This window comes from Urocitellus parryii, chromosome 4, assembly GCF_045843805.1.
Source record: "Urocitellus parryii isolate mUroPar1 chromosome 4, mUroPar1.hap1, whole genome shotgun sequence".
Classification (NCBI taxonomy): Eukaryota; Metazoa; Chordata; class Mammalia; order Rodentia; family Sciuridae; genus Urocitellus; species Urocitellus parryii.
This window is the reverse complement of record NC_135534.1, coordinates 13,222,839-13,283,786: the sequence shown is the minus strand read 5'-3', so window position 1 is coordinate 13,283,786 and position 60,948 is coordinate 13,222,839. Positions and strand designations below refer to the sequence as shown.

General features: G+C 38.1%; 2 protein-coding genes and 1 pseudogene across 2 annotated transcripts; 1 reads left to right on the top strand and 2 right to left on the bottom strand.

The window, feature by feature from the left end:
• Positions 1–1,588: 1,588 nt before the first annotated feature.
• Positions 1,589–9,934, bottom strand: LOC144254177 (uncharacterized). The gene is made up of 4 exons (XM_077797201.1): positions 9,744–9,934; positions 7,411–7,680; positions 5,884–5,900; positions 1,589–1,854 (listed from the first exon to the last, which is right to left on the bottom strand). The coding sequence occupies exons 1-4, from the start codon at positions 9,932–9,934 to the stop codon at positions 1,637–1,639; spliced, it is 696 nt and encodes a 231-aa protein (XP_077653327.1). The 3' UTR covers positions 1,589–1,636.
• On the bottom strand, positions 5,936–7,382 carry LOC113198814 (single-stranded DNA-binding protein, mitochondrial pseudogene; annotated as a pseudogene).
• A 15,497-nt stretch (positions 9,935–25,431) lies between the features above and the next one.
• Positions 25,432–33,423, top strand: Oosp1 (oocyte secreted protein 1). Its single transcript, XM_077798065.1, has 5 exons — positions 25,432–25,507; positions 29,112–29,293; positions 30,676–30,770; positions 31,865–31,966; positions 33,199–33,423. The coding sequence occupies exons 1-5, from the start codon at positions 25,432–25,434 to the stop codon at positions 33,236–33,238; spliced, it is 495 nt and encodes a 164-aa protein (XP_077654191.1). The 3' UTR covers positions 33,239–33,423.
• Positions 33,424–60,948: the final 27,525 nt, after the last annotated feature.

Genomic DNA, 60,948 nt, shown 5'->3' with positions numbered 1-60,948 from the left:
CAAAAAGCAATAAGAGTCATCATCCCTGGGACTGAATTTTGGCTCAGGTATTTTATTATGATTCAAAAGCTTAATGGTTCAATATCCTTGATTTAATAGCTTAGTATATTTAACAATTAAAAAGTTATAACTTTTCATTGTTTTAAAATATCACATAACTGTGTTATTCTTGTCCAATACGCTCTGCCCCTCATCAAGCCCTCCATTGTAGGATACTGAGTTATGGAAAAACTGTTGTCTGTTAAATTAAGGAAAAAATATTTAAAGAAAACATTCACAATGTTTTGAAGTAATTTTTTTTTTTTTGCTTAAAATAGTAACTAGTCTAGGGAGAGATATTCCTAGAATCTCTTAGAGCTCATTTATTAGGTACTAAGAACTCATAAGGCTGATGAATTTTATATCAAAGAATGGCTGTGGGTGAGGGTCTAGTAGGTTTAGAGTGGTAGATAATGATGTAAACCACTGGATTCATGTCATTTAGCATGGAGTCAACTCTGGAACCTTCTAGCTGTGTGAAGTTGGAAAATCATTTGATGTGTCCGAGCGCAAGTTTCTAAATTATTCAGCAAGGACAATACTAATGATGCATGCATATAGTTGATACTGAGGATTAAGATGCTTGAAGTTCTTGGAAACATGTGGCTGGAACATAGTGAGGCTCTAATAAATAAGGTTATTGTTATTAGCAAGTGTCAAACAGCATTTTTGCTCAAAAACTGATGTCCAGCAGAATCTTAGCTTAAACTTTCTAGTCTTTTTTCCTTATTTGATTTCATTTTGCTTATAGGAGATTATACACTTAGTGCTTAAACCATAGAATTTTTCTTCTTTTGTAAAATGGAGTATTGCATACTATTTTTTTTCCTTTATAATTTTTTAAGTTTTAAGAGAAAAAAGGTTTATTTTTGTTCTCCTTTAGGAGAGAAGTAAGCTATGGGAGGAACATCTCTCTTCTAGGCCTTCTTCCTCAATTATTTCAGAACAGGAAAGCATTAGCTGAAGGTGAATTTGGAAGAACTGATCACTTTTAGTTCCTGGCTTTTTGGAGCTAGGCTGTCTTCAGGGAGCCACATCCTGGCCTCTGAGGCCAGGAGGTCAGCTTACTAGGTGGGCTTTTTGTATTCATGGCGGGTCCTGGAACTGTACAACTCTTTATTCCAGGGCCAGCAAATTCATTTCTGGGTGGGTTTATAGGTGGACTTTTGGCTGTGGCTAAAAGACTCATTTGCTAATTGATTTTATTCAAATTGAGCTGTATCTTCTATAGCTTATTACTGTTTTGATCTAAAATTTAGAGACAGATTGTTATTTAATTTCTCAAATTCCAACTCCTCTGCACAACCTACAGCCTCTTGCATTGTGGAGAAGATCAAAGCCAATGTGTATACTTAGGAAACCTCTAGATACTGTGTGTCAGATGTTGGTGTAATGCTTGAGGTTTAGCAGTGTGTCCTCCTATCTGTGGAAGAGTAGATAGAAAAAAGGGTCTACAATGAAGAGGCAAGGCCTTTGAAGTGAACTGCTGTAGGGATTAAATAGGCGTGTGCTCACATGCTGTGAAGCCCAGCGGGTAGACAAACCAGTTAGGATTTTCAAGGACTCTGGATAAGTGAGAATACATTTCAGCAAAAAGCTACTGGTATTCAGGCAAGGAGCCAGTGATATTTTGGACTGACCTGGGAACTAAACACTGCAAATGAAGTTCAGTAGAAATCACTTGATTCCTTGGTCTATAGGTGAGCCAGGAATGAGAGACAGAACCATCGTAGAAAATCTGGTGGGAAAAGAGATCTTTGATAACGCAAGCTAATTTGTCACAACAGTGTATTTTATTAAAATAAAAGATGGCCACTTATCTCAAGAGACCAGAGTATTAGCCCAAGTAAGGTGATTAAATCTTTCTCTGGCAAAGGGGAAGCACTTAGCTTAGTCACAAAATAAAGCAGAAACCCATGGTATAGGATTTTTAGATGGAATTGGCAAATGAGTGTCAGTTGACCCTGAAGATTTTCTATTGGTCTTCTTTAATCAAAATTCTGGGAAAGAAAAATTTTCCACAGGTCCTTAGGATAAAAATCTTTCAGTAAGGAGGACTCAAAGGACAAAGAAACTGTGGTGGAATTCTAAAAATATTTTAGCTGGTATCTCTGGATTAAAATATATTTTCTCCTTTTGATTTTTACCTCTAGAACATTAGACCAAAAGGAGGAGAGCTAATTTAAAATGATGTATTTAGGCTACCAATTGAGGTTTCTGAACATAAAATATATACCCCCATTAGGAGCATTTGAAATATGTTTGGTGGTCAGCAGATGAGATACAATTCCTACATTCCTATCATCCCGAGTTCATTTTTTTATAACTATTTGTATGGATTTCCCACAGGGTCTCAATTCTTTATGTAATTAAAGTCATATTGTATATTATGTATGTATGTTTTCTAATATTTTGACTTTAATAGAGAGGTTTCAGTGTCATTAAAGTATAGTATAAATTGATTAGCTGCATAATATCCTGATAGATGAATGGATCATATGCTTCCTGGGGTCTAAATGCTTTATCTCATTCAGCTATTCAAGAGGTAAGACAAGAGACAAATAAGTCAATTACATTCTTATATTCCAATTATGAGTCTGCTGAAAAGGAAATTAGGAAAACTATTCCATTCATAACAGCCTAAAAATACACAGGAATCAATTTAATTTAACAAAAAAGATGAAGGGCTTCTACAGCGAAAAAATACAGAACACTAAAGAAAGAAATTGAAGAACTTAAAAGTTGGAAAGATATCCCATGTTCTTGCATAGGCAGAATTAATTATGTCAAAATGGTCATACTACCAAAAGTGCTATACAGATTCATTGCAATTTCCATCAAAATTCCAACAATGTTTTCCCACAGAAATAGAAAAAGCAGTTATGAAGTTTATTTGGAAAAATGTGAGATCCAGGATAGCCAAAGCAACAGATAAATGGATAAAGAAAATGTGATGTGTGTATACAATGGAGTAGTACTCAGCCTCAAAGAAGAATGAAATTATGGCATTTGCTGCTAAATGGGTAGAAATGGAGATTATCATGCTAAATGAAATAAGCCGGTCTCCAAAAGTCAAAGGTTGAATGTTTTTTTCTGATATGCAGAAGCCAACCCAAAATAAGGGGTAGGGAATTAAAGAATCAAAGAAAGATCAGTAGATTAGACAAAGGAGGATGAAGGAAAGAGAGGAGGGATGAGATTAGAAAGACTGTGGAATGTTTCTGACCTAACTTTCCCATGTATATATATGAATATACCATTGTGCACATCTACAAGACACCAATTTAAAAAAAAAAAAACTTGGGCTAGGGTTGTAGCTCAATGGTAGAATGCTTGCCTAGCACATGTGAGGCACTGGGTTTAATCCTCAGCACCCCATAAAAATAAATAAGATAAAGGTATTGTGTCCATCTAAAAATAATTTAAAAAATAAGTAGACAGCAAGAGAGATCAGTAGAGTAGAGGTAAGGGAACAGGAGGAGGTAGGAGAGGGAAAGGGAAGTACTGGGGACTGAATTAGAACAAATTATATTCCATGCTTTTTATGCTTATGTGAAAACAAATCCTATTGTTATGTGTAACTAAAAAGGGCCAAAAAGTTAAGAAAGAAGAAAGGAAAGGAAGGAAAGGAAGGAAAGGAAGGAAAGGAAGGAAAGAAAGGAAAGGAAGGAAAGGAAGGAAAGGAAGGAAAGGAAGGAAAGGAAAGGAAGGAAAGGAAGGAAGGAAGGAAGGAAGGAAAGGAAGGAAAGGAAGGAAAGGAAGGAAAGGAAGGAAAGGAAGGAAGGGAAGGAAGGGAAGGAAGGGAAGGAAGGGAAGGAAGGGAAGGAAGGAAAGGAAGGAAAGGAAGGAAAGGAAGGAAAGGAAGGAAAGGAAGGAAAGGAAGGAAAGGAAGGAAGGAAAGGAAGGAAAGGAAGGAAGGAAGGAAAGGAAGGAAAGGAAGGAAAGGAAGGAAGGAAAGGAAGGAAAGGAAGGAAGGAAGGAAGGAAAGGAAGGAAAGGAAGGAAAGGAAGGAAAGGAAGGAAAGGAAGGAAGGAAGGAAGGAAGGAAGGAAGGAAAGGAAGGAAAGGAAGGAAAGGAAGGAAAGGAAGGAAGGAAGGGAAGGAAGGGAAGGAAGGGAAGGAAGGAAAGGAAGGAAGGAAGGAAAGGAAGGAAAGGAAGGAAAGGAAGGAAAGGAAGGAAAGGAAGGAAAGGAAGGAAAGGAAGGAAGGAAAGGAAGGAAAGGAAGGAAGGAAGGAAAGGAAGGAAAGGAAGGAAAGGAAGGAAGGAAAGGAAGGAAAGGAAGGAAGGAAGGAAAGGAAGGAAAGGAAGGAAGGAAGGGAAGGAGGGAAGGAAGGGAAGGAAGGAAAGGAAGGAAGGAAGGAAAGGAAGGAAAGGAAGGAAAGGAAGGAAAGGAAGGAAAGGAAGGAAGGAAAGGAAGGAAAGGAAGGAAGGAAGGAAAGGAAGGAAAGGAAGGAAAGGAAGGAAGGAAAGGAAGGAAAGGAAGGAAGGAAGGAAGGAAAGGAAGGAAAGGAAGGAAAGGAAGGAAAGGAAGGAAGGAAGGAAGGAAGGAAAGGAAGGAAAGGAAGGAAAGGAAGGAAGGAAAGGAAGGAAAGGAAGGAAAGGAAGGAAAGGAAGGAAAGGAAGGAAGGAAAGGAAAGGAAGGAAAGGAAGGAAAGGAAGGAAGGAAAGGAAGGAAGGAAAGGAAGGAAAGGAAGGAAGGAAGGAAAGGAAGGAAAGGAAAGGAAGGAAAGGAAGGAAAGGAAGGAAAGGAAGGAAGGAAGGAAAGGAAGGAAAGGAAGGAAAGGAAGGAAGGGAAGGAAGGAAGGAAGGAAAGGAAGGAAAGGAAGGAAGGAAAGGAAGGAAGGAAGGAAGGAAGAAAGGAAGGAAGGGAAGGAAGGAAAGGAAGGAAGGAAAGGAAGGAAGGAAGGAAAGGAAGGAAGGAAGGAAGGAAGGAAGGAAAGGAAGGAAGGAAGGAAGGAAGGAAGGAAGAAAGGAAGGAAGGAAGGAAGGAAAGGAAGGAAGGAAAGGAAGGAAGGAAGGAAAGGAAGGAAGGAAGGAAGGGAAGAAAGGAAGGAAGGGAAGGAAGGAAAGGAAGGAAGGAAAGGAAGGAAGGAAGGAAAGGAAGGAAGGAAGGAAAGGAAGGAAGGAAAGGAAGGAAGGAAGGAAGGAAGGAAGGAAAGGAAGAAAGGAAGGAAGGAAAGGAAGAAAGGAAGGAAGGGAAGGAAGGAAAGGAAGGAAGGAAGGAAAGGAAGGAAGGAAGGAAAGGAAGGAAGGAAAGGAAGAAAGGAAGGAAGAAAGGAAGGAAGGAAGGAAGAAAGGAAGGAAGGAAGAAAGGAAGGAAGGAAGGAAGGAAGGAAGAAGGAAGGAAGGAAGGAAGGAAGGAAGAAAGAAAGAAAAGAAAGAAAAGAAAGAAAGAAAGAAGTGCACTCTCCTGGATGCTCCTGGTTGTTAGAGGTTAGGTCATTTCAACTGCAATGATTCTAAACTTCTGAGTGGAGTGGAAGTGAGAACAAGGGGCCAGGAGAAGAGGTGAATGTGTGCGTTTAGAGGTGGGTTTCTCAACCCTGAGACTCCTGGTACTTTAGGCCAGGTAATACTGTGTTGTGGGGGCTGTCCTGTGCCTACAGGGTACCTGGCAGCATCTCTGGCCTCTATTCTCCAGATGCCAGTACACTCCTTTCCTCTCCAGTTGTGGCAGCTAAATTTGACTCCAGAAAATATAAATATATATATAATATTTTTTTTCTGACAGGAGCTACTGAGGTTTATACCACAAAAAGGGAGGAGGCAGTGACAGTTAGGAAAAATATTATTTATATAAAAGAGCATTTTAAATCTTCTCCTTAGAAATTATAAAGACTATACATGACTCAGAAATGGGACTGTACCAAACAATGCCAAAGAAGAGTCATGCATTCTATGCCTTTTCTTTTGTCGGGCCCCTCAGAAATAATGTTATCAGCTCTGATTATTGTTGCTTGTTGCCTCACATTATTTTTATCCACATAATTCACCGTAGTCTACATTCCCTTTTACATCAATTCAAGACCCCTTTTGCATGTACTGATATGCCATATCTCTAAGGCCTGCCTGGAACACTGATACTGTGCCATGTTGTCTTTTGGCCAATATCACCCATTTGGTATATGTCACTGTCCCCTGATTGCCACATCTCATTTGTTAGAAAATATTATGACTAGATTTTTCTCTTTCACTTGTCTCAGGATGGGATCCTGACCTACTAGCTCAAGTAACTGCACACGATTCAGAGATGTTTCAAGAACCAAAGTACTGGTCATTTCAGACTCCTGTTTTACAAACTGATGAAGTTCTTGTAATACAGGAAACATGCCTTCTGTTTTCTTACAATCTAAACTTTTAGCTTTTCCTAACATGCTAGCCCAGGCAACCTCTACTCAGGGGGTTACTTCAGTCCAGATTTCTTAAATGTGCTAAAGACTCTACTGTGGGAGCTACTTTTAATAATTTAGAGCATCTCAAGATGCCTTTGGATTTCTTCTCGGCAGGTGTAACAGAGCCTGAGTCACTAGCTCCCTGCTGTGATGCATGCAGGGCAGGTATAATAGTATGTTCTAGACAAACACACTTTGTTCTCAGACCATGATACTATGGGTCTGTTAAGAAGATTCTTTGATAGAACATCATGTCAATATGTCCAAGTTATCTTTTCTCTGTAACGATAAGGTCAGGTTCTTGGCACAGGACACTTAGCCTCATGTTTAAAGCAGGAAGCATTAAGACAGACTAAATTTACATATTGTACTTGCTTTTGGCCTGGCAGAAACCACCTAATATCTAAACCTTCTCATACATTCCCTTCTCGGACATTGGGACACTTTGAACATATTTTTCAATATTTTTTAATCAGAGAAGAACAAGAAAAGTCTGTTTTGAGTTCATGACTGTCCCATGTCACTCTTTCCTCTGAATACCCCTGGAAATTTCTTTTTATCATATTATGCATTCTGTTCTGCTTATCCCAGAGTCATAATTGAAAACAAAGAAAAATGTGCATTCAAATAGGCATCAGCAAACCTGGTTTCTATTCCTGGCTCTGCTATATCCCAACTTCACAAGTTTTGTCACATTTCTGGCCTTTATACCTTGATTCTTTTATATAAATAAATTGGGACGGCACCAATATCGAGGATTATGGGGATTAGGAAGGTGTGGCAATGCTGGATACTACATTATGCTATGCGTGGAGTTGTACTACCCAACAGACTGTGAGCTTCTTGAGAGAGAGGTCCTGGAGTTTACTACTCATACTTAGTGTCCTACACATACTAGACTCTGATGAATGAATGAATTGAGGAAAAGGTTCTTCGTGTTCTTGCCTTCCACCTGCACTCTGGCACCTAGAGCAAAGACAAAGCAACACTTCCCACCACTTTACAGATGACACTGGGCACAATGCTTGCTGCTCTTACCTGCGGTACGATTCCACAGAAGCTGACAGGATAGTTAAATTCAAGTTCATTTGGTCGCACATGAATTGCCACACAGCCAGTCCCAAGAAATAATTCATCAGGGCCTATCAATTCATCTTCATAAAATAGTGCTCTGTTAACTACTACACGGAAATTATGATGGCTGCATTCCACCAGTACTGCCAAGAGAAGACAAAAATTAGCAATTCTGCTTCAGTGGACAAGCAAAGAAATCTGAGCAGTATTAGGTCGCATGAAGGAAAACCATCTTTAATTAAAGGAAACGAAGCTTAGAGATTTGTGTAAAAATGATTCCCAGTTGGGCATGGTGGTGCATGCCTGTAATCCCAGCTACTGGGGACATGAGACAGGAGGATGGCAAGTCTGAGGCCATCTGGGGTAACTTATCAAGACCCTGTCTCAAAATAAAATACAAAGGGGCCTGAGGCTTTGGTAGTGGTAAAATGCTTGTCTAGCATTTTATTAAACACCAAGTTTAATAAACACCAACTACTGCTGTATTAAATACCAAGTACTGCTAGGAAACAAACAAAACCACCCAAAGATTCCCTTCTTTTGTAAAAGTACCAGTACCAGAATTCTTTTCTGAGAAACACCATATATAGCTGTCTTTGGTAGAAGAGAAAAGGTCTATATCTTCATTAGGGTGCTCATACTGGGTACCTAGTTCCCCAATACCTAGTGTTCCTGTAAAACTTGAGCCCTTTGATAATCCTGATATTATGTATAACTAATGCACTAACAAACCATATTGTAGTCCTTAAATGTGTGTGTGTGTGTGGGGGCGGTTATTATGGTTATTTAGCTTAGTAAATCTAGGGCAGAACATGGTTCAATATAAATGAAGGATGAGTTCTAGGTTCAGATTGTTTTAGGTTTTCAGCTTTGGTCATGTGCCACATAGTAGCACAGTGTAGTACATGTGGAAGGAAAGAAGCAAGTCTTTTAGGGTTAAGGAAGTAAAGATCTGGAACTGAGTCAAGCCTGGCTTGTTGCTTTTTATATACCATTACACTGGAAGATCAGAATGTTCAATTTACACCTGGCTTAAACTCCTCTGAGTTTTAGGGTCATCTCTCCAAAAGGATATTTGAAATATTCTCTCATTATGTTCTTGTTCAATATGGAACTCAGGATTTTACCCTGTTTTCTGTTTATTTTCTCCCCATCTCAGCCAATAGTGCCACAATCCACCCAACATCCAAGCCAGAACACCTTAGAATCTATCTTCCTTTATAAAATGAAAAATGTTATAAAATGAAAAAATATACTAAAACAATATGTACATCAATAAAAAGATACTCAGGTAGACCTGTTGAAATACTCTAACATGTACATAATATTTACCTTGATCAAGACTAAGGCTAATACCAACAGATTTCAAGCACCAGAGTGGCTTTCCATTCAGTAGTGAGATTTTTCCAGGAAGATAAACAACTTAGTAAAGCTCCAAGAACAAAGATGTGCAAACTTCCCTTGGGTTACGTGTACAAACTGTACAAGAAGTCTCTTTGTCATCTTTGCAAAATGAATTAGTTCTGGAGCTCCACGTACAGCATGGTGACTATAATTAAGAGCACCTGGTACACTCCAGGTTTTCCAAGAGTAGGTCTCAAGTATTCCCATCACAAAGAAACTGAGGTGATAGGTACGTTAATTATGTCAATAGCGGTAATCATTTTACAATGTATCCTTCTATCGAATATACTACAGTGAATTTCACCTTTATGTATATCCATAATGCAGTAATTTCAAAAAACCATAAATAAATGGAAGGAAGACCAATAGAATTAAGGGAAGAGGAAGAGGGAGGGAGGGAAGGGAAAGGGGAAGTACTGGGCACTGAAGTGGAACAAATTATATTTCTTGCTTGTATGATTACAGCAATATGAATCCTGATATTATGTATAACTGATACACTAACAAAGAAACCACATTGTAGTCCTTTAATATATAAACATATATACATCATTCATATTTATTACATATATATATATAATATACATGGTTGTTTAGCTCAGTAAATCTGGGGGAGAACCTGGTTCTATAAAAATGATGGGTTCTAGGTTCAGATTGTTTTAATATATATATATATATATATATATATATATATATAAATGAATGGTGAAATATTTGAAATTTATCTTGGACACCAGAGAATTCTTTGCTTTGGGGATTGTCCCTTGCATTTTAGGTTATGTGGCATACACTCTTTCCTTCCAATTTTGTTCAAAGCAAAGTGATATACATTACCAAAATGCCCCAGGGAGCAGGAAACAAGGCCTTTTTGAAGCCACCTTAGCCATACCGACCTCCTTTTGGCTCAGTGAGGTTGACACCCTCTTCACAGCTCCTTGCACATAGATGGCTTTTCCTCTGGGATTCTGACTTGCTAACTCTTCTTCCATGTCCCAGTTCAATGTCACTTTCTCAGCAGACCTCATGCTGAGGGTCCTATTCAAGTGGCTTTTCTCTTTCAGTTATTCCTATCTCACCTCACCCTATTCATTTGTCTGAAAGCCGTCTGTCTTCTCTGATATAAGGGAGGTGACTCAAAATGGGGTAGGGAGGAAGAGCATGAGAAGAAGATTACCACTAAATAGGGAAGAGAGGTGTGGGAGGGAAAGGGAGGGAGAAGGGGAATTGCACAGAAGATGGAAGGAGACTCTCATCGTATACAGCTTACATGTATGATGATGTGAGGGGGGCGGGAAGAAGTGTGTCACATTAGATTGGATAGAGAGAAGTGATGGGAGGGGAGGAGAAGGGGGGAAAGGAAGGGCAGCATAATAAAATAGACACTAGTATTTCTGTATGTATATATGTGACTGCATGATCAATGTGATTCTGCAACCTGTACACTCAGAATAATGAGAAATTTTACCCCATTTGATTCAAATGTATGATATGTCAAGATCATTGTACTATTATGTATAACTAATTAAAACAAATAAAAAATAAAAATAAAACAAACAAACAAAAAAGCCCTCATTATAATCAGGAATCATACTACTTATTTATAGGGTTTTTCTCCCTAACTGGGGTTCAAGAGCTATACATGTAGTGACTATTTACTGCTATTTTTTTCTGCCAACAAGTCAGACATGTGGTTGGTAAATGGATGAGGAAGGAAATATTAAATGGAAATCTAGAATTCTGATGATACTCTCTACTTACTTACTACCTGTGCTAAATAAATTCTGATAATAGGACAGAGCAGATGGGTAACATGGATTTTCCTTGTGGAAAAGGGGGGAAAGATCTTGTTCAAGATTATTGTCGGTGTAGAGGAAAGAAGATGGCGGCGAAGGGACTGCATCACCCCAGGGCGCCACGTCACTAAGTGGGAGAAAGACGATGCAAAACGGCTGAAGGATATCTTTGGGAAGTTCAAGTGAAATTGAGGTGCTCCAGAATCTAGTGGACAGATTTCCATCGTGCGAAGTTCGGCTCTGAGAGCTCCATTTCCCCGCACGGAGGGTCGCATAGCCTGACAGGCGATCGCCCGGAGGCTGGAGTCTGTGGCGCGCGCCGGGGAGCGGCAGGGTGCCGGAGCGGGGAACAGCGATACGGATCCAGGGGGGCTCCTGCCAGTGGTACATCGGAGCCCTTAGCGCTGAGTTCCGGCTTTGAAACAGAGGAGAGAAGAGGCCCAGTTTGGCTCCAGACACCGGTCGGACCACAGTGGAGAACAGCAGCCGCCATTTCGGAGAGATGATGTAATCATCCCCGTGTTCTACTGATCTCAGCCCATTCAACTACGAACAGGTGATATCAGGCTGGTATTTGCCTGCGTCTAGCAGTCAGATTTCTTGCTCAGGCTCGGGGCGGGGGTTCTTGTGGAGAATACTCCTAGAGGCTCGTGCCTGGCAAGGCGTACGCCGGGCACTGAGCAGCTGGATTCGGGTTCCCGGGGCTAACCTGGCCCAGGTCTGAGGAAACTGCGGAGACTGCCGGCGGAGGCCAGCTCCAAGTGGAGCGTGCGCTGAGCTTGGGGCGACTGGGTTCTAACTCCTGGAACAGTTTTGGCCTGGGGCTGGGGAACCCGTGGGGGTCGCTCCTTGGAGCCAGCTCCCAGCGGAGAGTGTATCAGATCGGAGAGGCGGGGTTCCGGCTACCTAAGCTGCTTTGGCCCAAGGCTAGGGAACCGGCGGTGACTGCTTCTCAATCAGGGTCCGGCGGGGTGTTGTAGGGACAGAGTGGATCTTCCTCCTGCGCCCAGAGCAGGCCAAGTGACCCGCCGGCGTGGTGCCATGACACCCCAAACGCAGCTGGGGCTGAAGAGAGCAGCCGCCCACGCCTAGAATAGGACCAGCGATTCCGTGGTGCAGTAGCCAAGTAACCTCATTTGGAGTAGGGGCTGTGCGGAGCTGCCATCCGAGCAAGCAGGGCAGGCAGACCTGCCGCCAACTGGCAAGACAGGCCAGGTAGCTTGCCAGCGGGGTGGACACGTAACACCGAGGCAGTCGCGTCACACTGGTTGGAGTGGGGGTGGAGCAGGGTCGTCGCCCGGGTCCGGAGGGGGCTCAGCGACCCATTGGAGAGGTAGTTAGGTACCCCCATTGGGAGTGGGGGCTGTGCAGAACTGCGACCCACCGGCCTAGAGGTCTGCCAGCTCGGTAGACTCGTCACACCAATTGGAGCGGGGGCCCAGCTGAGCCGCCACCCACATCCAGATCAGGACCAACGATCCCAGGGCGTGGTAGTTACGTTACCACAATTGGAGTGGGGGCAGAGCAAAGCCACCACCCGTGCCCGCAGCGGGGGCAGACCTGCGACCGATCAGCGGGGTAGACAGACCACCATAATTAGAGGAGGAGCACAGCCAATACCCGCCCTGCAAGGGAGACTTCCCAACTATACAAGAGCAACATAAATAAATAGGGGGTAAATTTCAAAAACACAACAGTGGCACCAAGCAGAAAGAAACGTCAGCAGTATGAAAAGACAAGGAAAGAAAGGACCACAAGCAATGCAGGTCAACTCAACTTTAGAAGAGGTAATAGCTGCAACAGATGGAATGTCAGATAAAGACATCAGGATTTATATGCTTCAGATGATCTGGAGTCTCAAGGAAGACATGAGACAGCAAAATCAGACAATGAAAGATCACATTGACAAACAAATCCAGGAAGTAAAAGATCAATTTCACAGGGAGATAGAGGTAATAAAAAACAAACAAATAGAAATTCTAGAAATGCAGGAAGCTATAAACCAACTTAAAAACACAATTGAGAATACTACCAGCAGAGTAGATCACTTAGAAGAGAGAACATCAGACAATGAAGACAAAGTATTTCAACTGGAAAAGAACATAGACAGCTCAGCAAGTCTGCTAAGAAACCATGAGCAGAACATCCAAGAATTATGGGATAATATCAAAAGACCAAATTTAAGAGTCATTGGGATACAGGAAGGCACAGAGCTCCAAACCAAAGGAATAAAAAGTCTTTTCAGTGAAATAATACGAGAAAACTTCCCAGACTTGAAGAATGAGACAGAATCCCAAATCCTAGAAGCCTACAGGACGCCGAATGTGCAAAATCTTAAGAGATCCACACCTAGACACATTATAATGAAAATGTCCAACATACAGAATAAGGAGAGAATTTTAAAAGCTGCAAGAGAAAGAAAGCAGATTACATTTAGGGGTAAACCAATCAGGATAACAGCTGATCTCTCAACACAGACTCTGAAAGCTAGAAGATCCTGGAATAACATATTTCAAACACTGAAAGAAAATGGGTTCCAACCAAGAATCGTGTATCCGGCAAAATTAAGCTTCAGATTAGAAGATGAAATTAAAACCTTCCACGATAAACAAAAGTTAAAAGAATTCGCAGCTAGAAAACCATCTCTTCAAAAAATCCTTGGCAAAACATTACAGGAAGAGGAAATGGAAAATAACATTGAAAACCAACAATGGGAGGTAGGACAGTAAAGGGGGGAAAGTAGTCAAAGAGGATAACAAATCAGGTTTAGTAACATCAATAAACAAATATGGATAGAAGAACAAACCATATCTCAATAATAACCCTAAATGTGAATGGCTTAAACTCACCAATTAAGAGACACAGGCTAGTTGAATGGATCACAAAACAAGACCCAACAATATGCTGCCTACAGGAGACGCATCTGTTAGGAAAAGATATACATAGACTGAAATGAGGACAACTACTCCATTCACAATATCCCCCCAAAAAATAAAATACTTGGGAATCAACCTAACAAAAGAGGTGAAAGATTTATACAATGAAAATTACAGAACCCTAAAGAAAGACATTGAAGAAGACCTTAGAAGATGGAAAAATATACCCTGTTCATGGATAGGCAGAACTAACATCATCAAAATGGCGATATTACCAAAAGTTCTCTGTAAGTTCAATGCAATGCCAATCAAAATCCCAACAGCATATCTTGTAGAAATGGATAAAAGAATCATGAAATTCATATGGAATAATAAAAGACCCAGAATAGCAAAAACAATACTAAGCAGGAAGTGTGAATCAGGCGGTATAGCGATACCAGACTTCAAACTATACTACAGAGCAATAGTAACAAAAACAGCATGGTACTGGTACCAAAACAGGCGGGTGGACCAATGGTACAGAATAGAGGACACAGTAACCAATCCACAAAACTACAACTATCTTATATTTGATAAAGGGGCTAAAAGCATGCAATGGAGGAAGGATAGCATCTTCAACAAATGGTGCTGGGAAAACTGGAAATCCATTTGCACCAAAATGAATCTGAATCCCTATCTCTCGCCGTGCACAAAAGTTAACTCAAAATGGATCAAGGAGCTTGATATTAAATCAGAGACACGGCATCTGATAGAAGAAAAAGTTGGTTATGATCTACACGCTGTGGGATCGGGCTCCAAATTCCTCAATAGGACACCCATAGCGCTAGAGTTAACAAATAGAATCAACAAATGGGACTTACTCAAACTAAAAAGTTTTTTCTCAGCAAAAGAAACAATAAGAGAGATAAACAGGGAGCCTACATCCTGGGAACAAATCTTTACTCCACACACTTCAGATAGAGCCCTAATAACCAGAATATACAAAGAACTCAAAAAATTAGACAATAAGATAACAAATAACCCAATCAATAAATGGGCCAAGGACCTGAACAGACACTTCTCAGAGGAGGACATACAATCAATCAACAAGTACATGAAAAAATGCTCACCATCGCTAGCAGTCAGAGAAATGCAAATCAAAACTACCCTAAGATACCATCTCACTCCAGTAAGACTGGCAGCCATTAGGAAGTCAAACAACAATAAGTGCTGGAGAGGATGCGGGGAAAAGGGCACTCTTGTTCATTGCTGGTGGGACTGCAAATTGGTGCAGCCAATTTGGAAAGCAGTATGGAGATTTCTCGGAAAGCTGGGAATGGAACCACCATTTGACCCAGCTATTCCCCTTCTCGGTCTATTCCCTAAAGCCCTAACAAGAGCATGCTACAGGGACACTGCTACATCGATGTTCATAGCAGCTCAATTCACGATAGCAAGACTGTGGAACCAGCCTAGATGCCCTTCAATAGATGAATGGATAAAAAAAAAGGTGGCATTTATATACAATGGAGTATTATTCTGCATTAAAAAATGACAAAATCATAGAATTTGGAGGGAAATGGATGGCATTAGAGCAGATTATGCTAAGTGAAGCTAGTCAATCTTTAAAAAACAAATACCAAATGACTCCTTTGATATAAGGGGAGTTAACAAGGACAGGGTAGGGACGAAGAGCTTAAGAATATTTACATTAAACAGGGATGAGAGGTGGGAGGGAAAGGGAGTGAGAAGGGAAATTGCATGGAAATGGAAGGCGATCCTCAGGGTTATACAAAATGTCATATAAGAGGAAAGGAGGGGTAAGACAAGATAATACAAATGGAAGAAATGATTTACAGTAGAAGGGGTAGAGAGAGAAAAGGGGAGGGGAGGGGAGGGGAGGGGAGGGGAGGGGGGATAGTAGAGAATAGGACAGACAGCAGAATACATCAGACACTAGAAAGGCAATATGTCAATCAATGGAAGGGTAACTGATGTGATACAGCAATTTGTATACGGGGTAAAAGCGGGAGTTCATAATCCACTTGAATCAAACCGTGTAATATGATGTATTAAGAACTATGTAATGTTATGAACGACCAATAAATTAAAAAAAAAACCTAGGAAAATGCACTCTTCAAAAAAACAAAAAAAACCAAAAAAAACCAAACAAACAAAAAAAAGATTATTGTCATGGTTTAGATATGAGGTATCCCCCCAAAGCTCATTCCACTTGAATGGATTAATCCACTTGAATGGGTTAATTGGGTGGTATGTAGGCATATAGAGTGTGCCTGGAGGAGGCAGGCCACCGGGGGTGTGCTTTTGGGGTATATATTTCATCCCTGGTGAGCTGAACTTAGTCTCTTTCTGCTCTGTTTGCCATGTCCTGAGCTGCTTCCTTCACCTTTCCTCACTTGGCCTCAGAACAATGTAGTTGGTCATCTGTGGACTGAGAACTCTGAAACCATGAACCCCAAATAAACTTTTCCTCCTCTAAAATTGTTGTCAGGTCTTTTGGTCACAGTAGCAAAAAAAGCTGAATAAAACACAGACCTTGTGAGGAACCTGAAATATTATGGTGGAATTAGGACTATGAGCCTAAATAATTGATAAAGTTGTATTCATAACTGTCAACACGTCCCGGGGAGGGAGGGCACACATTTTGGGAGAAGCACTTCCTAACAGCATGCACACATTGGGTGTTAAATCAGATCTAATACTGATTTGATTTCTATGGGAGAATACTCCAGGAAATATTCATTATCTTTAAAGATTTTGCTCTTTTATGACTATAAACAAAATATATCATTGAAACTGCTGAATTTATTCTTTGAATTGTGTCTGTGTGCTTAATTATCAATAAGTGGAATTATTTGAGAAAATATCTGATATTTAAATCCCTAGTAGATGTGTTGATTCAATTAATAAACTTACTATAAAATGAAAAAAATACAAAAGAACCCAAATAAAGCTGCCTGATTTCACCGGGGCAAGATCCAGTATTTAGGGTAAACAGCGTGTAAAAACTGTACTAAAGCTACTCATTGTCAGCTTTAAAGCTTAACGGAAATTTGACGGTAAGTTCCAGCAGTCTCATATGCCTCTTTCCACAAGAATATCTCTCCATCGGTGGGAGGGAAACTCAACTTTCAAAATTCCATTTCATAAGAATTGAGAGTTGTTTATATTTACAAAACATCTGCATATTTTTCTTTTCTTGGAACTTCACATTTCCATCATTATTTTAAATTTGAATTTCCTTATATCCTTGGAAAATTGAACAAGCATTCTTTGCCTTTTGTAGAAAAGGAAAAGAGGAACTCAAGTGGTTTCAGATGTGCAAATTAAAACTGGTCCGAAGAGTCAGGCTGGGCTGGGCCACATCAGGCAACGTGTTTACAAGGATCACCTGTTTCGAATTCTGCCTTCCACAATCCTCCATCTAGCTGAAGTGGTTTTGTGATTGAGAGTGGCAGGTTGGGGGAGGACATCAGGCAAGGCTTTGAAATGCCATTACTACCGCAGGGTAGTTGATAGGGTAGTTGGTGTCTTAACCTAAATATAGGGACTCTCCTGATTAGGATTTCCTTTCTAAGAAAAGACCAAAGTCCTTACCAAGAGTTACAAGGCTCTGCCCAGTCAGCCCCCTGCATCAGAAGCAAACGCAGGCCCTCATACTTGGGATAGTGAGCTGGAGGGCAGAGACAGATGAGACGGGCAGACCCTGTGCTGTTCACTGTGTCACCTTTGATTTCCCTCTCTACTCTCCTCACTTCTGAGTCCTAGTGTTTCAGTCACAAACCAAATACTCCATTCCTAGCTCTCACATCACTTCTACATTTTTCTCCAGCTCTCTAATAACCACTGACAGCACTCTGCCCTAAGGATCTGCAAGACTAATTTAGAGAACCATTTGTACAAAGGAAGGGGTCCTCTCACTTATATCCCCCCCTTACCATCTCACAGCCTTCCAAGGTCCTGTCCACCCCGTTAGTCTGCTCACATTCCTTCTTCCCCCCAATCTGGTTGTATTCCATTTATCTTGGAAACACAGGTATTGTGTACACACACAACCCTTTTTAGCTTAAGGCAAAAATTAGTGTTTCTAGTTCCCCAACACCCAAGTCTTCCCCTAAGTAAAGACAATGTTATCCCACCTAGAAATCCAGGGAATCTCTCCCCAAAGAACTACATCAATTCTATTTATTTCATATACTCATCTCTCGTCATTTTCCTTCTAAGTAGTTAGAGCAGTTTATATATCCGCAGGACATATAAATTAACCCCTATCTCTTTCAAGTTGACCAAATCTCCATTCTGAATGGTGTGAGACGTTTTAGAGAATTTTTTTTAAAGAGAGAGAGAGAGAGAGAATTTTTTTAATATTTATTTTTTAGTTATTGGCGGACACAACATCTTTGTATGTGGTGCTGAGGATCGAACCCAGGCCACACGCATGCCAGGCGAGCGCGCTACCACTTGAGACACATCCCCAGCCCTGCACCACATTTTTACCAGGAGCAGGAGAGAGGCTGTGCAATGTCAGTGGAGAAGCAAGCATCTTAAAAGTCCCTCTGTGACTCTTTGGGAAGCCATCAGACATCTGGGATCTGAGGGTAGCTTTAGGTCAGACTTTATAGATGCTACTCTATACCTACTTGGCTGCAGGGAAGCCCTGGAGTGTTTAAGAGGGGGTCTGTTTAAAAATTTACACAATGATGTTCTGTGGGTAGCGGGGGTGGGGTGGGGCACTTACATAAGGGAGGCCAGTTAGGAGTGCATGGTTGAGTAACTCAGGTGTGAAGTGGCGAAAGAACAATGAGTTACCAGGAATGGGAAGAGTCATACGGAAAAGCAGATGGTCCAAGGATGATCTAGTGGGAAATTCCAGTAGGTCCCAAGGAGGAAGAAGTGGTAGGGAGGAAAAGAGGAGAAACTCATGGCAACCTGAGTGCAGCTCTCCCTCACTCACCCACCAGGATTATCTGGACCCAAGGGGAGACCAAAGCATGGACTAATGAGAATTATTTAGTTCTTAATTGTTAGCATTGGACAATTCAGTGCTGGCAATCAAAAGCCCTGTGACTCATAGCCATTGAGAAACTCCCCCTTGAAAATACCAGGAGTCAATGTCCCCCTGTACCTTTGTTCTGCCCAGCACACATCCACATCCAGGAAAAAAGTGGCAGCAACAGTCCTTCCAGCATGAGTAAGGCCTTCATCATGCTGGATCTCAGGGTAAGATCCTCTCAGGAAACAGCGAGGGAGAGGAGCTGGGAAGCTTGAGGTGTTTTTATATGGGAGGGCACACTCAGATGTGTTCAATTCACCCAATTTAGAGAGGAAAAAAAAACCTTTAGCATATTGTCATCTCCAGCTCCTGACCCTGTCTTTATTATTTGGGCATAGAAAACTAATGCATTATGGAGTGCCCACAGAATTGTCTTTGGGAGGACCTTTGAAGTGCTTGAATAGAGGTCATTTGCTGGCCATTTTTTGAAATTCTATTAGCTGATTTAGGGATTCTTCAAAGCTCTGATATGATGGTGTCATTTCATGATCCACTGATAGTGCCATCCCTCCACCCCCCGTTTGTGATACATATATTTATATTAATTGCTTAACTAACAACTTGGGTGCTATCAGGAGCTGCATGAGACCTGATCCAACACTATCAACCTGGGAAGGCGATGCCAACAGGGACAGGCAGCCTCACTTGGACCATTTCTACCTTTTGCAAAAATCAACCTTAACAAGTTCCATTCTCTTCAGACTTCTTAATGTCTTTCCCAGAGGTCATGTGGTTAACACTTTGATCTCTTTTCTAACCACATTTTCCATATCCCCAAAGAAATACTGTGGTATACCAGGAACTGACTGGTGTGGACAGGTGCTCCTGGGTGAGCAATGTGTGCCTCCTGGATAGTACGTTTAATCTAAAGTGTTTAAAAATCCCCATGATCAACGAAAAGCTTAGATTTTGCTCAAGTTGATGCTATGAAAATTTAAGTTTCTCCAGTAGTGTTGCTTTTTCAATATTAGGGTTTGGACAAGCTCAAGAATATGTTAGTACTCTGCAATAATACAATCAAAGATAAAAGATGGAGGTGGCAGAATTTCCTAGAAAGTCTATTAAGTATTTGATGACTTACCTGGAAAATAATTTAAAATGTCATTTAAAATGCAAACAGGGCTTGGGATGAAACTCAGTCGTAGAGTGCTTGCCTAGCTGTGTGAAGTCCTGAGTTTGATCCCCAGTAACACAACACACAGCACAAATTGCAAATAAAAAACTGGTGAAAATTCTTTTGAAAACTTAGGATAAAACTCTATTTCAAGCTTGCATCTTCCAGTTACAACCCGGTATGTGATGTTGTTCATTTTCTTTCTATTTCAGAGATAGTTTGAGAAGCATTAGACAGGTAGATCTGAAAACGTCACTAATTTTAGAAACCAAAGAGTTACATTGGGTGCAGCAAACCCAGAAACTAGATTTTAAGTATATTGAGTCAGAAGTGGAGGCAGAGTCCTATTAACCAGGCAACTTGAAGAAAATCTATGAAATAAAATACAAGCAATATAGAAGTGTTAAAAATGTAAAATTAAAGTGCTAACACATTTCTAAGTGATAGCTGTTGTGACATTTTTTTTCTGAAGTTTTCCAGTGCATGTTTGTGTACACTGTATACACACACATACACAGGCACTGAAGGTGTATCAGTGTACTTTATTATTTTTAATTGCTGAACATTAGTGCATTTTATGGATATAACCACACTTGTGGTATATTCATATCAAATGATGAATTTTTGAGTTGAATCTTCTTTGCCAATATTATATAATTACCGAGTGCTGTAATTAATTTAAGATAAATCATTGCAATCTCATGTCAATATTTCTAGAGGATAAAATATTGGATGAGGAATTGCAATAAAGTATAAATGTATTGATAAATTTTTCCATCAAGATGTGTTAATTTACTTTCTCATAGGAGTAAATAATATTGCATACTTTCTAAGGAAACTGTCATCATTGAATGCTAACAAATCTCTTAAATTTTGACGTCCAAATGAATGTAAGTGATCCCTTTTTGTTTAAGTTTGCAATTATTAATGGAAGAGAGAAGCTACTAATTTATTAGTCTTATGTGAATTGCACATATTTATGCTCATTTTTTTCAGTAGGATTATTTGTTCGATCTAAGCAATTTGTAAGAGCAGTTTTATAAAAGCAATTTTATCCTTTTATTATTCATTTCAAGTTTATCTGATTTAGTTGCTCACCTATAATTTCTGCTTAATTGATTACTTAGTAGATTGTTTTCTTTTTCTTTTATGGTTCTGATTTTCTTGTCATTGAAAAAGATCTCTTCTAACTTAATTTCTTAAAACAATAGCTGGTTTTTATAGAAGTTTTTTGTTAACGTTACAAAATTTATTTTGAGAAAATTATAGATTCATATGAAGTTGTAAAAAATAATACAGAGAAACCCAATGTACTTTTTGCCCAATTTTCCCCATGTAACATCTTGCAAAACTATATCACTATATTACAATCAAAATATTGATATTGATACAATCAATCATTTCCTTCATCACATATGCCTAATATTGCCCTTTTGGAGCTATATCCACTTCCCTCCTGTCCCCACCTCTTTTTTAGCCCCTAGCAGCTCTTGGTTTCCACTTGGTCATTTCATGAGTGTTGTATAAACGGAATCTTGCAGTTTGTTACCTTTTGGGATCGACTTTCATACTCAGTATACTTCTCTAGTGATTCTTCCCTTGAGTTCCAGTGAATCAACAATTTGTTCCTTTTATTGCTGAGTAATATTCCATGGTAGAAATTACTGCAGTTTATTTAACCATTCACTCATTGAAGGATATCTCAATTGTTTGTAGTATTTTGCTATTATGAATAAGACTGTTTAAAATATTCCTGTACATGTTTTCATGTAAAAACAAATTTTTATTTCTCTGAAATATGCCCCTGGCATATTAAGTGCTCAGTAGATATATTGAAGAACTAAATTCATTGAATTAGTGAGAAGAGATATAAAACATTATTTTATTATTTTCATTCATTTACTAAAAAAGTGTGTGTGAGAATTTGCTGTTGCATTAAAGGGGTTACTAATATGTCGATTTTTCTTCAAACACACACATTGTCTCCTGAACTCCACAGTTCCTCCACTGTGTGCTGAGAAGGCCAGAGGGACTACAGTGATCTTGCGGGGGTACCTTAGGGGATGTTAATATTTCCAGGGAAAAGTGATACTTCACAACTGTCAGTCACTGTGCGAACAGTGAGCTAGAGGTAGCCCTGTCCTGGTGTACCTTTCCTTCCTATTAGTGCATGCCTTTGTGCAGCTGGGGAGTCAGTGGCTGCTGAGATGCAGAGCAAAATCAGCCACTGTGGCAAAATCAACATGGAATAAGACACGAGATAGCACAGTCCAATCTGGTTCAAAGATGTGAGAAACTGCAGTGTTGAACAGGCATATGCATTCCATTAGCAATAGTGATTATTTAAAGAATAATATAAAAATATTGTACTTTTTTCAATGTATGTAATTTAATGTTTTCAAATGACTACTAAGTTTTTACAGCATAAATAATTATTTTGATTTTGATGTAACTATTTTGATGTAACTAATAAGTGAGCCAGTAACAATTCTTTTCATTAAGGGATGCTTAAAAAAAAAAAAAACTAACCATACTATTAAGAGCACTATGGAATGATGTTCTCTGCTATAACTGTATTGTAAACCTTCCAAACTAAAACAATTCTTTTTGTTAAAAAAAAAAGATCTGGCCAAATAGAAATAGAACTCTCTAAACCCAAGGCAGGAAGGTGAGGATGCAGAAAAATTACTATATTTAAGACACTGAGAGAGAGGGCTGGCTGGGCTCTGGTCCAAAGAGAGAGTAAAACCAAGGCGTCCTGTTTCCTCTACCAGGGAGAAAGCCTTGTGGGTGAGACCATTAGGCACCTTAGACAGGCACCTTAGCCAGCAAGAGAATTCTTTTCTTTTTTCCCCTATTTTAATACAAGTATTAACAGGATAGAGCTGATGGGTTTTACTGTTACTAGCCACTTAGCTGAGAGTTAGTATGAATCGGTTAGGTGTCTGGGGATCTGTTGGATAGGAGCAAATAGTGAATTTCTGGTTGTGCACTGGTCTCACTTCAGTGTGTGTTTAGCTTGCTTGTATTAATTACTTTATTAACTGGTGCAAGGGAGTCTATTCTAATTATACTCAACTCCAGAAGCAGTAAGTAGAAATCTGACCAAATAAAATTTGAAAACATAATTAAACAAAATCTGGTGGAAAAATTGAAAGATAAATGACTGACTGGGAATAATATATTTGCATCTTATCACAGATAAAAGATAATGAAAAAATATGTTCTCAAAATTATGAGATTTAAAACTTTACTACAAAGATACAACACGGCTATGATATATTCTTGCCAAAAAAAGGTTTGAGTCTACCTATGAGAACATAATCAGAAAGATTCTAAATTTGAATCTTTACTCATGACAATGAACCAAGACTCTTCTAAAAAGACCTTTTTATACAAAACAAAAATAGTAGGTACAACTGAATAAGAAAAAAATAGCCAAATAACAAATGAGCAAAATGGGTGAACAGACACTCTTCAAAAAAGATATGAATACAGATGGCAAAGAAGCACTTGAAAAATTGTTCAAGACCATTAGTTATTAGGAAAACTTAAAGCACACTGAGAGGTCACTATACACCCAGTAGAATGGAAAAAGTTAAAATAGCAGATGCCGGTGAGACTATGGAGCAACTAGAAGTTGAAGTCTGGTGAGATTCCAAAGTGAAGCCATAGGCAATCACTTTATCCACACCTCTATCCTCATCCTAAAAGTATTGCTTACCAAATCTCACATATCCATGTAATTTTAAGATAGAAATCACCTTTTTCTTACCAGTTTATTAAAAACATGACAATAGTAGTAGTTTTGTAGATTGGCAGATACAGGATGTTAAGAAACAGTTACTGAAAGTTGAAGACCTTGACCTGTGCTCAGCCTCAGGGTACATCACTATGCACAAGGCTCTGACCTTCATTTGGACAGTTCTTTAGCATTGTCCATCCTGGACAGCAATATTTCTGAAATGCTGTTTTAATTCACCTTTTATCCTAATACACGTAAAATTTAAAAGTTATAATTATGAAAGTGAAGATATGTTTGTGTGGAACATAAACATTTGGTAAATTGTTAAATCAAAGAAATGCTAATTAATTACATTTCTTTTCTCTTTTTGTTCCCCACCCTTCATCTCCTCTTTTCAAGGATTTAAAAAATGTTTCATTGGTACATTATACTTATACATAATATTGGGATTCATTTTGACATAATCATACATGCATGGAATATAATTTGCTCCATTTCAGTTTCCTACCATCTCTGATTGAGCACCAGGTCTGCCAAGCTCTGGAGATGTGAAAACCCAAGAAATGGTCCCTGGCTTTGAAGAAGTCTTTTAAAATGTTTAGAACAGACTGTACATGTAATGATAAAATTCAAGTAATACCAAGTATGGTTAAATGAATTTATCTAGTCTTCTAATTTATGTAAGTTTCTGCTTTTCTTGTTGTATTAACATTACATACAGTTGCTTAACTCTAGTAACTGCTGACTTTGAGAGAAAAAAAGCAGAATACATTTAAACCAAATATTTATTTAAGCTCCTTGTCATAGTAGAGTTTGATTTCTCATTGTAAGGTGGCATCTTCTGTTTTGAAGAAAGGAATCTAAGTGTGCATGAGGTATATTCAGACCTTGCTATTCCAAATGTAGTCTGCACATTATCACCAGTATCACCTGGGAGTTTATTACCAATGCAGAATTTTAGCCCCCACCCCAACTTTCTGAATTAGAATCTGCACTGTAACAAGATCCTCAGGTGGTGTGGATGCTTCTTGAAGTTTGATAAGCAAATGCTGCTAATGGGCATCAGCACAGCATGCTCTCTGAAGGCAAAACTCTGTACACAGCGGTTCTCAAGCATGGCCCTTGGACCAGTAATATCAACATCATCTGGGAATTTGTTAGAAATGTAAATTCTCAAGTCCTGCCCCAATCAGAAAACTGATTGGGGCCCTCTGTATTTTAATAAACCCTCCAGGTGATTTTGATATCTGTTAAGTTTGGGAGCCATGGTGTAGAAGTTGCTTGGTGGAAGAGGTGAAATCAGTCTTTCATATCCCTTATTTCAGGTCCACAGGACAATTAAAATCTTTCACAGTTATTTCTTCTTAGATATGGAGATAGACATTTTAGGATGATAGGGAGTTTTAATAAAGATACATTAGTGCATAAAGTAACTCTATTTTTGATGATACAGACTCAAAAGCAGGTGTAGAGATTTCTATTAATCTTTGAATCACCTCTCAAAGACCTACCTCGTTTACATCACACATTATTATAAGTTGTGTGTGTTTCAGGGGGGTTTTCTTAGGCTTGTCTATGGGAACGCTCAAATAGTACATTTTGCTTCAACTTTGCTCTCATTCTTTGATAATTGAATAAAACTTTTAAAGTTTAAAAATGAACTCTTTTAAAATGTTTAGAACAAACTAGATGGTTAAATGCAGTCTAATTTAGTCTTCTAATTTATGTAAGTTTCTGCTTTTCTTGTTGTATGAAGATAACATACAGTTGCTTAACTCTAGAACCGGTGACTTGATGCTATATTTGAGGCATGTGTGTGCTGTCTAAAGTGGTAGTCAATTACTTACTCCTGATGTGGCCTCTGCTGTTTTGGCATTTAAGGCTGCTCACTGCTCCCAATTTCCTGTTTCCTCAGTGGGATCTGGATTTCAGTCTGCGAAAATGAAGACTTTTCTGGCCTTAGGGGTTCTCTTTCTCCTCCTTTCCTGGATGTGGATTTGTTCTGGGGACTGGTCAGGTATCAAATGTGACCTGGGAAACTGGAATTTGTTAACAAGCACTGTAAGATGTGGCCTGTAGATTCTTTACAGTTTTGGTCTGGATAAATCTTAGTAACAACTAAGGATGTAATGACGGAGATTCTTCTTGGATGAATGATCTTGGGATGTCATGTTTGTCTTCTTGAGTCTAAAGGATGTGTCCTAACTTGGGAACTTCAGTCTTTCTCTAATTCCCCTTCTCTCTCACTTTCTTTTCTTTCTTTCTTTTTTTTTGTGTGTGTGGTGTGAGGGGCAGAGGATTGAACTCAGGGGCACTCAACTACTGAGCCACATCTCTAGCCCTATTTTGTGTTTTATTTAGAGACAGGTTCTGATTGAGTTGCCCAGGGCGCTAAGTTGCTGAAGCTGGCTTTGAACTAGAAATCCTCCTTCCTCAGCCTCCCTAGCGGTTGGGATTACAGGCATGAACCACCACACCCGACTCCCCTTCTCTTTTGACACTTTGCAAACCACATCATATTCTTGAGGATAGAAATAGGTGGCATCTTCCACAGCTGTGCTAGGACTCAGGATTCTGTAGGGTGTGACATTCAGGCAGGGAGCCTTATCACAGTCTCTACCTTCCTTATCCTTCATAGATCTGTCATGTTGGAAGGCTCCTCCTCAGGTGACTAACCTACTGTTTCTCAATATGTCCTTCTTTTAGCAAGTCTTCTATCTTGGGTGAACTTGCATGGTTTGCCACCCCAGGTATGAACTTGGGGTTCTGACATTTCTGATTCTGAAATTTCAGAATGGCAATGAAAGGCTATATATTATTGTCAAGTTACCTTCAATAACATGGTCCAGACTTGCTGTGTGGGCAGTTGTAAGGATTTTAGAGTATTTATTACATTTTCCTTTCCTTTATTAGAGACCATTTGAAAGAGACAACTGTAAATAACCATTGGCCCACTATCCAGTTTTATTAAATCCATAATGATTTGCTACATTTACTTAAATTTTATTTTCTGATAAAAGCTCAAGTAGAGACCCTGTGAATATCCCTGATCCTGTGGTCTTTCCTCTATGCCTGTATGTAAACTTGATAATTACTCATTTTTCTGTGGATTTTATAATTTTGCTTCAAATCTATGAATCCATAAGTATGTTTTGTGGGCATCTAAAGTTTTATTTGTTTCATTCTATAATTTTATTTTTTTAACATTATTTAGAGATTTATACTGGTAACATTGGTTTATTTTAATTACTACTTGGTTATTCCATTGAATGAACATATTACAAAATGTTTCTATTCTCATATTGAAAGAATTTTTCCATTGTTATTACAAGTAATGTTTGTATGTAGATGGTTTTTTCCCCATATTTTTTAATTGCACATTATAGTTGTACATATTGATGTGGATGTGGGTATGTTTTTGCATACCTAGGAATGGAATTGTGGGATCGCAGGGTGGACTGATCTTAAAACTGACCCACTGGTTTAGTTTGCTAATTTGACCATTCCAGTTTGGGGTCCTCTTAAAACAAAAACTTTTCTTTCTTTCATTTTCATCTGTATTTGGTGTTAGCAGATGACTTGCTTCATACTGAGATTGACAAAAAGTAACTGAAACTCAGAGTTTTCCAAAAGCTTTTTATTTTTTATAGAATTGTATATTCACATGCAGTTATAGGAAGTAGTAGAGAGAGATCAATATACTATTACTCCATTTCTCTCACTAATAACATTTGCAGAACTCTAATACTGTATAACATTGGGGTATGATTATAGCCAGATCATTTCTATCACAATAAAGATACTTGTGGAGTCACTGCCACTGTCCTCTTAGAACAATCATATGAGGACTCTGCTCTAATTCCGGTTCTTAATTTTTAAACACCACAAATCTGTTCTCCACTTCATTTCCAGGTGTTTTATAAATGTGTCATATGGCATATAACCTTTTGTGATCATCTTTGTTCTTTTTTATTCTCTTATTTTTTTTGAGGGTGTGGCATTTTCCACTCATGGAGGTTCATCTATTTATTTTGCATGTATTCATAGTTTATTCATTTTTATTGCAAACTATTATTCCATGGCATGGGTGAACCACAGTTTATTTAACCATTTGCCTATTAAAAACTCTAGGGCTGAGGATGTGGCTCAAGCAGTAGTGCACTCGCCTGGCATGCGTGCGGCCTGGGTTCGATCCTCAGCACCACATAAAAACAAAGATGTTGTGTCCGCCGAAAACTAAAAAATAAATATTAAAAATTTCTCACTCTCTCTCTTTAAAAAAAACATCTAGACCGTTTCTAGTTTTTGACCAACTGTTGAAAATTTTTTCATACAGTTTGTGTGAATATAAATTTTTATTTTCCTGGGATAAATTGTCCATTAACTTATTTCCTGGGTTATATGGTAGTTGTATGTTTAGTTTTTGAAGCAAATTGTGAAACTGCTTTTCAGTTTTCATTTTACATTTCCACTAGCAAAATATAAGTAGTAATGTTTCTCTGCAGCCTTACCAGCTTTTGGGACTGTTACTATTTTTTATTTTAGATATGCTAATAGGTGTATAGTGATAATTCACTGTGATTTTTAAATTTGGGTTTCCATAATAGCTGATGGTGTTGAATATCTTTTTATCTTTTAATATCTTTTAATCTTTTTTATCTTTAATATCTTTGATTATTTGCAATTTCTATATCCTTTTCAGAAAAAGGATGGCAGATTTATGTTGTTTGCATTTGATGTGTGAGTTTTTGGTATCTCCTGAGGCCTCAGGCCCCTTCCAGTACCCTAAGTGCAAGTGAGAAGATTTTTCCTTAGGGAGGTCTAGGTAATTAGCCAACCTCACTCTTCCCCTCATGCTTACCCAGTCTCATAATTTCTAGGTCGTTCTGAGTCTCTGCCCTTGGCATCTAGCTCAATTAACAGATTAAACCAGAAAAATTTCCTTTCTCAGATAAAATTATAAATGTGGTACAGATATTTAGAGTTAAAAGAGGAGGAGGAGTACTAATGTCACTGATTGGTAGGCTTTAGCTTTTCTGGATAAATCTTTATTGCTGCATCAACTCTCAGTGCTTATTCTTTTTTATATTTATTTTTTTGTTTTAGGTGGACATAATATCTTTATTTCACATTTATGTGGTGCTGAGGATTGAACCCAGTGCCTCGTGCATGCTAGATGCGCACTCTACCACTGAGCCACAATCCTAGCCCCTCAGTGCTTATTCTTATATAACATGAAGCTGTGGTTATAGAAATGAAGCCTCCATTGAACAAGATCACTAGAACCTGCACTGTACTTAGCACAAATGCTACAATATAAATGCATTCTTATGAATCTATAAAAAATCACACACAGTGGAATGAAAAGATGTTATTTTGTATTAATTATTTTTCACATATAATCACCCAAAAGCCTCTTTGAAGGATGGATGTAGATGAGGGTATTTTGGGGGATGAAGCAATAATATGGAGACCATCTTTTGCAGACTTGCCCCCTTCTAAAACGTGTTTTATTTGAGTCAGGGAGCATGCCTTCATTTCTATTAATTGGCTGTGCTAAAACTTTCTGAGCTGCTCTATGTGTACTTACTAACAGAGGGATTCTCTTTTCTGTCTCTCAGCCATTCTCGTGCTGTGCTCCAGCAATTTCTTCTACGCCAGAATCCCACCCACGATGTTTTACAAAGTGCATATGAACCATAATGAAGCATTTTTAGGAACCGGATGCCCTGTAACCCACGTTTGTCTAAATAATTACTATGAGTTTTTATACCACCCTCAAGACTGTGGCATCGAAACTAAAGTAAGGGGAATGGCGCTCTCACCTAAATTGAGAGTCTTGCGGTTTCTTTAACCTGTCAACAAACCAGAAGTCACTAAGTTCTTATTTGTAGTATGGTTAGATTGATTTAACAGTCACATTTACAACAAAAGTTAAGAAGGAGATGCTAAATACTATTTTTTTTAACTTGTTGTTCAGTAACTGAAAATTCATATTGCTCAATTTGTGGTAGAACAGGTTAAGAATTGATTATCTTCAAAGGACGAATGTAGTTTCTCTGTGCTTCAAGGATTATTAAGCAGTTTTACAAAAGAGTTATTCTTTATAATTTGAAATTTGGCCAACTGCTTCCAGAAGAAGGGAGTAACACGAGGTAAGCATCAGACAGCTTTTCAAAGTAAATGTTTGACTCGTACCAGTCCTAAGCCCAGATATTCTGGCATGCCTTACTGGGCATATTGATAGGTCACTTAGGGCAATTGTATATACCACTCCTAAAGGTATAATTGGGATTTTTGACTTGATTTAAAAAAAATTAAAAGTCAGTGAAACTTTGTCATAATATTAATTTTTTTGTTTAATATCCCAAATAAAATACCAAAAGAAATACTAGAACTTTGTCAATTCTACATGAATGTTATAGATTCAGTTTCATAGAAAGAAAAATTCAAGATGGAGTTGAGCATGCATTTTTTTTTTTCGTTGGTGCCGTGGATTGAACCCAAGGCTTTACCAGGTGTTAAGCAAATGTTCTACCACTGAACAATGGCTCCAATTCCAGGTTATTTATTAAGTACTCTTGGGATAAAGAAGGTTGGGTAAAATGGAGAAGCTGTGCTATTGATGTAGGCTTAAAGGCAGCTTTGGCTGACCCTACAGAGCTTCAAATTCCTGCTGGATAAGTGATTGGAAATTTGAACTGTATCAAGGTTATTCTTTACCACCATGATGAGTGCTCCTCCCACACCATCCCCAGAAATGAGTAAACAGAGTTTAAACAAAATTCCCTTCATATTGAACAGAGGTAGCTCTAAGATTCCAAACAGGATTCAACTAATCTGAAAGCTCACATCCTCTGTCTCTCTGTTGATAAGCAGTACTCTAGCTACAATGGTGTTTCTCAAAAAGAGGTGCAAACACTTTCTTGAGTATGAATCACAAAGATCTTCCCTGTTTCATCTCACAAGTATTGTTTGCCTCTTATGTACAAACATTGTGCCAGATTTTAAATCATCTGGCACATGAGGAAAATGGTCCTGTTCCCCATAAATAGATGGTGTTTTTTGTTTTAAGAGGGTGTGACCATTTTTAGAGTGCTCAAAATATCTGTAAATTTCTATTTGAATGCCTTGAAGTTTCCTGAGATAATTGAGATAAACATTCCAAACTTCCTTTCCTTTTAGATTTTCCAAGAAGTTGTTGTGTTTAAAACTAAAATTAAGTATGTTTCAAGAAATACTACTCTAACTGAAATGCCTTTGTCATGTGTCATCAACAAGTGAGTACAGTATGCCAGACACCTGTCCTGGCCCCCAGCTTCATCTTTACCTTCTGTTTTAATAAGATGCCCAAGCCCAAACAGTAAAATGGCAAAACTAGAAGTGTGTGTATAGGGTGGACAGCCCTAGATCCTAATGGGAACAAAATCTCTTGATTGCTAGTCAGCATTCTTTGAAAATTATTGCAATTGTCCCCTAGAATATAAAAACATTAGGAATATTGAAATATAGAATAATAATGATTTGTTTTTGAAAAAAGTGTTGATAACTGAAAACCTGATTTGAGTGCCATTTACCATGTTATTTTAGCTTTAAACTTGAGCCCACTTTCAAGATTCCTGAAGGTATTAGGCAAAATGAAAGGCAAAACTCAACCCAAATAATACCACAAAGTATCAAAGAATCAAGATCAGCATGCACCATGGCCGGCTGAAGTTGTGGGGTGAGATTAAAAAACACATTATATTAGGATCCATGGGTGGAGACTTGACTCTTTCTGTACCTTATTAACTGATTTTTTAAAAAGTCTGAGATATTCTCTAGATTAATAACATCTTTGATCAGATCTTAGCAAAACGGATATATTTGAAAGAACTTTCTTTGGGAAATTTTTCCATCAAATTTTCTGGTTTAAATCTTAAACTGGAATTCTTGTCCCCCTCAAGTGATGTGCTGTTCCCACAGGTAGTGCTAGTTATATTAGCAGCTAATGTTTTTAAATCACTGCATGCAGATACTGTTCTAAGCATTTTATTGAGTGTTACTCATGGCGACTCAATGAGGTAGATACTACTATGCCAATTTTCAGGTGAGGAAATTGAGGCACAGAGAAATTGAGTTTTTTTTTTTTTTCCTTAGATCCTTCATTGGTCAATGGTAGAACCATAAAGTAAACCCAGATATTGGGTTTCTAAACCCATGCTTCTTAACACCACAAACACTGCCTTGCAATGTTCTGGAGAAATAAGCAGAAATCAATACATATAGAAGCAACAGGAATTTGGCCCCTTGTTCAGCCTTGCAAACATTAGGCTTTGAACTTGTGGTATTTCTTGATTTTCTTTTCTCATTTTACTTTCCATTTTTTGGAAAGGAACAGGAACAAAAATGGCAGCACGACTACTGAGTGGGAAGTGGAAGTGAGAATAAACAATGCACATGAAGACATGGGAGCTGCTTGTGGGATACCATCATGGTAGGCACACTTAGAAGTGGCACAGTGTGGCTTTGTCCAGGCACATCCTAGACAAGAATCAAGATGATTGTCAAAGAAATGTCATGTATTTGCACTAAGGCACTTTGTACTGAAAGGGCTTCCAAATCGGGGATGGCAAATTCATGCATTCCTGTTTGTAGAAGGTATTATTGATCACAGTATTCTTGCTATTCTATTGCTAACTGGTAGAGATTCCTTATAAATAAGAGGTGTCTTTCTTGGGTGTCATATGAAATTCCATAATCAATGTAAAGTCAGAATTTCTATCAATTCCAATATCAAAAAAATTCTGAATTTTAAAAAGCAAGTATTAATATTGAGCCTATAAAGTAGCTTCATTGGTAATCCCTGGGGATGTAAACTCAGAAATGTCATAAATCTTGGTTGCAGCTTCTTCCAGGATTATTAAATGCCCATAGGCAATGCGGTTCTTTATTCTCAAGTCCCATATAAAGGGATACTTATCACCATCTATCTGAGCTGGCAACCTATGCTGGGTTCACAAAATCTGACTATTTCAATAACTTAAGAAAACAGTGAAGAAAGCATGCAAACACACAGAAGTACCTTTTCAAAATCCAGGGATGACTCTGTGACCTTAAGGGTCTGTGGAAAGAGACAGCCACTGGAATTCTTCATTCTTATATAGAGGACACACAAGGGGAGGTTCTATGGAACATTCTGTCCCCCAAAGGGCAAAGGGGTAGGATTACAAAAGAACAGGTGAGTGTAACTCAACCTCACTGGGTGACACCGTCTCCTGGAGCGCGGGGGTAAAAGTCCAATGTTTTGCGGGGTGCAATAACTATTCAGTACCCCTTTACTCAGGACTTAAAGGTGTATACATAGCTACTGTCCAGAGTGGCTCCCAACAGATACTACCCAAAATCCACATGTTGATTGGTTATTAATAAAAGGATGGAGCTATGTTGTAAAGAGTGCCCAAGGAAGCATTTGGAATGATCTTCATGGCTTAAAGAAGCAAAAGTATATTTAGTCACTTAGGCATGCATTGTGCTTAAATCATGATGCACTTCAGGTTGTGGTCTCTCTCATGGAGCACTGACTTTCTCAAATTCTTTTCTCCCCTTGTCTCCTATCCACAACCTCTCTCCCTACTTCATGCACATACACTGCCTTACTTAGAAGTAGCTAAGCAATGTTTATATCTGGACCTGTTTTTTTTTTTAATCATCTTTCTTCCTTTTCAGTAACAATCCAAAATGTTACAGACCCTTGTTTGCCAAATGATGTACCTGTATCAGAAGAGAAGAAACCGGGCTATTCACCCCTCCATCGAGAGGCAATTTGGAATGACTGCAGCGAGTGCTTAGACTGAGGATTTAAGAAGTGTGAGATGTGAGAAGTTGAAATGAGCTTAAATGATATCTCAACTCTGATCCATTTTTAAAAAGAAATTAATTTGCAATTTTAAATAAAATGGTATGTTTCCTTCTTATATTCCCTTTGTTAAAAAAAGGAGCTGCCCTTTTAACTATGGAGTTTTATTTATGAATAAAATTTGTTCTATCACATACTGTTTCTAATTATCAAAGAGCTGATCTTCATGTCATGATAAGCTTCTATGCCCATTTTAAAGTGTATTTTTTTTTTTTTTGTGGTGCTGGGGATTGAATTCAGGGCCTGTGTGCATGCAAGGCAAGCACTCTACCAACCGAGCCATATCCCCAACCCCATTTTAAAGGTTTTTAACATAAAATTACTCACTCTTCTTTGTTGCTGACTCATGCCCTTGGCTAAGGCTTTAGTTGTGGGGACCTAGAATGATGCCTATTCATTCTTCTATTCTGCCAACATGCCCTTGTGGAGCTCACATTTCAGTAGGAGGAGACACTATAATAGGCTGTAGTGGTCTACTGTATAGAATGGTGACAATAATCAAAAAGACAGAGTGTTACAAAGCATCCTAGGAAAGGAAATTGCTTCTGAGGGAAAGTAGGGCAGAGAAGAGGGATTGGGAACACTGGGCTAAGCCTTGTGGGTCTAGATGTAGCATGTGGGTGACGGGTGTGGGGAAAGAGCTGAAGGAAGTGAGAGAGTGAGGCATGCAGATCCTGGAGGGAAGGTTATCAAGACTGTGGAGGTATAAAGTAATGTTTTGCTATATAAAAAGCATAAGGTATGTATTATACAGAGTTAACATGTTATCAGAACTTAGCTCTGTAATTTTTTTTATTGGTTGTTCAAAACATCACAAAGCTCATGACATATCATCTTTCATACATTTGACTCAAGTGGGTTATGAACTCCCATTTATACCCCAAATACAAATTGCAGAATCACATCGGTTACACATTCACATTTTTCCATAATGGCATATTAGTGACTGTTGTATTCTGCTATCTTTCCTATTCCCTACTATCCCCCCTCCCCTCTCCTCCCATCTTCATTAAACATTACTTTATGCTTCTGGATGAAAATCATTCTAAATGTGTTATGCAATTTTCTTTTTTACTACTAATAGGTCTATGGAAGATAATTCTTAATTCCTAGGTCATCATGATGATGATCAACTAATATACTGCAAAGTATACAGGATCCAAGGAATATGGAGTATTTCTGGCATCAGAAAAAAATAAAACATCAACCTAAAAAAAAAGAGACTGTGGAGGACTTATGCTATGGAGTAAGCCTGGTACAGAAAGATGGACTTTACCACCTCACTTACCTGTGGGCTCTACAGGTGTCAAACTGATTAGAAATAGAGGCTAGAATAGTGATTCCCAGGGGCTGGGGAAAAGGGAGATGCTGATTACAGTTCAGTTAAGTAGGAGGAATAGGCTCTAGCGGTTTACTGTATAGAATGGTGATAATAATCAATAATAATGTATTTTCCATTTCAAAGTTAAGAGAATTTAATGATTTTTATTCAATTTTATCTGTTCATTATACTTATACATTATATGGAGACTCATTTTTACAAAAATATACAGCCATGGAATAAAATTTGCTTCAATTTAGTCCCCAGTATATCCCTTTCCCTCACCCTGTTCCCTTTCCTATACTGATCTTCTATTTATAGTTTTTTAAAAAAATTAGTGCATTTTATACACACACACACACATATAAAGGTCAAATTCACTGTGGTATATTCATATATGTACATAGGATAGTTTGGTCAGTTTCATTTCACTGTTCCTTTTCCTTTCCCTTCTCCCTCCTCAGTCTCCTTCCTGTACCCCACCGATCTCTCATGTTTTCATGGGCTTCCCCCCACCCACAACCTGCCTTTCTCCCTGCCGCCCTTATTTTGGCCTACCTTCTGCATAGGAGAGAGAACAATGGGCTCTTGACTTTCTGGGTCAAACTCATTTCACTTAGCTGTTCACTTAGTTCTCCGTTTCCATCTGTAAGCAAAAATAACCAACACAGTTTGGGCACCATTATGAAAACAAAATAAATGGTACCGAAGCAGACTCCAAATGGATCAGCAGGCTTTCCTTTATTCTTCAGTGTCATTTTCTGAGAGGAAAATGGCTGTGGTTGTACAAGGAGTCTGCGTTTTATAGGTTACAATGAAGGTGGTTTAGTTATTGGAGACTGAGGCAGGACATGTTGGTTTGCACAGTCAGGAAAGAAGTTGTCAAAAGCCTGAAACTCATTGTGCCTGGGAAAAGCTCAGAACTAGGTGTTCACAGATTATCTTCCTCCTCTGGGACCCACTGTGACCCAGAGCTTCACTATTTGCTCTTCTCCTTCCAGGACTCATTGGCGATGGGAAAGGGTGAAGGACCCACTGTGGTGGGTGGGGAAGAGATGAAAGTTTACTTGTTCCCCCCTGGGGTGGGGGGGATTGTTACTGGGAAAGGATTTGCTGGGAGAGGATTAATGATGCCTTCCTCTTCTCTCTTCCTCCAGGTCACACAGTTTTGAGGGGTTTTCATTTTCCTGTCCTGGGGGTTATCATTTTCCATATCTTACACCATCCATTTACTAGCAAAAACTATAATTCTATTCCTCTTTATGGCTGAATAAAAACTCCTTTGTGTATGTATACACCATATTTTCTGTATTCATTCACCTGTTGATGGGCATCTGGGCTGATTTTGTGATTTTAATGTTTTTGCCACAAAAAACAAGTGAGATGATATATTTGTTAATTAGCCAGATTTAATAATTTCTCAGCATAAATATCAAAATATCACTTTCTACTCCATAAATTCATACAATTACAGTCATTTAGAATGAAGTGTAAAAAAAAGAGTATGAAAAATAGCTAATAAAAAATATCTGGAAAGAAAGCATGCCCTGAGTATCCACAGATCAGTGTGGTTGGAGGGGGAAAGTCTTAATAAATGAAGTTTTTTTAAAAAATTATTTTTTAGTTGTAGTTGGACACAATACCTTTATTTTATTTATATGTGGTGCTGAGGATCGAACCTAGGGCCTTGCACATGCTAGGCGAGTGCTCTACTGCTGAGCCATAATCCCAGCCCAATAAATGAAGTTTTTAAGAAAGAAAAAAAATACCTTTAAAATGATGGTACTCTGCTGGGGTAGACCACCTAGTTCCCCAAAATTGATATAGCGTTATGGGGAAATGCCTGCAGCTCACCATGACCACTGCTGCATCCTGAGTAGGGTACAATTTGTGGGGTACAAAGTACAGAAAAACAATTTTTATAAGAAAACAGCTTTCATTTCAGTTTCTCAGAAACAGCTCTTGTAACAGTTTTTTATAGAAGGCAGCAAAATGGAGACTTAGGCTTATCTATGACAGTTTTTGCTTTATAATTGTCTTATCTCACTTATCAAAATCTTATATATAATCTATATATATATTTTTTACTAATCCATAACCTATAATTTACACTCTTATTGATTGTATTTATCAGTTTACACCACAACATTACAAGCTTGGATTTTATCCCAAATAAGATGGAAAAGCCACTGGAAAACTTCAAATGGAAGAGTAACATGATCTGAGTTGGGTTTTTACCAAGATTACATGAGCTGGGTCATCAGATATGAAGAGGGAACGAGGAGATTGGTTGGATACTGATGACTCTTAGGCCAGTGCTCCATATACAGGGGTGATTTTGCCCTCTTGAAGACATATCTAGAAACAGTTTTGTTTGCCATAGTGGGGTACTATTGTGTTAAGAGAATCTAGAGGACACAGGCCAGGGGTGCTGCTGAACATCTTCAGTGCTTAGGATTGCCACTGGCAACCAAGAATTATTTTGCCCCAAGTGTCCATAATGTTGAGTTTGAGAACCCTGTGTTAGATACAGCAGTGGAATACATAGGAGGTGGTCGGATCTATTTATCCACCTGTATATCCATCCATCGTCTGAGAATGATTTGCTGATGGTTAGATATGGGGTATGAGAAAGAGAGGTATCCAGGAGAGTTTATGACCTGTGATTTATCATGAAGTGGGAGATGCCTCTAAATCAGATAAGAATATGGAAGGTGTGGTTCATGAACTAACTCTGTTCTGAAAATACTGTGTTTAGATGCTTGTTAGATCTCCAAGAGGAGAGAACAACTGGGTATTTAATATATATATATATATATATATATATATATATATATATATATATATATATATATATATATCTGAATTTCAGGAGGAAAGGCCCAGGCTGGATGTAGAAAATTAGGATTCATCCTTAAAATGTAATATTCTTAGAGACTGACTAAGTTCAAAGCAAATAAGGAAAAAGAAGACAATGGGTCTAAGGCTTGAGTCTTGGTATTTCCAGTGTGAAGAGGTAGTTAGAGGAGACAGAACCTTCAAGCCAGCCAAAGAGAAGTCAGCAAGGAAGAGTAGAAGTTAAACCAGGATAAAGGGGCTCCTGACAGCCCATAGATGGGGGTGTCAACTACGTTAATGATCTCTGAAAGGTTAAATCTGATGCGAACTAAGAATTAATCATTAAATCCAGCAATGTAGAGGGCTCTTATAGTTTGATAACAGTTTTGGTGGAGTGGTTGGGGCGAAAGTCTGTTTAAGAGAAGATGGGAAGAAAGGAACCCAAAAGAGCAGTTATGAATTGCTCTCCCTAGGAGAACAACACTGTAAGAATAGAAGAAGGGTAGTTCTTAGGGAAAGTGGAGCTAGAGACCAGTGTACAGGTGGAAGCAGTAAGGTGGATTGCAAAATGCTAAATACAGGCTGTGGGTGGCAGGGTCAGCCACAGCTGAGAGGCAGGTGGAATTTCCTTGTGCTAACCCCACAGTGAACAAGATCCTAGAATCCAAAAACATGGTTTGAGAATTCCGCATACTTTCTTCTCTATCAGTACCATAGACTTAAAGAAGAAACAGATCTCTTGTCACAACTGATGTTCTTACTTACTTTACCTACTCTCTGGAATTTAGAACCCATGTGAGCCAGTTGTTGTAGCAAAAATCTGTAATCCCAGTGATTCAGGAGTCAGAGGCAGGAGGATTGCAAGTTCAAAGCCAGCCTAAGCTACTTTGTGAGGCTCTAACCAACTTAGCAAGACCCTGTCTCAAAACGAAAAATAAAAAGTTATGGGATGTGGCTGAGTGGTTAAGTGTCTGGGGGTTCAATATCTGGTACAAAAAAAAATATCCCTCCCCCAAGGGAAAAAAAAAAAGAAATTCATGTGATAGATGAAGGGTCAGAATTTAGGATTCTGGGCTGAATGCTAGGAAAGGCCTAAGGACGCGTCCATGGGCAACACCTGAGCTCCCTGTTAGCTATAAAACAACCCAGGGTAGCCCAGCTTCTTTTTGTCTTTGTGTCCTGAGGCTGTTGTCTCTGGTCTGGTGTCATGAAGTCTCCCTTGAAGCTAGCTTTAGTTCCTCTCCTCATTGCTGGGACTTTGTTTGGATACAGTGCACCAGCAGGTATAGAAGAGAATTTTGCTCACAGCTTTTGTCGACCTTTGGGCACACTGACATGCTCCATATGTATGTTGAATGAACTGTTTTCTAATTTGACTCTCTGACTCTTATTGTTCCAGCTGATACTAAGGATTTTCTGATTCTAATTTCAGTTAGGGTCAAATAAGCGGCACTATTTCCTTTTTATCAATGTGCTGAGTTCAAATTGATGCTATTTTTACTTTTATGAAACACTTTTAAGCATCAGATATTTTCTTTTAACTCTAACTTTTCTCATCTGCCATGTTGTTCTTCCATGTCTGAACCTCACACCAGCAGAATTTTCAAGAAATCTCTCACTGGGCAGAATTGATTACCCAATTCTCATTCACAGTGCTCTTCTTAAATTAATTTTTTTTCTGACTTGGTACTGGGGATTGAGTGAATCCAGGGGCCCTCGTCCACTGAGCTAAAATCCCCAGGAATTTTTTTTTTTCAAAACAGGGTCTCGCTAAGTACACCAGGCTGGCCTCAAACTTGTGATCCTCCTGCTTCAGCCTCCTAAATTGCTAAGATTACAGGCCTGTGCCACCATGCTCTGCCCTAAATTAATTTTCTTATACTGTTCCTCCTCCAGCTTCTGCAGGAACATTTTTTTAAATTGAATTTTGCTATTTCATTATTATCTTCCTGACCCCTCTTTCATATAGCAGATCAGGAAATCACTAGTCATCTTGGCAGTGAGCAACTGTACCTGTCAGCACGCTTTGTGTGGCTTTAGGAAGCTGATTGACACCTAAGTAAGTCTCAGGAGGGGCCCAGGAGGTTACAGATCTGTCTGCAAAGTGGGTTTGACAGACAGGAGGCCCTTGTCTTGAGATAATTTGTAATGACTAAACCTGGAATTAATCAATTAGACTTTAGTGTTATTATATCTAGCAAAACTTCTTCAGTGGCAGTTACCTTATTTGATTTTTTTTAATTGATAGGATTTTGTTGTTACGACTTCTGTTGATGGCTGCAGCAGTGTGTGTCACTTGTAAGCAAGATGACATGAAAGGGATTTTGGAATTGAGACGTCTAGCCCACACATGCCATAAACAGTTGGAGCATAATATGAATACGGTTTTGTGGACCTGAATCTTGAGGGGTCAACAGTCTAAGATAAACCATTGTTGAAAGAATGAGATCATTTAAATATACAAACCCATAGGAAGAAGAAAACCACACAGCCTTAGGAACAGAGATAGACCAGGAGTGATTTCCTAGGAACCCAGTGAATAGGAGCTTTTTGTGTCTCCTAGCCAGAGTACTATGAAGGAGAGTGAGCAATAAGTATTAAAGCATAAGGTGAATTCTAGCCGTTTGATACGCAAATATATTTCTGAAAGTATGATGTTTAAGTATGAATTGAAAAAAGGTGGCCACTGGCTGGCAGTCTTAGTTGAGTGGCTTGTTGAGGTCTTGTGGAGTTTTGGATGTCTGGGGGAAGAAAGGAAGAATCAGTGGTAACTGCAATTTCTAGCTTTCTCGGGTGAAGGAATCTTAATTACTTTAAATTTACAGGAATTTGTTCCCCATCTCCATCCTAAAGATCTGACATCTTAATAAGCAGATGTGGGTTCCTTTGACATAATTTACTTTAAATAGCATTAACCTAAACACATATATAAAAGTTCATGAAGTTTTGCCTAGTGAATTACTTTAAATTGAACACCTGGCTATCCCCAGGTCAAGAACAGGAGCAGCACTCAGAACACCTGGGGAAGCTTCTTTTCCTTTTTCTCAAAATCATGTCCTCATTTTTGGATTGGTGTGGGGACTAGGAGGAGCTTTCCACAACACAAGAACAGATGACTCTGCCTAGATGGGGAAGAAAGGCAATCCTGTTTCTCCTGAGGTTAGAGAGAGGGAGAGATTGGGGAGGAGCAGGGAGAGAGGAAGAGAAAGAAACATGTCCATTTTGAAAATAAGTTGCAGTGGCAGAGCAGCAAGGGCTGTATTCAAAGCATGAAGTGGACCGTTGTTGTTATCTTTCCTCACTGTCAATTTCTGCATTCCATTTCTATGAATAAATGGGTGACTGACTTCTTCAAGCTGCTTCCTGCTGAGGGAGGGTGAAGGAGGGGGAGTGACCTGAAGTTCTTGGTCTCCATGGGTTGGGCATAGACAGTTAAGGGTGTTCAGCATCAGGGAAGTCCAGGGGTCCCTGTGGCAGTTGGTGGGTGACTGGACAAGGCATACATAGGGCAGAGATCTCGCAGATGGCAAGGGGGTTACAACATTGCTGCATTCCGTTTCCTTTTTCTAAGTGGATTAAGAGAAGTTGGGACTTCCTTGAGGCAAACAAAGGCAGTTTAATCAGCTGCTGGGATGATCCCAAAGTGCCTCCCTTTACCCAGTTGGACACTAGTCAAACTCGCTGTCTCCTACCTCTCCAGCAGTTGGCGCTCCACAAGTTCACCAGCCATCTTGCTCCTCAGCATGGAAGTGGGGTTGCTTGGAGAGCCAGGCCTGCCCAAGGAAGTTGGAGCAGGGGCTGCAATGGGGTCCGATCTGGATTGCGAATTTGTCACTGAAGGCTCAGTCCTTGTCCTCGATGTTAATCCAGTAATGAGGACATGGTTTTGAGAAAAAGGAAAGTTTTATGGCTTTGCTAGCAAAGGAGAAGCACAGGAGACTTCTGTCCCAGAGGCTGTGAATTTCCACATACGCAGTCTTGATGCTTGTATCTAGAGGAGGGTGGCTCAACCTTTTGATCCTACAAAAGTTTTCTGAAAAGTTTCTACAAAGTTTATGAATGCTCTGGTTGCTTCCTAGCTTGGCACAAACTTGGATTTATCGGTAATTTTCATTGTATTTAGTGAATGTTTAGTATTATTTTATGGTAGTTTTAATTGGCATTTTCATGTTAAAAAATGAAGTTAGCCATTTTTTATAAGTTTATTTGCCATTTGAATTTTTTTTTTGGAAGCGCCTGTACCAGTCTCTTGTTCAACTATTTTTCCACTGAATTTTTCTTGAAATCATAGGATTTCTGTAATATTCTGGATGCAAAGCAGTAGTTTATGTGGCACACATTTTTTTCCATGCTTTGGCTTTAGTTTTTACTTTCTTAGTGGTATCTTTCTAATCCACAGCTCTTCATGTTGCTGTCATTCATTCTATTCACCTTTTCCTTTATAGTGAGGGTTAAGAATCCTTCCTGAGTCCAGGCCAAACAACAATGAAAGTCTTTACTTTCTCCCAGCTTTGTCCTGCTGTGAACATTTAGCTCAACATTAGGCCTGATACTTATTCTTGTGTATCACGTGAATCAAGTTGCTTGTACATAACAACAGATTGTCTCAATCCTAGATATTGCAAAATTTCTCTTGCCCTTTCTGCTCTACATACCATCATTATACAAAATCAAGTGTCCATAAATTCATGGGTATTTATGTTTATGTTTTGTTGGTCTGTTTATCCTCAATTCCTGGCTTAATTATGCTGTCTTTATAATAGTGTTGATATGGAGTGCTCCATTTTAAATCAGGTTTAATCATGAACTTCAGATTCGACAGATACCAAATATAATGTTAGTGGAAATTTAAAAGTATTTTCCTTATAGTCTATTTTTGGTTAAAATTAAGGTAGAGATTGCTGGCCTGAACAATCAGTCCTCTGGAAACAGCCAGGCTGATTAGATTTTACAATCTGGTTATTGAGGTGTTTTTTTTTTTTTAAAGGTGGAAACATAATTGTGGATATTTGCTTAAATAGTGGATGTTACTTAAAAATCAAAACCAAGGGTTGGAGATAAAGCTCAGTTGGAAGAGTGCTTGCCTTGCATGCACAAGGCCATGGGCTCAATCCCCAGCACCACTCACACACAAAAACACCCATAAAACAAAACAAAACAAAAAACCAAAGAATTCTATAAATTTTCCAGATTTGTAGACATGATAATTGTTGTGCACCTGGTTTCTAGATCATAAGAGCCAACTGTACATATTTCTTCCCAACTTCTTGTTCAGTGACTGCTTGAAATTAGTTATTTTGGGAGGATTTATAACATGTACTATGGTTTGAATGCTTCACCTCCAGAATTAAAGTGCTGCCAGTGAGAGCATTGAGAAGCAGAGACTGTAGGAGGAGCTTAGGCCCCCAGGGTTCCCTCCTTACTGATGGGATCCAGGCCCCTAGAGGAGGCTTCATGCAGCTTTTGGTGGGCTTGTGCTCCTGTGCACCTCTGTTTTGCTGTGTGAGGACATGGCCCTCCTCCTCCTCACATCATGCATTTTTTCCAGCCATGGAATCTGCCACGGCCTGGAACTTGGATCAGCTAGTCTCCAGAACTGGGGGAAAATAAATTCCTCTTTATAAATTACCCAGGCTCAGGTATAGTCAGCCCTCCATATTCATGAGTTCAACTAATGTCTGATCAAAAATTTTAAAAATTCACCTTTACTTAACATGTACAGACTTTTTTCCTGTCAATCCCTAAACAACATGACAACTAATAACATTGAATTATATTGCATTGGATGTTATAAATAATTAGATGACTTAAAGTATGTGGGAGTTTGTACAATACTGTACCATTTTATATAAAGGATAAAATGAACCTCCAAGGATTTTGTTATCCCCATGGGTACTGGAACCAAACCTCCATGGGTACTGAGGACCAATTGTGCTTTTAATAGCAGCACAAAAAGATCAGAACACTATGGAAGAGAGGAAACACTGCATATTTATGCTTTTCCACCCCAGAGAATCGGTTAACATTTTCCACCACACTGTTGAGTATAAAGATTGTGGCTAAACTAGGCTGATGTAACAGGTTTCAAAATACAGTGGACTAAGTAGCCATTTATTTTGCTGAAGGATGAGTCCAGAGATGGTAAGGTGGCCCAGAGCACGATTGCTCCACGATTTCATTCCTTAGTACTAATGTCCCAATTCTGTCCCCAACTGACCGCTTCTGTTGATACCACTTCTCAGCCACCAAGAAAGGGAAATGAGGATGTCTAGATCAGTGGTTTTTCTCCAGAGAAATTACCCAGATATTGTATACATGTATTGCATCAGCCATGTCCTGGTTATGTGGCCATACCTACTGTCACCAGAGTTTGGAAAGATGGTCTTTAGTCACACAGCTTCCTACAGATGGTCTCTAGTTACACAACCTCTCCTGGAGGGTGACTATCAGAGTATTCTATTACTAAAGGCAATAATGAGTGCTGGGGAATATGTAGGAGTTTCGGCCATAGTCAATCTCCCTGGCCACATTATAATGATATATTCACCTTCATTTAAGAGCTACCCAAAATGCTATAAGTAGTGATAGTAAATAAGTCGAAGTTTAGGCTATTGGGGGATGTGCTGACTTTAGTTTTGTCTATTTATGGTTTCTCTTGTATGGGGAAAACTATGTGGGGTGTGTGTGTGTGTGTGTGTGTGTGTGTGTGCATGCATACACATACAAATATACATATACATATGGTTCAGAAGGAGCGGAATTATTGCTATGAAAACCCTCATGGAGGAAAATGGGATGAGCACTCTCCACATCAATTTCTCCAGGGCAGTAATTGCACAGAATTTCTCCTGACAGTGAAATTAAGTTTCTTAATCAGATCCTGGTTATGGCTCCAGAAAGCAAGTTCTTTGGTGCTATATTCTGACAGCCACTAGCTGTGCCTCTGGAATGATTATTCCTTATCTGTTGTTCTATATTGCCTCATCAGAAATGTGCACTAGGGACTATCTCCTCTGAGGGCAACTGCATGGTGTTTACTGTGTATGTTCTCCTAGTGCAGGTTTGGGGTCTGGAGTTGCTCTTGAAATCAATCTGTTATACTACGTTTAAAAAGCAAGATTTGTGGTTTCCATGGCAATATAATTACCTCAAAATTTCATTAGGAAGAACTTGTGTTTTGGGCTCTGATGGAGAAAGTAGCTTGTAGGAGGTAATACTGAGAACAACTTGAAGATGTAGGTAAAGTACACATGTACCTTTTTGAAGGTACTGGAGACCTGGCAAGGTGGCCAGCAGTTGGAGGGCTAAGGTCTCAGAGAAGTGAACTCAATATTCTGCATATTTCTTTTTTATCTCAGGATATTTAAAATGTTTTGGTGCTGATGGTGGGAGGGAGATGCAGAGAAACCAGCAGAATGTGGCTTATAGGGCTTAAGGGTGAAATAAGAATTCATCACATTTTACCAAAGCACTCAGGACTTGAAGCACTAAGGTTCCTAAGGTGAAAGCACATAGAAGTGAGCCCGGTGCTTAGACAGTTTTCTTCCTGAAGCATTTTCCCCCAAATCTTAAGCAGTACAATAAGTGCATTATAAGTCAAGCAAAAGAATAAGAAAAATCAAGCAACATGCATGGGTTACTCCATCTAGTAGGAATTAAAAAAAAAGAAGAATTTCTAAGTGAACACAGACAGTGCTGTTCACTGACTGTATGAAAACACTGAAAGACCACAGGTGTTCCACCATACCTGTTAGAAGAGGCCCATACAAGTCAATGCACGTCCCCATGCATGACAAGATAGCAGAACACTGGAGTGAGTTATGATTTTACCAGGCAAGTGCAGCAAAGTCAGGATGACATGGGGTTTGGGGAGGGGAAGTTATGCTTGACTGGAGTTTAGGCAAGGCAAACGTGGAGTAAAAGACAAGATAATTAACAGTAGAGGGCTGGTAGGATCAAAGATTGAGGTCTCAAGACATTAATGAGTTATTGGTGATCATTCTTAGAGGATCAACTGGACATTAGAATCTTGGAAGAGAGACTATGTTATATGAAATTGAGGTTATGAAGAAGGTGGATGGTGATGACAAAGGTCTGGGAATAGATACCTGAGGTAAGGTAGAAGATAGTCTTTTAATTTGAACTTTTTAACATAATTGCAGACTCATAGAACCTTTGCAAAAAATAGTACACAAAATTCCCATATAGCTGCCCTAAGATTCTCTCAGTGTTAACACTTTGCCATTTAATTCTTCTCTTGTGTGCACTTCTATATTTTCCTCTAGACCATTTGATAGTCAAAGTATGACCTTTTATCGCTAAGCATTTCAGTGTATATTTTCTAAAACCGAGTACATTCTCTTGTATGATCCACAATTATCAAGATTAGGGAATGAATAGTGATACAGTATTGTAAGCTGCAGACCTGTTCAAATGTCCATAGTTCTGTCATTCATGCCCTCCATGGCAAAAAGAAAAAATCCAGTTTAGGATCAAATTCAGTATCATAGACATCAGATCTCTTTAGAATCTTTCGATCTGTGTCAGAATTTAGTATTTTTTTTTAAGTGAGCAGGCTATTTAGTTTGTAGACTATTACTAGTCAATTTGGGTGCTTATCTAATATTTTCTCAAGAATGGGTCCAGGTTCTTCATCTTTGACTGAAATACCCAGAAGTCCTGTTTTGTTGTTCTCAGTGTGTTGTGTCCAGATGCACAAGGTACCTGTTTGCCCCACAGGAGGATCACATAGTTATGGTGGTACCTGCCATGTTATAGAGTCATTTACTATTCATTATAAAGTTGTTTGTCAACAATAATATTTTCTTGGGAGACTACATCAAATACCTTTTTTTTTCTCCTCAAGTTTTTACTAATTTTAAGCATCCATTGATGATTCTGGCCAAAAGTAATTATTAATGTGGTGGCTGCAAATGTGTTATTTTCCCCCAGTTATTCTAGCAGTTGGTGTCCTCAGGAAAGTTAGACTCGCCCTTCCCTCTCTCTACTTTGTCTGATGTAGCTATATTGATAAACATTTTCTTCTAGCTATTCTGTGTGCTTTCTTTTTCCATGGGATTACTTAACATTTTTTTTATTTTTCTTTTGTCTTCCTGTTTTAAGTGTGTGCTCATTTCATCCAGAGAGTTTGATTCTACTTCTGTCTGTAGGGATTAGGAAAATTCCTTCTGCTAAGGGAAGGCTGCAGCCTCTGGTGGGTCTACCTTGGAGTGGGAATCCCATATGATGGCATTGCACCTGCTGTTGTGTGCTTTAGAATTTACACAGGACTCTTGCTTGACGATTGGAGTTGGAACAACTTCTTAATTTGCTCAGTTTCCTGCTGTTCAGATCCTGGTACCTTGACTTTGCTGCCTTGCTTCTAAGATTTCTCCTGGGTCTTTTATTGCTAAGAATTTCAGTGTATATTTTCTAAAACCAAGAACATTCTCTTATATGCTTCACAATTATCAAGATTAGGGAATTAATAGTGACACAGTATTGTAAGCTGCAGACCTTAGGTTTTTTTTTTCCTGTTGAGAAGATGCTTTACCCCTGTCTTGCACAATTCTGAGCTGTTTCCTAGGACACAGGTGTACTGATGTGTTCTCTTTGGATTTCTCAGTCTTGAAGATCAACTGTAGTCTCCTTTGGATTCAAGTTGACTTTAAAGCAATAACAATTGGAGATTGGTATCTGCTTCCTGATGAGGTGTTTCTGGGGTTTGGATGTCCTGTGACCAATGTGCACCAGGATATTTACACATTTTTATACCCTACAAGTGACTGTGGCATCCAAACTTTGGTAAGAGCAATTGGTATTTTACTTGGTTGGGTCATTAAGTGCATGATCATTTCATCCAGAGAGTTTGTTTCTACTTCTGCCTGTAGGAATTAGGAGAATTCTTTCTGCTGAATAGAATAGAAAATGAGGTATTTCAGAGAGATGCTTATAAAGCATTTGACTGACAATTAACTTCCTTTACTAATGTGTTATTAGTCTAAGGTGAATGTGTTCTGACTTATGTGCCAATGCATTGATGAATATTTTTGGTTTCAGTTAGTATGAGTCTAGCATAGTCCCTCCTTTAGGGAGGAAACCATGACTTTAAGGAAGACAGGGAAACAGTAAGATATTTAGAAAGACCATAGAATTTAAACATAGATAAACCATTTCTTTAACAATTAGGCTTAATTGCTTTCCCAATAAAGGTCCTTGAGGAATCATGTTGTTTCTTGGAAGCAATAAATTCAGATTTAATTAAAACTTACTAGGGGATCCTGTATTGGATGTAGTGTTCCAGGTTCAATTTGTTTAAACATAATATGTTGATTTATCTATTTAAAATTTATTTTATGCCCTCAGGTTGCAAAGGGGAAGGTTATTTTTAGGACATCAATATCATTTATCTCGAAAACATCACCAAGGCAAGGAATCATGCCTATCTCATGCTCTGTTAATGAAGCTCCGCCCCCAAAATGGCCTGCGCTTTTATACATCCACCCAAGGTACTTGTGTTCAGAGAAAGTATTGAAACATGCCTTCCCCGAAAGCCCCCTTTAATGACAGCCCTGGTTTCTCTTTTAAAGCATGTTGTTATACATCCTCAATGGATCTTGAATCATCTCTCTACTTCCTAAATAGTTTTGAAAATAAGAAGGATGTTTTCTTGCACACCAAGATCTGACTGTGATAACACACAGTTGATTTTTTAAAATTTTTTATTTTGTGTTTAGCAGAACAAGCATTTATCTTTGCAAATACTAAGAGGTGTCTGTCATTTGTAAATGAATGGGAAGATCATTATTCCTCTATTAATAATTTCTTTAAAATATTTTTCATGTCAGGATCAACCTGGGGTTCCATTTAATTTCTACATTCTGTATTTTTCCTGTCTTATTTTCTCTAGCAATAATTACATGAGCACATTAGGGTTCACAACTGTCAGCAAGAAGAATTATATTTTATTAATTTTCCTAGTTTCTAATGACAGTTATATGCCTTCAGGATCATGAGATGAACTTTTTCAGTTTTTATACTTTTGGAAACTTTCAATAGGTCTAATTTTATGTCGAGCCCTTGTTTACCAATTATTATTTTAATCTAGTTATAAAATGTCATATGTCTGGAAGATGTTCTTAAGGCAACTTTTACATAAATTTTTTCATATATAAATTCTATACTAAGAATCTATGATCTCATTCTGGTGTCTAAACAGCAATGGGACACAGTGGCCCTCTCACTTAAAAAATAGAAAAAAAATCCTAGTGTCAGCAAATAGAAACAATACCCAGACTTCAGTTTGATCACACTGGGGCCTAAATAGACATTAAAATGTTTTATCTCTTGTTCTTTGTTTGAAGTTTGTTTCTTTACTTTCTAGGCAGATCGAATCATTGGCTTCTCCATTTTTCCGAAAACACTTCCGGTGCCCTTCCAAATAATTGCGATTGTGTTGTCATACTCCTGTACTTAGATCCTTCTCTATCCATGAAGATCAATGAAGTCAAGGTAGTTAAAACATCAATTTATTATATTCTTCAGGTATGGTCTTTGATAAAAGGAAGATTTTAGAAAAAAAATTGCATAAATGTGTGGTTTCATATATCAGGTACTTACCAGCCTTCCAGTTCAGGAATGGAAGATGTATATGTTACTATGACAACTTGTGAATTAGTCTTCATGATATTGTCCCCTTCATCTGATCCTGTTGGAGGGGGGATCTCTAGTAGTGGTTTCTCAGGCTTCGTAGAGTAGACCAGATCTGTAATCTTGGTGTTGATGTGTGCATAGTTGGCCATCTCAACATTCACTGAAACTTTATATAGTAACAAGAAATATTTTAGTGTTCCTATGAAGGCAGTCAGTCACTAAGCAATCACTAAAGGTACAAACTTGGCATTTTCTTAGAGATAAATCGTCTTTCTTAAAATGAAACTTGTTTAGCAGAATGTTCCCTACTCGTGGAATTTTTCCACTGAATCAGCAGTGAAAGGGAAGTTGTTAAAAAAAAAAATATTACATGTTTAGGGTGCTTGGGACAAGATATGACCCTGAAGGGAAAGGGGTTTGTTCTACAGAGATTGCTTTAAAGCTAGAGTTAAAAATGAAGCCATTTACTCTAGGAAATTGGAATGTTGCACCCATTTTATTTGTTCTAGAACTCTATAGTTACACATAGCATTTGGGTTTATCCCAGCAAATTCGTACATACGTGGAGTTGGCTTTCAGTTCATGATGCCCCCCTTTCCCATTCTCCTACTTTACTAGACTTCCTTTTGCTTGTCTATTAATTCATATTGGATGGGTTCTTTCTACCTATTCTTAAAGGCGAAGTTCTCTGTAGCATATATGTGCCCGTGACATGATTTAAGGATTTATTCTTCCTTACTCCCCTTCCATCCCTCCACTCTCTCTCTTCATGTCCTCCTACATCCCTGATATTTCCCTTGTTACCCTGCCCTCCCTCCCCCTTTCCTTTATTTGACTCTAGCCTCCCCAATTGAGAGAGAACATCCAAACTTTGAGTTAGCGTTTGGCATATTTCACTTAGCATGATGTTCTCCATTTCCATCCATTTACTGACAAATGCATAATTTCATTCTTTTTATGTCTGAGTAGAACTCCATTTTTTTGTGTGTGTATGTATATACACAGTTACATACCACAATTTCTTAATCTCGTCACCTCTTGATGGGTATCTGATGTTCATCCATAGCTATTGTGGATTGTGTTGCACACAGTTTAATACATAGTACTAAAATTTTGTGCCTGAGCATTTTTTTAATTTAAGTATTTATAGCTCTTGATGTGATGTCTTCTCATGGGTTAGTCTTGAGGATACAGATCAGTTTCTTCCCTCCTTTCTATCCCAATAAGAAAACTAGTTTAGCCAGATAATCCCATAATTATTAATATGAAAGACATTTATCAATTCTTTCTTTTTCTCTTCTAGGAAGTGCCTAACATTAGAACACTGACCACCGCATGCCTCATTTTATCTTCAATTGGGAAATGGAAATGGGTTACATAATGATGCACCGAGCAACATCAGTCTCTTGAAGACAGAGAAGCAGTAACAATCTTTTGAAATGGCATAGCTTTTACTGATACCATGTGTTTTTAGATGTTCTTATAAATATGTAATTTTAATAAAATTGACATTTCTTTTATGACTCCTTTTGAGAAAGGAGTTTAAAAATTATACTGGAATCAAATTCAATAAATAGTTTTGGAAGTTACTCATTGCACATGCTTCTTATATATTTCTCTTGGCCTCAATTTCCTGATCTGTAATATGGGAATGACAGTATATGTTTTTTTGAAGGTGTCTGGCTTCTAGATTGGCCCTGGGTCTGGTTTTAGACGTGCTTTCCCCACTGGAATGCAGCTTCAAGTTAGTAATTGTCATGGATTGGATGTTTGATGTCCCTGGAAAGCTTATGTGCTAAAAGCATGGGCTTTCTGCCAGCAAGGTACAGAGGTAGATTTTAGATAATTAGATTTTAGAGGTTATAATCTTATCAGTGAACTAATCCATTTGATGAACAACTTTTTTTGGACTACTGGGTGGCAACTGTCAGGAGGTGGGGTATGGCTAGAGGAGGAAGGTCAACGGGGACATGACTTTGGACTTTATCTCGTCCCTGATGTCTCTTTCCTTCCTGGCTGTCATGTACTGAGTAGCTTTCTTCAACTATGTTCTTGTGCCATAATGTTCTGCCTCACCTCAAGCCCAGAGCAATGGAGTTGGCTGACCAAAGACTGAATATTGGAAACCACGAATTCCAAATAATTTTTTCCTCTTCTAAGTTGTTTTTGTCAGGTATGTTGATCACAGTAATGGAAAACTGACTAATACAAGCATTCTCTTTATTTTCTCAGTTTGCTGTAGGCATAGGAAATAGCTTTATTCTGTTATGTATGTTTTTTAGAGCATCCAAGAAGATATTTTAGGATATTGTCATTATCCTCCTATAATCCAAAAGTCTAGGTTTGTGTTTTCTTAAAACATATTTAACTGTAAAATTCTTAATAAAATTTTCTGTGCTGCTTTCTGTAAATAAGAGAATATGTCTCAGTACCACAACAGAGAGAGAACTCTTATTAACATTTTCTTTTTCCTGTAGTGGGGAATTTTTTCTGTATTGGGCACTCTACTGTTGAGCTACATCCCCAGGCGTTTTTAAACTTTGAGATAGGATCTTGCTAAGTTTCCTAGGCCATCCTTGATTTTGGGAATCTTCTATCTCAGCCTCTTGAGTAACTAGGATTGCAAGTATGTGCCACTTCACCCAGGTTGCTATGTTAACATAGTTAAAAGAGTGTACAAAGTGCTTTGAGGTTTTACTAATATTGGTTGCATGTATTCTCTCCAGATTGGCTACAAAAGTTTCTTTAACCTTAAAATTTCTAGATAAACAACAGGGAAAACTGTGCTGATAACTTGGTTCCGTACTATAACCTTCCCCCTTTTCCTCTGATAAATAGTAGAAATAGTTACAGGGGTTTAGATGGAAACAAATTTCACTTCATTCCAGTCATCTTTCTTTTTCACAAAGTCATATAGTAGGATTCCTAAATTTTAAAAATTTGAGTTGACTAGAGGGAGGATACTGGAGCAGGATACAGGGTTAGAGTGTCTGGTCTTCATTTATTTATATTTTTACTGTATTTACTTGAACATTAATAAATTCATATTTTATGTGTTGAAATATATTTTTATCCTGTATATATGTCAAGGGCATTTTCCACACAAATTCATTTTTAAAATAAGTAAATAGCTACCTATTCATCATAGTTTTATTTTTATTTAAAATATACTGATGAATAGTTTGGTTAGTATGGCATAGCTATGAGAAATATCTTAATATGAAAAAGCGAATTTTACTTATTTATTTCGTCATAAACCACATTATTTTATACAGGTCATTAGTTCACTCCTGTAGTGTAATAAATTATCCCAATACTTAGTGACTTAAAATGATGACACTTTTCATGTCTCATAATTCTGTGGGTTGGTTGGGCTTTTATTCTAGCTTCAGTGAATAGCTGCATTAAAGCTGGAAGATTGGGTAGCATGGGAGTTCCAAGATGGTCTCATGCACATATTGGATAGCTAGTGCTGGTACACTTGGGCCTTGGTTTACTTGTACCTCTCTCTCCTTCTCTTGTTACCTCAATTGACTTAATAGTACTCTCAAGGAGGTGAGGCAGAGACTGTGAGATTTGCTGAGCCTCAACTCTAGGATTTATACATCATTATGATTACATTCTGTTGGTCAAGATGAGTTCCAGAACAGCCCAGAGTCAAGTGGCTGGGGAAATTTGTTTTGCCTGTGAGTGGGGGGAATAGTCAAATCTCACTGAAAAGGTATTAACATACTTGTGTGAGAAGAATATGTGGTTATAAGCAATCTATCACACAGGATACAAAGACCTAGGCATAATTTATATAATTATAAAACCTCAAATCTGTTAATAGGCATTTAAAAAATTATGAGTATTATGTTTTGTGTTCTGTTTTTTTTGTACTTACATATTTTATTTAGGCCTTTAAAATATTGACTCAGTTTTAAACAAAACTTGTTACAACATTTAAAGTTGAAAACCTCAGGATCCCTTATCAAATCAGATGCTTAGCTTGCCCTGTGGTGGTTCAGATGGGCCAGGGTCCTATGTGTGTAGGTTTACAGGTTATCATTTTTTTTTAAAAAAAGTGGTATAATGATGGCTATCAGAACAGTTATGTGTAATTCTCTGAAAAAGATATTGATGACCACTATATATGCAAGTGATCATCACATTCCCTTCTAGGGGAGGCTGGAGGTTATCGCTGGTCAGCAAGCTGTGAGCTGAAGTTCTGTGAGGCTCTTCCCGGATAAAACAGGAGTGAGTGTAGGAAGGCGCAACCTTCATTGGCTTGGGGCCTTGAGTGACTCTATGGAGCAGAGTCCCTTGCTTGTGCTGATAGGTATCAAGAGTAACAAACATATGTCAAGCAACTGAAACTTCAGGTTTAACATACATTCTATCCAGACTAACATATTCCTTTAATAATGTTTATGTACCCCAAACAAAGAATTAATCGCGTGCAGATGATTGTGGGTGAAAAATGGAAAGCTTCTCCATTGGTAATATCTAACAAATCTTTTATTAACTTATACTTTTTATTGGTGCATTACAATTATACGTAACCATGGGATTTTTTATAATATATGTGCACACAATAAAACAGTACAATTCAATCAATTTAATTCCCTAGTATCTCCCCTTTTGCCTCCCTTGACCCCCTTCTTCTATTCTACTGGTCTCCCTTCTATTTTTTTAACTTGTTATAATTAGTTATAGGTGCCAGTAGAATGCATTTTGACACATTGTACACAAATACAGCACAAGTTCCCATTACTCTGACTGTACATGGTGCAGAGTCCTACCGGTAGTGTAATCATACATATATATAGGGCAGTACCTAACCAATTTTCAAAAAGTTCTTGAAGTCTGGCTAGGTTGCTAGCTTTCTTTGTTGTCAATAGTATTTTTCATGCTAAACAGGAGGGATTTCTTCATAACTTATGCCTTGGTTATGAGAAATAATTCACTAAATTTTACTTAATATTTTTGTAATAGAAATGTGTTGTAGTAGTTAAGTATAAACTTTGGAGTTGCCTAAAGAAATAAATACCCAGCTTCTGAAGGCATTGTCAATCTGTGATGAGATATTTCTCTATTTCTAGGTTACCATATGCTTTGTCAGACCTCAATTTTTGAAAGTTTATTATAAAGTCCAAAAAATACTGAATTGTCTGAATTGGTACATGATTAAAACACTTCTGCAAACTTTTTAAAATTTATCTACTTATTTGCTATTTTCTTTTTTAAAAAAACTTCTATTAGTTATTGATTGACCTTTATTTGTTTATATGTGGTGCTGAGAATTAAACTCAGTGTCCCATACATGTTAGGCAAGTACTCTACTACTGAGCCACAACCCCAGCCCGATTTGCCATTTTCCTTAAGACAATTTTTGGATAGTTCTTTACTAAGATTTTGATTTTTAGTTTCTTTTTGTTATTAAAGTGATTATGCATTGAGAAGACAATAATGACTTAGTTAGGCCTACTTTATATGTATCTATTCTTCACCTTCATTTCAGTAATTATTCCACAATGATTTGATTTCAGTGTGCACAGGGACATTGACTAAATTGCATTGTTGTTTAATTGACGGAGTTAATGCAGTAGAAGACTTACATAATATTAGTCCCTTAACAGTTTGTCCCCATCACATGAGACAAATAGCCTGAATATTAAGGCATAGCACATGGAAAGAGTGCCTACAATATACACTATGATAGTCCTTATTAGTCATCTCACTTTCAGAAGTTGTATGCCCATAGTTTTATGTTTGGTGTAGTGTCTTTACCAATTTCAACATGCTCTCCTACTTGATAACACCTACTGCTGTGACAGAATGAAGCAGAGGAATTATAGACTGCAGAGTTATAGCCTGAAGAGCTGAGTTCTATACACTTGGAGATTGCAGTGTAAACCATTTTTGAAAAGTAAGTTCTGAGGGAGGGAAAGGGAAGGAGCAAAGGGGTAAAAAAGATGGTGGAATGAGATGGACATCATTACCCTAAGTACATGTATGAAGACACAAGTGGTGTGAATATACTTTGTATACAACCAGAGATATGAAAAATTGTGCTCTATATGTGTAATATGAATTGTAATGCATTCTGTCATATATAACATTAGAATAAAAAATGAAAACAAATGTGTGTTCTGAGAAAAATAGAAGTTAGATTTTTTTTACAACTGTTGACTTTCAACAATGTTGTATGAAATCTCTTTCTGTTCCTTAACATCTTTGTTCCTTCTCATATGTGAAAGTCCAGTGCACATCTTCAGTTTTATAAAATGTAATGTTTCTTTCCTTCGATACTTTCAAATCTGTGTGTGACGGACTTGCAAAGTAAGAGGGCTCTATGAATATCCTATCTATGGATATTTTCTCCCTTGTTCTTTCCCTTACCATACTGTGTTCAAGTATGATAGAGGATGAAAGATTGAGGGGTAGAAGTTTTTCTGGTCACATGGTACGATGGTGCACCATAGATACTATTCCCTATATCTGAAGTCTCACATTTCATGTTAAGAATGATTTTTTTTGGAAGATAAAACCTTATCTAGATTGTTCCATTAGGGATTATCTATTTCACACAACTCCCCACAGCCCTTTCTATATGTCAACTGGTGCATTTAAGTCAACACTTGAAATATTGCTCTTATGGAAAAATTGATAAACATTTATTAATGATACTATAAATATCACTGCTAAGCTTAATTCATTAAAATATTTTAATGGGTTCTGGGATTGAAAATTGATGTCCTCTTATATGCTCCCACCTTGATTAGTCTGAATGACTACTTATGAAGTATTATTGATAGGAAACTACTATATGATTTTTTTTCTTTCATTATAGGAATTGTAGATCACATACATTTCATTCCTGATTAAATATATGAATGAAAGTATAAATTGTAGATGGGGAGGTTACCTTACTAACCCTGGTACTTTGGCTGTCTGAAGATTTTATTGCTTATTGGAGGTTGGACTAAAGTCCTATGGATTTAAGAACTTTTCTTGTGGGGGAGAAAGAGATTTTAAATTTGTAGTGAAGGCATTTAAAAAAGTTTTGTAATTAAAAAAATCTTTTTTTAGTTGTAGATGGACACAATGCCTTTATTTTGTTTATTTTTATGTGGTGCTGAGGATTGAACCCAGTGTCTCACATGTGCTAGGCAAGTGCTCTACCACTGAGCCATGACTCCAGCCCCTCATTTTGCAATTTTTAGTAGCTATTTTTCTTCAAAAAAATGTAAGTCATAACTTAATGTGGTGTTGTAGACTAAAATGTGACTGCGTTTCATCATATACTTCTGAGTGAAAGCTGAGTAGCTACTGCACTATGATGTAGTTCTTATTAGTGCCCATATCACTTCCTTCTGATATGTGTAACACAAGATGAAATCAAAGTTTTCTCTGTACCTGGTTGAAAGGAGAGTGAACTGTGTTATTTTCTTTATTTCTGCCTTTCCTATTTTTCCTCTTTCTACCCATTTCTCTACTATGTAATAACCTTAAGCCAGTCTAAAAAACAGATTCATCCATCTTGCTTATAAGAAGTTGAAATTTAGGCAGAAATTTTTTTTAATGTCACTTAGATTTGACCCAAAAGTAAATTTCCATTTTCCAAAAATCTTTACTGATAAAGCAGTGGCATTGGAAAAATCTTGTAAGAAATCATGTGCTCTTAGGAATTCTCTTGAAACTATTTACTTTTAGTCTATAGATTGATTATGAACCAATGGATGAAAGTTACAAGGGAGTCATAATCACACTGTATTCTTTATTTTTGGTGAAGTTGTTGATATCAGAGATTAGCCCCTGGAAAAATAAGAATTGCTTCAGATCTTTGCACCTCCTTGACTTCCCCAACCAATCAGGGAGATCAAGGAGGGGGTCCCTGCCTTATAGTTTTCATGATGCAAGAGACCTGGGGCCAGGAAGATTCCAATTGAGACCAGTGAAAATCCCCACAGGCATGTGGAGGGACTGTTCCTTCTCACTGAAGGGTTGAAGATTGAATTTTCGTATGAGAGAAGGTTGAACAGAAATTCCATATGTAGGTTTCAAAAGTTGCTCCTTCTTGGGCAACACAGTAAGCAACTATGCTGTCCTGCTCCCGTGGTGTTCCATTGCCCTGTCTGTTTGCCTGTTCTCTACTTTCCCACCTTTCCCTTTCTAGTAAACCACTGAGGGACGTCACTGACACCATATGGAGTTTACCTACCTCTGAATGTGAGGATTTTTATTTCAGTTCATAAGGAAATACTCTTAATTCTCCTCTGGGGAGAAATGAAAATAGAACTGGTTTCTACTCTATCAGTTGGAATTGCTACAATTCCTCATATCAACATCTGTCCCATACACATAAAGTAGGTGTCCTCCCTACCTCAATCCTTTCAACCTGTTAGATTGATGTGGGTGGAAATTTTAGAAAACTAAGAACTAAAGAGAAGTCTTAAAAATTAAACAAAAGAAAAGCAAAAATAGGTGTTGTACAAAGAGGTGTTTTAAGGGAAAATACTTGATGTCATACCTACTGGACGACCTATCCATGTTGTTGTCACTGATGAACCCAGCCTAATTCCATCTTAAGATTGGGAGCCATCTCGTCACAAAGTCATGGAAAGTTAATTTCTGTTTTATTATAAATTACTGCAACTTCTAAACTTGCTTGGAATGCCTGCCCATGCCTTGAACTCACCCATGCCTGGTTTTCCCTGACCAGATAACAACCTTCTCTGAAACCCTAATGACACCTCATAAAATCTGATTTTGGGATCTAAAAATTTAGATCTACTCCCTAAGTGCTGAAACATTTAGACCATTAACCTATTACTTGTATTATGCTTGTCAAAATCCTGTCATCTGTAAGTTCTTAAGACACCCCCCTTTTTGCAACTTTTTGTGCTATAAAACTGTGCTCCTAGAGAGCTGGAGTACTGTCTTTTAACCCATGGTTTTTTGGAGAGACATTCCTGGTGGGTTGGAATTACAAGCTTGCTTTAATTTGGTTTAAAATTGGAGTTGAACAACAAAAAAAGCTAAATAAATAAATAAAATAAATAAAATAGAAGTTGGTGGTCTTTTCTTTGCATTATGGTTTAACATCCACATGTATACAGGCCAAAAAAAATGATACACCAATCACTGTAAAATCAATTTAAAATATGAGACTGCTAATCAGAGGCCCATTTATAAAACATCACATTTATAAATAATATGGCATAGCACAGATAAATCTGCTAAATAATACAAAAATGAAAAAGTTTGCTTCGTTATCATGCTCAGAATCTTGAAAAACAGGATTTTTCCCAATTCATGTTAAGTTGCTAGAAATACAGATATCCCAAAATACCAAATTTCCATTTATAAATATATAAAACATTTATGAAAACATGTTGAGGGCTGAAGTCAAGTCAAGATGGCTCCTGGCACTTTGCCAGGAGGAGTGGTTTGTGAAGCAACGTCAGCGAGCCATTAAGATGATGAGGATTCCTTATTGGCTGACTGCTGTATCTAGATGATGTTAATTGAGTTAAGCTGTGTGTAATTAGTTAAGTGCATATATACCTCTGCTGTCCGGCAGAGAAGCGGCTCCTGCTATCTCGGGTGCCCGCTACTTTGAGTTCTCGCTCAGTTTCTGCTGAGTTCACTCGCAATAAAGTAGTTCCCGATTCAACCTTCAAGTTGCTTGTCACCTCTCGGTTATTTAACCCAGCTGGACTATGGCAAAAACATAGTCCAAAATATACAGTATTAAAAAATACTGTACGTACACCTTAAAAATATACTGTACATAAACCTTAAAAATACTAGGGTAAGAATTTATGTTAATCTTAAGCATTCCAACAATGCATTTAGTTACAGGAACAAATAAACAGAAAAGAATTTGTCATAGTTTGCCACTGTTCTAAGTGGCTTTCATAAATTTACCTTTTAATCAGTCCACAACCTGTTGAGCAAACAGTTATCAAACTGGTCTATTAGGATGACAGGCCACATTGAAATGAAGCTTTTTTTTTTTTCAAGTTCAAGTTCAAGAGTCTAATAGACCACCATACAATAATCATGGGAGACTTCAACACACCTCTCTCACCACTGGACAGATCTTCCAAACAAAAGTTGAATAAGGAAACTATAGAACTCAATAACACAATTAACAACCTAGACTTAATTGACATATATAGAATATACCACCCAACATCAAGCAGCTACACTTTTTTCTCAGCAGCACATGGATCCTTCTCAAAAATAGATCATATATTATGTCACAGGGCAACTCTTAGACAATATAAAGGAGTAGAGATAATACCATGCATCTTATCTGATCATAATGGAATGAAACTGAAAATCAACGATAAAAGAAGGAAGGAAAAATCATGCATCACTTGGAGAATGAACAATAGGTTACTGAATGATCAATGGGTTTTAGAAGACATCAGGAGGAAATTAAAAAATTCTTAGAGTTAAATGAAAACACAGACACAACATATCGGAATCTATGGGACACATTGAAAGCAGTTCTAAGAGGAAAATTTATTGCTTGGAGTGCATTCCTTAAAAAAAGAAAAAACCAACTAATAAATGATCTCATACTTCATCTCAAAATCCTAGAAAAAGAAGAGCAAAACAACAGCAAAAGAAGTAGAAGGCAAGAAATAATTAAAATCAGAGCTGAAATTAATGAAATCGAAACAAAAGAAACAATTGAAAAAATTGACAAAACTAAAAGTTGGTTCTTTGAAAAAATAAATAAAATTGACAGACCCTTAGCCATGCTAGCGAAGAGAAGAAGAGAGAGAACCCAAATTACTAGCATACGGGATGAAAAAGGCAAGATCACAACAGACACTTCAGAAATACAGAAGATAATCAGAAATTATTTTGAATCCTTATACTCCAATAAAATAGAAGATAGTGAAGGCATCGATAAATTTCTTAAGTCATATAATCTGCCCAGATTGAGTCAGGAGGATATAGACAACCTAAACAGACCAATATCAATTGAGGAAATAGAAGAAACCATCAAAAGATTACCATCTAAGAAAAGCCCAGCACCGGATGGGTATACAGCAGAGTTTTACAAAACCTTTAAAGAGGAACTAATACCAATACTTTTCAAGCTATTTCAGGAAATAGAAAAAGAGGGAGAACTTCCAAATTCATTCTACGAGGCCAACATCACTCTGATTCCGAAACCAGACAAAGACACTTCAAAGAAAGAAAACTACAGACCAATATCTCTAATGAACCTAGATGCAAAAATCCTCAATAAAATTCTGGCGAATCGGATACAAAAACATATCAAAAAAATTGTGCACCATGATCAAGTAGGATTCCTCCCTGGTATGCAAGGCTGGTTCAATATACGGAAATCAATAAATGTTATTCACCACATCAATAGACTTAAAAATAAGAACCATATGATCATCTCGATAGATGCGGAAAAAGCATTCGACAAAGTACAGCATCCCTTTATGTTCAAAACTCTCGAAAAATTAGGGATAACAGGAACATACCTCAACATTGTAAAAGCAATTTATGCTAAGCCTCAGGCTAGCATCATTCTGAATGGAGAAAAATTGAAGGCATTCCCTCTAAAATCTGGAACAAGACAGGGATGCCCTCTTTCACCACTTCTGTTCAACATAGTTCTCGAAACACTGGCCAGAGCAATTAGACAGACGAAAGAAATTAAAGGCATAAAAATAGGAAAAGAAGAACTTAAATTATCACTATTTGCAGATGACATGATTCTATACCTATC

Coding starts and splice junctions, on each gene's coding strand:
- LOC144254177 (XM_077797201.1), bottom strand. CDS start 9,934: ATGAGGTCTGCTGAGAAAGTGACATTGAACTGGGACATGGAAGAAGAG. Junction 7,681..9,743: donor CTGCTCCCTGGGGCATTTTG/GTAATGTATATC, acceptor TGTCCACTGAAG/CAGAATTGCTAATTTTTGTC.
- Oosp1 (XM_077798065.1), top strand. CDS start 25,432: ATGAAGACTTTTCTGGCCTTAGGGGTTCTCTTTCTCCTCCTTTCCTGG. Junction 29,294..30,675: donor ACTGTGGCATCGAAACTAAA/GTAAGGGGAATG, acceptor CTTTCCTTTTAG/ATTTTCCAAGAAGTTGTTGT. Junction 30,771..31,864: donor TTGTCATGTGTCATCAACAA/GTGAGTACAGTA, acceptor TTTTTTGGAAAG/GAACAGGAACAAAAATGGCA.